Source organism: Bombina bombina, chromosome 1 (assembly GCF_027579735.1).
Source record: "Bombina bombina isolate aBomBom1 chromosome 1, aBomBom1.pri, whole genome shotgun sequence".
NCBI lineage: Eukaryota > Metazoa > Chordata > Amphibia > Anura > Bombinatoridae > Bombina > Bombina bombina.
Window position 1 is genome coordinate 929701734 of NC_069499.1, and position 72089 is coordinate 929773822.

General features: G+C 38.1%; 1 protein-coding gene across 1 annotated transcript; it reads right to left on the reverse strand.

Moving 5' to 3' along the window:
• Positions 1 to 15404: 15404 nt before the first annotated feature.
• Positions 15405 to 46745, reverse strand: POFUT1 (protein O-fucosyltransferase 1). Its single transcript, XM_053699179.1, has 7 exons — positions 46536 to 46745; positions 41613 to 41734; positions 40281 to 40463; positions 39652 to 39764; positions 38408 to 38600; positions 18731 to 18973; positions 15405 to 17450 (listed from the first exon to the last, which is right to left on the reverse strand). The coding sequence occupies exons 1-7, from the start codon at positions 46699 to 46701 to the stop codon at positions 17262 to 17264; spliced, it is 1209 nt and encodes a 402-aa protein (XP_053555154.1). The 5' UTR covers positions 46702 to 46745; the 3' UTR covers positions 15405 to 17261.
• Positions 46746 to 72089: the final 25344 nt, after the last annotated feature.

Below are 72089 nucleotides of genomic sequence, written 5' to 3' on the forward strand. Positions count from 1 at the left end.
CAGAAAACCATAAAAACCTGAGGTATCCCAATTGAGATCCAAGAGAGGTCTCCTTATTTCAGTTTACCTTCTTCTACTCATATCCATCTTAGTGTATTTGAGGTCCATGAGTGGCCTGAATTTGGTTTAGAAGGTTGCGCATTCTACAGGCAATAGGTCTCAATACTGTTTACTAAATTTGTTAAGCATATTAACTATATATTGTTCTTCTTATATTCACTTATGGAATGTGTTATATATACGGTACTATATTGTAATTTTCTTTACATATTGTATGCCTGATCCAAATTACCTCAATAAAATATTAATAAAAAAAAAAAAAAAAAAAATATATAAAACATAAAAAAAAAAAAAAAAAACCCACAAATAATAATTCTCAATCTCATTTTATTTGTAGAATTTGGCAAAGGCTTAGGAAGTAATGCGTGCAATAATGTACCCCAGTGGTGCATAGGGTGTAAAATATTCACCCCAGCCAGCTGTTCATCATACATGGTCTAATATACTCCTTATTATAATACTTTATAAATGAACATTGTTTATACATTGTGCTGAGTGATTCAAAGTGATAGAAACGATATCAAGTTATGTAGCTCATACATGCTAATAATATATGAATTACCTGAAATGTAAGTCTGCCTGAATTGTTTATCATTTATTAAAACATGTGGTTGCCATGATGTAAACCTAATAAGAGTTCTACAGGCTGCCGTGCTAGGCATAAGCACTGGACATTTATGTTTTGTAGCCTATACATGGGTATTTTGTATTTTATGTATAGCTGTTTTTTATACAATGTAAACAGGGCGAGAAAAGGGGGCGTGGATGTGCTGGAGGGGGCATGGCTGTGCTGGAGGGGGCAGGTCTATAAAAATTTCCAGGGCTGGTCTGATTTCCCAGTCCGGCCCTGCATATTTAGTGCTAAGTAATTTATATTTGCAACTACAGGGAGTGCAAAATTATTAGGCAAATGAGTATTTTGACCACATCATCCTCTTTATGCATGTTGTCTTACTCCAAGCTGTATAGGCTCGAAAGCCTACTACCAATTAAGCATATTAGGTGATGTGCATCTCTGTAATGAGAAGGGGTGTGGTCTAATGACATCAACACCCTATATCAGGTGTGCATAATTATTAGGCAACTTCCTTTCCTTTGGCAAAATGGGTCAAAAGAAGGACTTAACAGGCTCAGAAAAGTAAAAAATAGTGAGATATCTTGCAGAGGGATGCAGCACTCTTAAAATTGCAAAGCTTCTGAAGCGTGATCATCGAACAATCAAGCGTTTCATTCAAAATAGTCAACAGGGTCGCAAGAAGCGTGTGGAAAAACCAAGGCGCAAAATAACTGCCCATGAACTGATAAAAGTCAAGCGTGCAGCTGCCAAGATGCCACTTGCCACCAGTTTGGCCATATTTCAGAGCTGCAACATCACTGGAGTGCCCAAAAGCACAAGGTGTGCAATACTCAGAGACATGGCCAAGGTAAGAAAGGCTGAAAGACGACCACCACTGAACAAGACACACAAGCTGAAACGTCAAGACTGGGCCAAGAAATATCTCAAGACTGATTTTTCTAAGGTTTTATGGACTGATGAAATGAGAGTGAGTCTTGATGGGCCAGATGGATGGGCCCGTGGCTGGATTGGTAAAGGGCAGAGAGCTCCAGTCCGACTCAGATGCCAGCAAGGTGGAGGTGGAGTACTGGTTTGGGCTGGTATCATCAAAGATGAGCTTGTGGGGCCTTTTCGGGTTGAGGATGGAGTCAAGCTCAACTCGCAGTCCTACTGCCAGTTTCTGGAAGACACCTTCTTCAAGCAGTGGTACAGGAAGAAGTCTGCATCCTTCAAGAAAAACATGATTTTCATGCAGGACAATGCTCCATCACACGCGTCCAAGTACTCCACAGCGTGGCTGGCAAGAAAGGGTATAAAAGAAGAAAATCTAATGACATGGCCTCCTTGTTCACCTGATCTGAACCCCATTGAGAACCTGTGGTCCATCATCAAATGTGAGATTTACAAGGAGGGAAAACAGTACACCTCTCTGAACAGTGTCTGGGAGGCTGTGGTTGCTGCTGCACGCAATGTTGATGGTGAACAGATCAAAACACTGACAGAATCCATGGATGGCAGGCTTTTGAGTGTCCTTGCAAAGAAAGGTGGCTATATTTGTCACTGATTTGTTTTTGTTTTGTTTTTGAATGTCAGAAATGTATATTTGTGAATGTTGAGATGTTATATTGGTTTCACTGGTAAAAATAAATAATTGAAATGGGTATATATTTGTTTTTTGTTAAGTTGCCTAATAATTATGCACAGTAATAGTCACCTGCACACACAGATATCCCCCTAAAATAGCTAAAACTAAAAACAAACTAAAAACTACTTCCAAAAATATTCAGCTTTGATATTAATGAGTTTTTTGGGTTCATTGAGAACATGGTTGTTGTTCAATAATAAAATTAATCCTCAAAAATACAACTTGCCTAATAATTCTGCACTCCCTGTATATATTTTAAAATTTGCCTTATTGTAACTAAATAAGATTTATTTCAGTCCAAATAAATTAGTATATCAATTGAATGTTAAAGTAGTTTAATTATATTTGTCTGAAGGTTAACGATCCATACCTTGGTATTTCATTGCGGTATTTTAAATTCGACTCCGATTTGGGAGATTCATTGTGAGTAAGGTTAGTTTTAAAGATACAATATTCTTTACAAAGCAAACCAAATGTAACAGCATAACTGCATATAGTTTGATTCATAATCTGGTTTCTATAAATATAATTCAATGTGTTTATAAATTTTAATTAATCTAAAGAATTTAGGAATAATGATTGATTTTAATTGTTTAGTATATGCATTTTAATTGGAGGTTATTTAAAAGAATAATAATTAAATAAATTATATTATAACCCTGCTATATACTGACATAAATAATTAGTTATTTATTGTAAAGTGGCTGAAACAAAAAGCATTATCTCACATGAATCAATCTTCAGCTGCCAGAGATAGATGCTATTCTCTCACAGTCATTAGCGACAAAATGAATGTACTCATGTACTCATCTGCCATTGTCATCAGTGGTGAGAGGATACCCCAGTGACACATAAGGGATTATATTTTCACCTTTCTATGTTTCAAATACCTAATGGCCCTAAGGTTATCAAATGTGAGTTTAAAATAAAAGACTACGTACAGATCTTTAAAACAAAATCCCAGAGGTGGAAGCTTTCCCTTTCAAAAAGAAAAGCTGTTTTTCAGCAATTGTCTTATGCTTGTAGTTTCTTGAATATATTTAAATGGACGATCTTCTATAAAATGGTTAGTGTTTAAAAAGATAGATAACCCCTTTATTACCTATTCCCCAGTATTGCACAGCCAACATTATTATATTAATATACTTTTTTACCCTTGTGATTACCATGTATCTAAGCCTCTTCTGACAGCCCCCTGATCACATGACTTTTTATTTATTTATTATCTATTGACTTGCATTTTAGCCAAATAGTGCTGTTTCATGCACAACTCTACAGGAGAGAGCACAATGTTATTTATATGGCTCATATGAATTAGTAGTCTCTTGTGAAAAGCTAATTAAAAAAAGCATGTGATAAGAGGCTGTCTGTAGTGGCTTAGAAACAGGCAGAAATTTAGAGGTTTAAATGTTGTAAAGTATATTAATATAACCATTTTTATTGTGCAAAGCTGGAGAATGGGTAGTAAAAGGTGTTATCTATCTTTTTAAACAATAACAATTTTGGCATAGACTGTCTCTTTAAGTAGGCTTACCTGTTTTGAGGCGCTGTCCCAGTGTCCCCCCGATTGCTCATTCTGTCCCGGCCGTAGGGTTGCCACACAGCCCGTGCCAGAATAAGTAAAATACCGGCAATGCAAAAGCCATTTTTTTTTATTCTAACTGTGCGTAACCTGCTCCACTCCGTGCCAGTGACGCATTTCATTTAATCGGGCTGTGTGTGTCCATGCTGTCTCCTATCTGCCTCTGATGCGGCTGTGCTGCAAGACTTGCTGGTAAGGATACCTTGCTGAGGTTACAAATGTTACTAGCAATGTAACTGTGGTGTCTACACTTGCCCACCCGTCTTGAACGTGCAGCTGGCAGAGTAGTTTGCTTTTGCCACACTTAACTACCCATGTTTCCTATGGTGCATCAAACTGCCCCCTATTTGTTGATTGTGTATCTCCTTTAATTGTACCCGTGCATCTGTAAATGCATTACTACTTTTAGTAAGAGGGGTGGGGGCGGTAAATAAAATACAGACGGCAGTTATCACTCTTTTTCTTTTTTTTTTTTTTAAACGTCATTTTTTATTAGGATTAAAAAAAAAAAACATACAGAAAAAGTTCAAAAAAGATAACAATTACATAAGATTTTACAGACACCAACAATTAATGTCGTCCAAAGCATATATGTAATTAGAATCAGATTTTGAAAAACAACTTATAACAAAAAAAACAAGGCAATTAGTGATTATTATCACCATGGTTGGTGACTCCACAAAGAAAAAGACAAACAAAACACCTTCCTGTACAAGCTCTAATCTAGCTATATATACATCTTTGGATGAACAAACGAACAAAAGTACAACACACACAAAAAAAAAAAAAAAAATCAAACTAGTAAATATCTTCCTGCTCCCCCCCCACCCCTCAGCAAAGGTGCTGTCTCCAGAGCATAGGGTGTTTATCTGGATAACAATTGTAAAAAGGCTGGTGACTTATGAAAATGCACTAAGAGCTGTAATTGAACTTCTCTAGGCTGATCTAGAATTACTTTATACCATTTTACCATATAATTTTTAAATTTTATTTCATCAAAGATTAATGGATCATTCTCGTTCATGGTAAAACAAAAAATACACAAAAGGAACACTGTATACAACCATATACAAGTTGCTCTTGCTGTAGAGCTATAGCTGGTTGATCAGTTTAATTCAACTGTCCTACTTCACTCTCTAGACCAGCAAATTACTGTGTTTATTGGTTACAGTGAGCTTAATAACTGTTCAAAACTTGTTGTATTACTTTTGGGTGTATATGTTCTAGTTAACCTGTTCTGATGTCACTTGCTTCTTTTATGTTACTCAATTATTACTGATTTAGCTTGTTAGGTCTGACATTTGGGCCGCTGAAATCTGCCCTCTTGTTATATGATGCATAGAATACAAGGTATATACAGACTGCCTCACACTCCCTTGTAAAAACTAGGCTCCTAGGGGACAGCAGACTCTGATACATAGACAGTATATCCTCCTCCCACAAGTATTAAACGCCAAGAAATGTTCGCCATGGTGAGGGATTACAACGATTAAAATACACTGAATGCTGCCATTATCCATAGCCTCCTGTTTGATCAGTTTAGTTTATTGTTATAAGGTGATTTAAGCAACTTCTTACTCAGATGTCCACATTGTTAGTTTAATCCCTCCAAAAAAGATGTGAACACCCTATGTATTTCCCTCTAGCTCTATGGATCCATGCTGAACTCTGATGTGGGCGAGACAGTTTTGTCACTTAATATTTATATTCTTACCAAATGACAATAGCTTTTATGGCCGACAAATCCTCCTGTTGACCCACCCTACTCTCATAAAACTACCTCTCAACACAGGGAAGCCTTGAAATCGAATACACATGAGACCTTATTACCAAATGTTTATGGGGTAGAGTTAATTATATAAAAAAATAGTTGCATGGAGATAAACTCATGACGTCTGTACTCACTGTATACAATTATTATTTAAGCCTACTCTTAGCCCATCTGATTTTGTTTTACATAACCTTGCTGATGGTTCCCATATCAATGTTTATTTTAGACTATTCAATTGAAATTGACTTTTGCTGACTTTTACTACTTAAGTCTATGTTTAATATATATTAAAAATCCCCCCCCCAGAAAACCATAAAAACCTGAGGTATCCCAATTGAGATCCAAGAGAGGTCTCCTTATTTCAGTTTACCTTCTTCTACTCATATCCATCTTAGTGTATTTGAGGTCCATGAGTGGCCTGAATTTGGTTTAGAAGGTTGCGCATTCTACAGGCAATAGGTCTCAATACTGTTTACTAAATTTGTTAAGCATATTAACTATATATTGTTCTTCTTATATTCACTTATGGAATGTGTTATATATACGGTACTATATTGTAATTTTCTTTACATATTGTATGCCTGATCCAAATTACCTCAATAAAATATTAATAAAAAAAAATTAAAAAAAAATATATAAAACATAAAAAAAAAAAACAAAAAAAAAAAAACCCACAAATAATAATTCTCAATCTCATTTTATTTGTAGAATTTGGCAAAGGCTTAGGAAGTAATGCGTGCAATAATGTACCCCAGTGGTGCATAGGGTGTAAAATATTCACCCCAGCCAGCTGTTCATCATACATGGTCTAATATACTCCTTATTATAATACTTTATAAATGAACATTGTTTATACATTGTGCTGAGTGATTCAAAGTGATAGAAACGATATCAAGTTATGTAGCTCATACATGCTAATAATATATGAATTACCTGAAATGTAAGTCTGCCTGAATTGTTTATCATTTATTAAAACATGTGGTTGCCATGATGTAAACCTAATAAGAGTTCTACAGGCTGCCGTGCTAGGCATAAGCACTGGACATTTATGTTTTGTAGCCTATACATGGGTATTTTGTATTTTATGTATAGCTGTTTTTTATACAATGTAAACAGGGCGAGAAAAGGGGGCGTGGATGTGCTGGAGGGGGCATGGCTGTGCTGGAGGGGGCAGGTCTATAAAAATTTCCAGGGCTGGTCTGATTTCCCAGTCCGGCCCTGCATATTTAGTGCTAAGTAATTTATATTTGCAACTACAGGGAGTGCAAAATTATTAGGCAAATGAGTATTTTGACCACATCATCCTCTTTATGCATGTTGTCTTACTCCAAGCTGTATAGGCTCGAAAGCCTACTACCAATTAAGCATATTAGGTGATGTGCATCTCTGTAATGAGAAGGGGTGTGGTCTAATGACATCAACACCCTATATCAGGTGTGCATAATTATTAGGCAACTTCCTTTCCTTTGGCAAAATGGGTCAAAAGAAGGACTTAACAGGCTCAGAAAAGTAAAAAATAGTGAGATATCTTGCAGAGGGATGCAGCACTCTTAAAATTGCAAAGCTTCTGAAGCGTGATCATCGAACAATCAAGCGTTTCATTCAAAATAGTCAACAGGGTCGCAAGAAGCGTGTGGAAAAACCAAGGCGCAAAATAACTGCCCATGAACTGATAAAAGTCAAGCGTGCAGCTGCCAAGATGCCACTTGCCACCAGTTTGGCCATATTTCAGAGCTGCAACATCACTGGAGTGCCCAAAAGCACAAGGTGTGCAATACTCAGAGACATGGCCAAGGTAAGAAAGGCTGAAAGACGACCACCACTGAACAAGACACACAAGCTGAAACGTCAAGACTGGGCCAAGAAATATCTCAAGACTGATTTTTCTAAGGTTTTATGGACTGATGAAATGAGAGTGAGTCTTGATGGGCCAGATGGATGGGCCCGTGGCTGGATTGGTAAAGGGCAGAGAGCTCCAGTCCGACTCAGATGCCAGCAAGGTGGAGGTGGAGTACTGGTTTGGGCTGGTATCATCAAAGATGAGCTTGTGGGGCCTTTTCGGGTTGAGGATGGAGTCAAGCTCAACTCGCAGTCCTACTGCCAGTTTCTGGAAGACACCTTCTTCAAGCAGTGGTACAGGAAGAAGTCTGCATCCTTCAAGAAAAACATGATTTTCATGCAGGACAATGCTCCATCACACGCGTCCAAGTACTCCACAGCGTGGCTGGCAAGAAAGGGTATAAAAGAAGAAAATCTAATGACATGGCCTCCTTGTTCACCTGATCTGAACCCCATTGAGAACCTGTGGTCCATCATCAAATGTGAGATTTACAAGGAGGGAAAACAGTACACCTCTCTGAACAGTGTCTGGGAGGCTGTGGTTGCTGCTGCACGCAATGTTGATGGTGAACAGATCAAAACACTGACAGAATCCATGGATGGCAGGCTTTTGAGTGTCCTTGCAAAGAAAGGTGGCTATATTTGTCACTGATTTGTTTTTGTTTTGTTTTTGAATGTCAGAAATGTATATTTGTGAATGTTGAGATGTTATATTGGTTTCACTGGTAAAAATAAATAATTGAAATGGGTATATATTTGTTTTTTGTTAAGTTGCCTAATAATTATGCACAGTAATAGTCACCTGCACACACAGATATCCCCCTAAAATAGCTAAAACTAAAAACAAACTAAAAACTACTTCCAAAAATATTCAGCTTTGATATTAATGAGTTTTTTGGGTTCATTGAGAACATGGTTGTTGTTCAATAATAAAATTAATCCTCAAAAATACAACTTGCCTAATAATTCTGCACTCCCTGTATATATTTTAAAATTTGCCTTATTGTAACTAAATAAGATTTATTTCAGTCCAAATAAATTAGTATATCAATTGAATGTTAAAGTAGTTTAATTATATTTGTCTGAAGGTTAACGATCCATACCTTGGTATTTCATTGCGGTATTTTAAATTCGACTCCGATTTGGGAGATTCATTGTGAGTAAGGTTAGTTTTAAAGATACAATATTCTTTACAAAGCAAACCAAATGTAACAGCATAACTGCATATAGTTTGATTCATAATCTGGTTTCTATAAATATAATTCAATGTGTTTATAAATTTTAATTAATCTAAAGAATTTAGGAATAATGATTGATTTTAATTGTTTAGTATATGCATTTTAATTGGAGGTTATTTAAAAGAATAATAATTAAATAAATTATATTATAACCCTGCTATATACTGACATAAATAATTAGTTATTTATTGTAAAGTGGCTGAAACAAAAAGCATTATCTCACATGAATCAATCTTCAGCTGCCAGAGATAGATGCTATTCTCTCACAGTCATTAGCGACAAAATGAATGTACTCATGTACTCATCTGCCATTGTCATCAGTGGTGAGAGGATACCCCAGTGACACATAAGGGATTATATTTTCACCTTTCTATGTTTCAAATACCTAATGGCCCTAAGGTTATCAAATGTGAGTTTAAAATAAAAGACTACGTACAGATCTTTAAAACAAAATCCCAGAGGTGGAAGCTTTCCCTTTCAAAAAGAAAAGCTGTTTTTCAGCAATTGTCTTATGCTTGTAGTTTCTTGAATATATTTAAATGGACGATCTTCTATAAAATGGTTAGTGTTTAAAAAGATAGATAACCCCTTTATTACCTATTCCCCAGTATTGCACAGCCAACATTATTATATTAATATACTTTTTTACCCTTGTGATTACCATGTATCTAAGCCTCTTCTGACAGCCCCCTGATCACATGACTTTTTATTTATTTATTATCTATTGACTTGCATTTTAGCCAAATAGTGCTGTTTCATGCACAACTCTACAGGAGAGAGCACAATGTTATTTATATGGCTCATATGAATTAGTAGTCTCTTGTGAAAAGCTAATTAAAAAAAGCATGTGATAAGAGGCTGTCTGTAGTGGCTTAGAAACAGGCAGAAATTTAGAGGTTTAAATGTTGTAAAGTATATTAATATAACCATTTTTATTGTGCAAAGCTGGAGAATGGGTAGTAAAAGGTGTTATCTATCTTTTTAAACAATAACAATTTTGGCATAGACTGTCTCTTTAAGTAGGCTTACCTGTTTTGAGGCGCTGTCCCAGTGTCCCCCCGATTGCTCATTCTGTCCCGGCCGTAGGGTTGCCACACAGCCCGTGCCAGAATAAGTAAAATACCGGCAATGCAAAAGCCATTTTTTTTTATTCTAACTGTGCGTAACCTGCTCCACTCCGTGCCAGTGACGCATTTCATTTAATCGGGCTGTGTGTGTCCATGCTGTCTCCTATCTGCCTCTGATGCGGCTGTGCTGCAAGACTTGCTGGTAAGGATACCTTGCTGAGGTTACAAATGTTACTAGCAATGTAACTGTGGTGTCTACACTTGCCCACCCGTCTTGAACGTGCAGCTGGCAGAGTAGTTTGCTTTTGCCACACTTAACTACCCATGTTTCCTATGGTGCATCAAACTGCCCCCTATTTGTTGATTGTGTATCTCCTTTAATTGTACCCGTGCATCTGTAAATGCATTACTACTTTTAGTAAGAGGGGTGGGGGCGGTAAATAAAATACAGACGGCAGTTATCACTCTTTTTCTTTTTTTTTTTTTTAAACGTCATTTTTTATTAGGATTAAAAAAAAAAAACATACAGAAAAAGTTCAAAAAAGATAACAATTACATAAGATTTTACAGACACCAACAATTAATGTCGTCCAAAGCATATATGTAATTAGAATCAGATTTTGAAAAACAACTTATAACAAAAAAAACAAGGCAATTAGTGATTATTATCACCATGGTTGGTGACTCCACAAAGAAAAAGACAAACAAAACACCTTCCTGTACAAGCTCTAATCTAGCTATATATACATCTTTGGATGAACAAACGAACAAAAGTACAACACACACAAAAAAAAAAAAAAAAATCAAACTAGTAAATATCTTCCTGCTCCCCCCCCACCCCTCAGCAAAGGTGCTGTCTCCAGAGCATAGGGTGTTTATCTGGATAACAATTGTAAAAAGGCTGGTGACTTATGAAAATGCACTAAGAGCTGTAATTGAACTTCTCTAGGCTGATCTAGAATTACTTTATACCATTTTACCATATAATTTTTAAATTTTATTTCATCAAAGATTAATGGATCATTCTGATCCAAAACCATTTGGTATACTATATTATGTACAAAAGAGGCTATACTGGGAGCCTTCTTGTCTTTCCAAGCTCTTAATATCATCTGTCTAGTTAGTAATATTGCAGAATTGATCAGTGACTTATTCTGTATCTTTTCATGTGCCAAAAAGAAGATATGCGTAGGCTCATGGGATATCCTAGATGGCAAAAATCTATTCAGCCAAAATTCAACCTGCTTTCAAAGTTTAAAAATTTTTGGGCAGACATAAAAAACGTGGTATAGGTCGGCTGATAGAAATTTGCATCTATGGCAAGCCATGTCACCCTTCCATTTTCCCATTCTCTTAGGCATCAGGTATGCTCTATTCAGAAGTTTAAGGTGTGACTCTCTTATTGCCATATTAGGCGAATACTTTCTTACAGTTATCACTCTAGTTCAGTAACTTGTGCAGTGTTGCTCAAAGTTTTGAAGTTCTGCACTCTAAAGGTACCTACGTGTGAAATAAATGTCCACTTTACTCATAAAGTAAAACATTATATACTGTCTGTTATCATTGTGGGTATTTGCACTGCAGCCTAACTCACATTATTTTAGTTTGCCTCCCTGTTCTTGTTTTCATGTCTTGAAGGGATTGGTTTGTTTGACCTGTGTATCTGTAAAGGTTTACCCATTTGCACATGCATTGTGTTAACTGCTATTCTTTATCTTCTAATATTATATGGGGTGACAAACATTGTACTTTGTGTATATCTTTAATTTAGGTTGTAATGTGTCTTTTGAACCTGTTAATAACTTTAAGAATTTAGAAACTGAAGAGTTTACAGTCTTAGATTTTAAAGACTGGTACAGAAGGAATGCCTTAACTTCTACCCATAAATAATGGTTTATGGTTAAAGCTTGTATTTCTGTTTAGCTTCCTGTAGTTTAAATACATCAAGAAGAATTTATAAAACAGGAAAAGCAACTCCATTTTACAGTAAACATTTTTAAGATGCTTCCACATCCTTAAACAGTTGCTCAGTCATTTACCTATTCTCCTAAAGGGATTGGAAAGTCAAAATTAAACTTGCACAATTTAGATACAGCATGATATTTTAAGGCACTTTTAAATTCACTTCTATTTTCAAATGTTCTTTGTTTTCTTGGTATCAATTGTTGAAAAAGAATATGCACATATCCTACAACGCATACCTCCCAACATTTTAAAAGTGGGACATTTCAAAAGTCAAAAGAGGGCTGTCAGCATTTATCGAATTGCAGCGGACATGATCCGCAATATCGGATCATGTCCGCTCGCACCATATTAAATAGGTCCCAAAGGCTTAAGTACTCCCCCTACTTCCCTCATATCCCAGTCATTATTTGCCTTTCGTCACAGGAGGTTGGCAGAGAAGTGTCAGAAGATTCGGAGTAGTTCCTTATGAAGGGTATCTACCCTTCGAAATGGGACTGGAGTTTTAAGTAGTCTTGTCAGCCTCTCAGTGAGAGCATTGACGAATGTTAGAGTTTGGAGATGCAGGGAGAGTCTTTCTGCGAACGCATCCACACTCGTATTAACAGCTCCTAAGCAAATATTATTGACGAGTTTCACTGCCTGCTTCCATCACTCAAGTCCATGTCAGGAGCGATGCTACAAGACTGTCAAACTTGAGAGGCTGTGTTTCTGTTCCATGGCATAGATTCCTGTAAGATCGTTTCATTTTTTTTTTGTTACACATATGATAACGCAAGACAGGGTCACAGTATGGCATGGCTCCTTTTATCTGTATGGAATCAAGGCTTAATATCTCCGGAGGGGGATTATACCACATACGTTTATTTGATTATGCTGCGACGTGTGAGATGAGGCTCAGGCAGATGTTGGAACATACAGGGTTTTTACCTTTGTTATTGGAAGCTGCGCAGCCTGAAAGGCTTGGCGCTCTTTTTTGCCATTATAGCAGGGGCGGTCCTGCATTATGCACCACATGACTGGGTGTGGTAACACTTATTTCCTCTTTCGTGACCGTGCGGTTTACCGGAGAAGCGGTTTCTCTGGCCTGTGTCATAGTTGGTGGTGAGCAGGGCCGCCACTAGAAATTTTGGAGCCCCTGACAACCATTGATCAGGGCCCCTTGGAGTTTAAATCTTGTTAAGTTTTTGCAAAGGGCTCCGTGTGAGCCTATGCATTCGGTTGACATTAAATTGTTGTCTTGGAAGGTTCTTTTTCTATTGGCCATTGCATCAGCACTCAGTTTCTGAAATAGCTGCCTTGCAATGTGAGCCTCCTTATCTGGTGTTCCAAACTGATAAGGCTGTCCTACGTACCCGCTTGGGTTTTCTACCTAAGGTGGTGTCTGATCGTAACATCAATCAGGAGATTGTGGTTCCTTCCTTATGTCCTAATCCTTCTTCTTTGAAGGAACGTTTACTTCATAATCTGGAAGTGGTTCGAGCTTTGAAGTTTTATCTTCAAGCTACTAAGGATTTCAGGCAAACTTCTTCCTTGTTTGTAATCTACTCTGGGAAGTGTAAGGGTCTGAAGACTTCTTCGACTTCCTTATCTTTTTGGTTGAGGAGTGTTATACGCTTATCTTACGAGTCAGCAGGACTTAGACCTCCTTAGAGGATTACGGCTCATTCCAAAAGAACGGTGGCTTCCTCTTGGGCCATTAAGAACGAGGCCTCTATGGATCAGATTTGTAAGGTGGCTACCTGGTCCTCCTTACATACTTTTTCAAAATTCTACAAGTTTGATGTTTTTGCTTTGGCCGAAGCAGCTTATGGAAGGTTTTAGAGGCTGTGGTGCCCTCAGATTAGGATCTGCCTCTCTTTTACCCCTCCCGTTATCATTTAGTGTCCTCTAGAGCTTGGGTATAGTTTTCCCAACAGTAAGGAATGATGCCGAGGACTCTCCTCATATTAAGAAGGAAAACATAAATTATGCTTACCTGATAATTTAATCTCCTTCTGTATGAGGAGAGTCCACAGCCCACGCCCGTTTCCTCTGATGGGCGGACCAAAATTAATTTAGTTTTTTCTTCCGGCACCATTTATACCCTGATATTTCTCCTACTGTTCCTTGTTCCCTTGGCAGAATGACTGGGATATGAGGGAAGTAGGGGGCGTATTTAAGCCTTTGGCTGGGGTGTCTTTGCCTCCTCATGGTGGCCAGGCTCAGTATTTCCCAACAGTAAGGAATGATGCCGTGGACTCTCCTCATACAGAAGGAAATGAAAAGGAAATCAGGTAAGCATAATTTATCCCGCCCCCTGCCCGCGCACAGCCAATCACGTGGGGCAGGAGCTGTCAATCTCCCCGGTCGGACTAGGCCGCAGAGATTGAATTCTGATGACCGCTGCTTGTTAAATACGGCAGCAGGTTCTCTTGTGAGAACCTGCAGATGTAGGGGCTCAAAGGCTGGTGAAAGCAGATACACACATGCATGCAGATACACACACTACACAGCATACACTTATACATGCAAATACACACACACACACACTACACAGCATACACTTATAGATGCAGATACACACACTACATCATATATGGGTATCTGTAATTCATTGTATGGGGTCCTGAGGTTGGCAAGTACATTAGCTGGCAGTCTGAGGCTGCCACTGTTATCACTGCTCATCGTATAAAACTGAAGGCATGCTAGTATTATCACCAGGGGTTAGACGTCATCACTACTAGAGGTTAGAGGTCACCATTACCTGAGGTCAGAGGGTATACAGCTTTCTTACTCCTGCTTAACCCACACACCATTCCTTTTCCACAGGGAATTGTCATTGGCTGACTAGATGTGCTCAGCTAGCTGCAAGTAGTGCATTGCTGCTCTTTCAACAAAGGATAGCAAAAGAATGAAGCAGATTTTAAATTGAAGTAAATTAGAAAGTTGTTTAAAATTGTATGAATCCTGAAAAAAAATAAATTGTGTTTCATGTCCCTTTAAAGTAGATGCAGCAATCACTTGATTAGATAGATAAGGCGAGATTACATATGCGGCTCAAGCACATTTTATAAGAAACCGACAATAATAATTTGCACAAATATTTATAAGACCCATCCCTTTTATGTACCATAAAAATAATAATGTGCATCAACCAAGGGCTTTAAATCTATTTAACCACTTGATATTACATTGAGAACCTTATGGTTTGCAACAGACTCTACCCAAACACCACTAAAATAAACAGACAATCCCTTACAGAAAGCATTTGGGTATGTGCACCATAATGGTTTACGGTGTTGGGATAATGAAGGCCTAACAATGTCCTATAACATATAAATGAGAATATTGTTTACAGTCTTAGGAATGGAAAGTCTCCATGGAAAAAGAGGCTCTGCTGGAATCAAATAGAGAACCAAATCTGGTGCTTAAAACATGAATATTCTCTACCAGCTTATCTGTTGTGAAACCAGGGTGATGCAAGAATGCTCTCCAACCATCGCAAGAGCATCTCATGAAACAGTAGTATTTATCTGAATCATTCTCTCAAAACACAAACAATTTATACTTATTTTGGTCATTTAGATGTATATATATTTCTTAAAACACAAATTATTAGATTTTAAAGACTTTAAATCTTTACTAAGTCAAGCACACACATACCATTGCTTACTCAAAGTTCACTGGGACTGTATACAGAAATGAGACTAAGCAAATACTTTATTATAATGAATATGTAGAAATATTAGTAAGAAATATTGTAGTGCATTGAAATATCTTAATTATGTGCATGTGACAAAATAAATGACATAATCGATTGAATAAGCTTTATATTCACCAGCATCTTTGACGGACAGAAATAAAAGAATGCAAAATCAAATAACAAAAAGTGTATTCAGATAAATCGTCCAACACAACAGTAGCAGAGGGTCATTAAGTTCTGGATATTTCTGTTATATATTTGAAAAAGCATGATTTAAAGGGACGCATTTTAAAAGGTCCTCCCCCCACTTCCAATGGTCTATTTTACCTGCTGGAGTGTATGCAATTGCTTGCAAACAACTGATTTGATTTACCTTTGTTATATGAAAATGCTACTTTTGTCCATTGTAACCCCACATACACTGAAAATATGAGCAACAAACATTTTCTGTATAGAAAAAGGTATGTAAATATGAGACAGTAGAACTAATTAATCTCCCAGTGGGGGTTATAAGAGAGATTTTGTATGTGAAATAGCTGCTTGTGTTTATTGAAACCTCTAGCCATAATTAGAATTTCAATATCTAACAAATACTTGCAGGCTCAGCCCATTGTTATAGGCTTGTCAAAGGTTATGGTTTTAGTTAGAAAAAACATTTTTTTCAAATACTGATATGATATAATATAAAGGAAACATTTCCAATACATTTAATACTATCCAGTACATATAACAAGTCATTTGGAGCACATTAAGGGGACAACACATTTTTTAGTACAGGGATCCCTTTTAAAGGACCAGTCAACACAGTAGATTTGTATAATCAGCAAATGCAAGGTAACAAGACAATGCAATAGCACTTAGTCTGAACTTCAAATGAGTAGTAGATTTTTATTCTGACAATTAAAAGTTATGTATTTTTCCACTCCCCCTGTACCATGTGACAGCCATCAGCCAATCACAACTGCATACACGTACCATGTGACAGCCATCAGCCATTCACAAATGCATACACACTTATTCTTGCACATGCTCAGTAGGAGCTCGTGACTCAAAAAGTTTAAATATAAAAAGACTGTGCACATTTTGTTAATAGAAGCAAATTGGAAAGTTGTTTAAAATGGCATGCTCTAGCTGAATAATGAAAGTTTAATTTTGATCGAGTGGCCCTTTAAGATTTTAAAATGTATTTGCTTGATAAGGCTTATGTTAAGGCCTTTCAGTTTGATTCTGGAACTAACAGAAAGTGAATGTTTATGTGCAACATATCCCTAGGAATGGATTGCTCACAGATTGCTAAATACAACTTTCACAGCCTCTTTTGGTGGGCAGAAAGCCTCTGCTATTACCTTGAGAAAAGTAGTTTTAATCAGGAGTGAACATTAGTTTTCAAAAAAAAAAAAAAAAGGCTCCTTTACTGAAAAAAGAAATTCCCACAGAAACTGTTTAATCTGAAAACCATTTACTAATTTTTGTTTCTGACGAGGATACTGATCTTTGCCTGCCAATTTCAACAGATATTCCATAATCAAAAGATTGAGCTAGATTGTTTTGGGGTTTTGTTTCCCCCATTGAGTTTATGCACTGATCACTGAATATAAAACATAAGAATAATTTATAAAACAAATTCAGTCCAGATAAGAGTAAAATATATAAATATGCAGATACATCATATTTAATGTGAAATATGATTATCATTCTGGAATGTGATGTCTATAAGCAGTGTTTTAGAACGATGCTCAAAATGATCCCAGCAGTACAATGTACTACAGCGAGAGGCGCATACCACAGCATAGAACCGTTCTCTGAATCAGTTTTACAAAACTAATGTAATGTACCAATAATTCTCTTCTTCTTTACTATAGCTCATCTGCCAGTTTTATAGGAGAATCCATGCCAAAGAATGACGATGGCTTCCCGTGAATATCACGCTCCCTCTTCACAAATGCTGTAAATGAGGAAACACAGTTCCCAATAAAATGATCAGACTGACCAAGGATGTACAGATCTATCTGAGCCACATCAGGCTGGAGACTTATAACTTTTACCTGTAAGAGAGAAGAAACATTTCACAACGCAATTCTAAAAAACTCAATATAACCATCAAATGAGAACAAAGAAATCTAATCGGTAAAAAGCAAAGAAAAAAAGTGCTGTAATTAGCCAAACAACATTATAAAAATTGATCTAAGGTAGCTCACTAAACAGAGACATATTTACCCTATGTAGAAAGCGGTGAGAATTGTTCTGCACATAAAGAACATTTTGGGTCACTAATTCAGTTATCACTAATAATAACACATGAAACCTGCTACTTTACGCCACAAAGTTCAAACAACATTTTTATTAAGAAAAAATAAATAAATCAATAGAAGGGATTTACAAAATGCATAAAAAAGATGACAAGGGATACCCTTGGGGTTAGTGTAATTTAACCATTATAAGCATAGTTTTTGCTTGCACTTAACTTTCTATCAGAGGGGTAAAACACTACACAAATTGTATCAGAGTGCAGACACTACACATGGCTTCACCTCACTGATGAGGCTCACAATAGGCTGAAACGTACGTCTGGGGTTTTGCTGTTTCTCTCGTTCAGAGAGGGATTGCCTGGTATTTCGAGGCTGGACTGTACTGTTAAGTCAGGATCCGACTGATATGCTACAGGAAAGTTCTTCTCTGTGAAAGGCACATGTTGAGCAAAAAGAGGCTGCTTCTTGGGTGGTAACTAGCCATAGAACAAGCTATTATGCTATTGTTCATTCCCAGGTTTAGCGCTTCTCTCTTTTAATTTACTACACAAATTGTGCCCTCTAATAATTTGACTGAATTAATCTCACTGATAAGCACTTTATTTTATTTTTTGTAATGCTTTGTTGCCTTTATATAATGGATTTTCAGTGAGTACATACTGATGAGACTCTATATTATGAGAAGAGCTAGCAGGTGCAAAGAAAACAGGTTAAAGTTCCATAATAATGAAAAAAAAATATGACACTAATTTGTTAATGACCTGGCTGCGCGACTATCACTGCTGATTGGGAAACCGTTAGTTTCCACTCAGGGCCAGCAATGTTCTGGAGTCCTGAGTGGCACTTTAATTAGGTGTTTAACACCTATGCTGGGGTTAAAACACACAAAGTTGGGGTGTTGCTAGTGTTAAATTACATCCTGTAACGAATTAGAGCATGCAGGGTTTTTTATTAATATGCCCCTTTAATTTACATATTTCCTTCTTCCCATCAATTACATGGAGTCTAGAGCGCTTGAATGCAATTAAATCTATGAAGAGGGGGATATAACCAACCAACTGCAAGAAAACACTTACGGTTTCTCCTAAAGACTTCTGGATCTCTGTAACATAAGATGTGGAGTCTGTGGCTATATAGACAGACCTGGCCTTGGTTTTCTTCACCCACAGTGTTAGTGCTCGTTTTATCTCCTTAAGGTTTGGCAGACACATGTCCATGGTGAGAGGTGCTGCTTTGTTTCTGTCATAGCCAACACATTGCGGGGAAGCCATGAAGTGAGATCCAGCAGTGCCATCTTTCAGCATGTTACATGCATTTTTCTACACAAGAAAGATTTCTTAGTTTATCAGAGTCATCAATAAAATACGGAATCACTATCATTTAAAGGGACATAATACTCATATGCTAAATCACATGAAACTGATGCAGTATAACTGTAAAAAGCTGACAGGAAATTATCACCTGAGCATCTCTATGTAAAAAAGAAAGATATTTTACCTCACATTTTCCTCAGCTCAGCAGAGTGAGTGCTGTGTAACAAGTTATAATTCAGTTGCTGACCAGCTGCAGGTAAAAAAATTTTTTTTTTTAAATGAAGAAATAAACAGCAGCCAATCGGCATCAACAGTGCTGAGGTCATGAACTCTTTTACTGTGATCTCATGAGATTTCATGGTATACTTCCTTAAACTGAATAGGGAAATAAGATGAGTTTTCACGAAGCTCACTCCATTATCTGTCCCGGGACAGACATACTGATTTGCTGCTTAGAAGTCCTTTACTATGGGATGTGACTACTGAGGAACTTTTGAGGTAAAATCTCTTTCTTTTTACATAGAGATGTTCAGGTGATATTTTCTAGTGAGCTTTTTACAGCTATGCTGCATCACTTTCAAGTGTTTCAACATTTGGGTATCATGGCCCTTTAAAAATAACAGATAAAACTATTTTACCATTAACTAAATTTACATTATAAAAAAAGAAAAGAACTAGCAAACATTGCGTCCTATCTTTTAATATTAAAAATGTAGAATGCAAGCTATGTAGCTCCTCCTCTCAAAGGAGCTTTTAATACTCATTTCATTTAATCTTTTTTTTTTTTAATACTATGAATCAGCGCCATTATGGACCTCCACTCATGTACCCAACACTACAGAATTTGGAGTCACTTTAGAAATAAATAATAATAAAAATAATCTTATGCATATAGTGCTAGTCATTTTACTGCACGTTTGTGTTTTATTTATTAGTTACTCTTAATTTACTGCTGTGTATACTGCAGCTAAACTGATTTATGTTTTCTGTATGACATTTTGGGGAAATAGCCTCCCCTTTTGATAAAAAAAAAAACCCTTATAACCCCCACCAAACCCCCCCCCCCCCCCCCCCACAAGTGCACATTTACAATGAAGTGAGTGTATGAGGAAATTTGCTTTGATCTCTTGGTATCCTTTGGTGAAAAGCATCCCTAGGTAGGCCCAAGAGCAGCAATGCACAACTGGGAGCTAACTCCTTATTGGCCGCTGCAGACATATTTCTCTTTTCACTGGCTTAACCCATGTGTTCAGCTAGCTCCCGGTAGTTCATGGCTCCTCCTTCAAAAAAGGATACTAAGAGAATGAAGCTAATTTGATAATAGAAGTAAATTGGAAAGTTGTTTAAAATTGTATGCTCTGTCCGAATCATAAAAGAAACATTTTGGGTTGAATACCCCTTTAAATATAAACCCATATGTACACTGGATTTGTACAGTGAATGGAGAAGCAGTACAATTCAGTTTCAAGTGAAGAAAGAGGTAAAGGGAGTAGGTGTGTGTATACTGTATCTAATAACTGCAACTTGAAGGAAAAGAATTTAGTAAAAATAAATGCAACTTTTGAGACTAAAAAAGGTCACATATCTTCTTGTCAATGGAAAGTTAAAAATATAAAAAAAACAACAACATCATAATTTATGTAAGAACTTACCTGATAAATTAATTTCTTTCATAGTGGCAAGAGTCCAAGAGCTAGTGACGTATGGGATATACATTCCGACCAGTAGGGGACAAAGTTTCCCAAACCTCAAAATGCCTATAAATACACCTCCCACCTCACATATACCTTAGTTTAACGTATAGCCAAGAAGTGAGGTGTAAAAAAAAAAAAAAAGGAGTAAAAAACATATAAAAAGAGGAACTGGAAAAAATAAAAGTGCTTTATACAAAAAAATCAAAACCACAAAAAATAGGGTGGGTCTCATGGACTCTTGCCCTTATGAAAGAAATGAATATATCAGGTAAGTTCTTACATAAATTATGTTTTCTTTCCTGTAAGTGGCAAGAGTCCATGAGCTAGTGACATATGGGATATAATACCCAAGATGTGGAAATCCACGAGTCACTAGAGAGGGGGGGGGATAAAATAACAGCTAAATACGCTGAGAAATGAAATCCAAAAAAATAATTAAGTTTTCTTAAAAAATTCAAAAAAACTCAAATCAAATCAAAAGGCATTAGAATCAAACAGACAACTGCCTGAAGAACCTTTCTACCAAAGGCTGCTTCCGAAGAAGCAAACACATCAAAATGGTAAAATTTTGTAAAAGTATGCAAAGAAGACCAAGTTGCTGCTTTGAAATTTGATCAACTGAAGCTAAATTCTTAAAAGCCCAAGAAGTGGCAACAGATCTAGTAGAATGAGCTGTAATTCTCTGAGGCGGAGACTGCCCCGCCTCCAAATAAGCTTTGTAAATCAAATCAAAAGTTTCAACCAAGATGCCAAAGAAATGACAGAGGCTTTCTGACCTTTCCTGGAGCCAGAAAAAATAACAAATAGACTAGAAGTCTTTCTGAAATCTTTAGTAGCCTCAACATAATATTTACCACATCCAAAGAATGTAAAGATCTTTCAAGAGTATTCTTAGGATTAGGACACAAAGAAGGAACAACAATTTCCCTATTAATGTTGTTAGAATTCACAACTTTAGGCAAAAATGCTTTATCTTGATGAAAAATCAGATAAGGAGACTCACAAGAGAGAGCAGACACTTTCCAAGAAAGTAATTTAATATCCAGAGAATGCATAGGCTCAAAAGGAGGAGCCTGAAAAATCTTCAAAACCAAATTGAGACTGAGGAGAAATAGATTTTTTTATTTTTTTTTATAATATTTTTTTTTATTGAGGTTTGATATACAATAACAGACAAACAATACTTCAAATAGTGTGTTGGTACAGAAAGAAAAATCATATAAATTGTAGTTAGAAAAATATTATACAATCATACCTGTTACATCACAGGATAGTTTGAAATATGTAGACAATGAACCTCACATTTTCAAAATACAAATAAGAGTAACAGTGATGTCATTTTTTTCTTTGTTTTGTATTAATTTGAAATAAATCTCACATGAGAAATATATGTGCTATAGTGTAAAAAGATATAGTAAATAAGTAATAAGCTAAAAAGTTGAGCACATACAACATATTCATTGTATCAAAGAACATTAAAAATGTATAGGGACTTACATAATGCTTAAGAACATTGGTCAGCATGAGAATAATTACATCAGCAAATATCTATCTAGAAAGTATAGAATTATATCAGACTGAACAATATATATATATATATATATATATATATATATATATATATATATATATATATATATATATGTGTGTGTGTGTGTCAAAAAGTATAGCATTATTATCATCAATACATAAGTAAACTCCAATGTACATCAAGATATAGAGAAATACTAAGGAGTATGTAAATAATATTATCTAACACCAGACTGAACATTCTATATGCCAAAATATAAGGTATCTAAGTAAATATTTTAAAGCATATGTAGTAGTTGAATATACATAAGGGAAAAAGAAAAGAAAGACATGTAACAGTGCTTCAGCTTACTAAGAAAAAGTTATATTGGAACAAGGGAGCAAATAAGAAAAATAAAAAAAAATTAATTAAGGAATATAACCTTTAATATAGGAGCAGGACTATTAATAACTGGTATAAATCTAGGGACCATAAATCAATATACAATGCTCAGAATCCAGCTCCACCCCTGGGTCAGAGCCCGACTCCAAATAAAATTTAAAAAAAAAAGTAAGTAAAAGGTTCCCAATTTTCAAGCACGGGAAGGGAAGTTCCATTATAGAAGTTGTGTTACATCTAAATACTAAAGTCCCTGCTCTCGTATTGTCTCCCCAGCTCAACTAAAGCATCAACATAAACTTTACCAGTATTATAACAGGTCTCATAAAAGAAAAAACATAATTTATGCTTGCCTGATAAATTTATTTCTCTTGTAGTGTGTTCAGTCCACGGGCCATCCATTACTTATGGGATATATTCTCCTTCCCAACAGGAAGTTGCAAGAGGATCACCCAAGCAGAGCTGCTATATAGCTCCTCCCCTCACATGTCATATCCAGTCATTCGACCGAAACAAGACGAGAAAGGAGAAACTATAGGGTGCAGTGGTGACTGGAGTTATAATTTAAAATTTAGAACCTGCCTCAAAAAGACAGGGCGGGCCGTGGACTGAACACACTACAAGAGAAATAAATTTATCAGGTAAGCATAAATTATGTTTTCCCTTGTTAAGTGTGTTCAGTCCACGGGTCATCCATTACTTATGGGATACCAATACCAAAGCTAAAGTACACGGATGATGGGAGGGACAAGGCAGGAACATTAAACAGAAGGAACCACTGCCTGTAGAACCTTTCTCCCAAAAACAGCCTCCGAAGAAGCAAAAGTGTCAAATTTGTGAAGTGAAGACCAAGTTGCAGCCTTGCAAATCTGTTCAACAGAGGCCTCATTCTTAAAGGCCCAGGTAGAAGCCACAGCTCTAGTGGAATGAGCTGTAATTTTTTCAGGAGGCTGCTGTCCAGCAGTCTCGTAGGCTAAGCGTATTATGCTACGAAGCCAAAAAGAGAGAGAGGTAGCCGAAGCCTTTTGACCTCTCCTCTGTCCAGAGTAAACGACAAACAGAGAAGAAGTTTGTCGAAAATCTTTAGTTGCCTGTAAGTAGAACTTCAGGGCACGGACCACGTCTAGATTATGCAAAAGACGTTCCTTCTTTGAGGAAGGATTAGGACATAATGATGGAACAACAATCTCTTGATTGATATTCCTGTTAGAAACAACCTTAGGTAAAAACCCAGGTTTAGTACGCAGGACTACCTTGTCTGAATGAAAGATCAGATAAGGAGAATCACAATGTAAGGCAGATAACTCAGAGACTCTTCGAGCTGAGGAAATAGCCATCAAAAACAGAACTTTCCAAGATAAAAGCTTAATATCAATGGAATGAAGGGGTTCAAACGGAACACCCTGAAGAACTTTAAGAACCAAGTTTAAGCTCCACGGAGGAGCAACAGTTTTAAACACAGGCTTAATCCTAGCCAAAGCCTGACAAAAAGCCTGGACGTCTGGATTCTCTGCCAGACGCTTGTGTAAAAGAATAGACAGAGCAGAAATCTGTCCCTTTAGTGAACTAGCGGATAAGCCCTTTTCTAAACCCTCTTGTAGAAAAGACAATATCCTAGGAATCCTAACCTTACTCCATGAGTAACTCTTGGATTCACACCAATATAAATATTTACGCCATATCTTGTGGTAAATTTTTCTGGTAACAGGTTTCCGAGCCTGTATTAATGTATCAATAACCGAATCCGAAAACCCACGCTTTGATAGAATCAAGCGTTCAATCTCCAAGCAGTCAGCCTCAGAGAAATTAGGTTTGGATGGTTGAAAGGACCCTGAATTAGAAGGTCCTGCCTCAGGGGTAGAGACCATGGAGGACAGGACGACATGTCCACTAGGTCTGCATACCAGGTCCTGCGTGGCCACGCAGGCGCTATCAGAATCACCGATGCTCTCTCCTGTTTGATCCTGGCAATCAGTCGAGGTAGCAACGGAAAAGGTGGAAACACATAAGCTATGTTGAAACCCCAAGGGGCTGCTAGTGCATCTACCAGCACCGCTCCCGGGTCCCTGGACCTGGATCCGTAACAAGGAAGCTTGGCGTTCTGGCGAGATGCCATGAGATCCAGATCCGGTTTGCCCCAACGACGAATCAGTTGAGCAAATACCTCCGGGTGAGCGCCGGGGCCCCAGAATGTCACCACTCCTGCTCTCATTAGAATCCAGCTTGAGTGGAGTGGGTTGCTGAACAGTAAAGTCACCATTGGTAATTAGCACCACAGACAGTGATTCCTCAGAGAAATAGATTTAATAACAGGTTTGATATGAATCAAATCCTGAACAAAACAATGAATATCAGGAAGTTTAGCAATCTTTATATGAAATAAGACAGAAAGAGCAGAAATGTGTCCTTTCAAAGTATTTGCAGACAAACCCTTATCTAAACCATCCTGAAGAAACTGTAAAATCCTAGGAATTCTAAAGGAATGCCAAGAATAATTATGAGTGGAACACCATAAAATATAGGTTTTTCCAAACCCGATGATAAATTTTCCTTGAAACAGACTTACAAGCCTGTATCATAGTGCTAACCACTGAGTCAAAGAAACCTCTATGACTAAGCACTAAGTGATCAATTTCCATGCCATCAAATTTAGATATCGGAGATCCTGATGGAAAAATGGCCCTTGAGACAGAAGGTCTGGCCTTGCCAAGGCTGGCAACTGGACATCCGGACAAGATACGCATACCAAAACCTGTGAGGCCATGCTGGTGCTATCAGAAACACATGAGATTGTTACATTATGATCTTGGAGATCACCCTTGGAAGAAGAACCAGAGGGGGAAAAATATAAGCAGGTTGGTAAAATTAAGGAACTGCTAAGGTATCTGGGAAGCTTCTTGTTTAGACGAGAGGCCATCAGATCTATTTCTGGAAGACCCTACATCTGTACAAGATGAAAAAACACATCTGGAAGGAAATACCACTCCCCCGGATGCTACGGCTGAGATAATTCGCTTCCCAATTGTCTACACCTGGGATATGAATCGCATAAATTTGACAAGAGTTGGATTCCGCCCAAGAAAGTATACAAGATACTTCCTTCATTGCTGATGGACTGCGAGTCCCTCATCGATGAATGACATATGCCCCTGTTGTGATATTGTCTGTTTGAAAACAAATGTAAAGTTCTCTCTTCAATAGAGGCCACGTCTGAAGAGCTCTGAAGATAGCACAGAGTTCTAAAATATTGATTGGCAACCTCGCCTCTTGAGGATACCAAACCCCTTGTGCTGTCAGAGACCCCCAGACAGCTCCCAAACCTGTGAGACTTGCGTCTGTTCTGATCACAGCCCAGGTGGGACGAACAAATGAGGCCCCTTGAACAATAAGGTGATGGTCTAACCACCAAGTCAGAGAGAGCTGAGTGTTGGGATTTAAGCATATCAGTTGTGATATCTGAGTATAATACCTGCACCATTGGTGCAACATGCAAAGCTGTAGAGGCCTTGTATGAAAACGAGCAAAGGGGATATCGTCTGATGCTGCAGTCATGAGACCTAAAACTTCCATGTACATAGCCACTGAAGGGAATGATAGAGACTGAAGGTTTAGACAAGCTAGAACTAACTTCATTCGTCTCTTGTCTGTCAGAGAATGAGTCATGGACACAGAATCTATCTGGAAACCTAAAAAGGTGACCCTTGTCCGAGGAATCAAGGAACACTTTTGTAAATTGATCCTCCAACTATGTCTTTGAAGAAACCACACTAGTTTAGTGAGATGTGCTAAATGAAAAGATTGAGCTAGTACCAAGATATCAGCCAAATAAGGAAATACTGCAATACGGGATTACAGATAGAAGGGCACCGAGAACCTTCGAAAAGATTCTTGGAGTTGTTGCTAGGTCAAACGGAAGAGCGACAAATTGGTAATGCTTGTCTAGAATAGAAAATCTCAGAAAACAATAGTGGTCTGGATGAATTGGAATGTGAAGCTAAGCATCCTGTAAGTATATTATGGACATGAAATGACCTTGCTGAACAAAAGGCAGAATAGTCCTTATAGTCACCATCTTGAAAGTTGGGACTCTTACAAAACTATTTAAAAATTTCAGATCCAGAATTGGTCTGAACGAATCTTCTTTCTTTGGGACAATGAATAGATTAAAAAAAAAAAAAAACCTTGTTCCTGCAGAGGAACTGGAACAATCACCCCTGAAAGCTCTAGGTCTGAAACACACTTTAGAAAAGCCTGAGCCTTCACCTATTTGATACCCCTGAGAAACAATATTCTGAATCCAATGATTTTGAACAGATACTGTCCAAATGTCTTGAAATAATTTCAAACTGCCCCCCACCAGTTGAACTGGTTTGAGGGCCGTACCTTCATGCAGTCTTAGCGACTGGATTTGGCTTTTTATAAGGCTTGGATTTATTCCAATTCGGAGGTCTCCAATTAGAGCCAGAGGCCTAAGGGGAAGGAGAGGTATTTTGTTCTCTATTCTGACGAAAGGAACAATAACGATTGGGAGCTTTAAATTTACCCTTAGATTTCTTATCTTGGGACAGAAAAACTCCCTTTCCTCAAGTGATAGTGGAAATAATAGAATTCAATTGAGAACTAAATAAATTACTACCCTGAAATGATAAAGATAGTAATCTAGATTGACACCATATCAGCATTCCAAGATTTAAGCCATAAAGCTCTTCTAGAAAGAATAGATTTAATATCAATCTTAATTACATCAAATATAGCATCACAAAAGAAATGATTAGCATGTTGAAGTAAAAGAACAATGCTAGACAATTCAGGATCTGTTAACTGTTGAGCTAAACTGTCCAACCAAAAAGTTGAAGCAGCAGCAACATTTGCCATAGAAATAGCAAGTCTAAGAATATAGCCAGTATGTAAACATGCTTTTCTAAGATAAGATTCAATCTTCCTATCTAAAGGATCCATAAAAGAAGTACTATCTTCCATAGGAATAGTAGTACGTTTGGCAAGAGTAGAAATAGCCCCATCAACCTTAGGGACTTTTCCCCAAAACTCTAGACTAGCCACAGGTAAAGGATATAGCTTTTTAAACCTAGAAGAAGAAGAAGGGTTAAAAGAAGCACCAAGTTAAGACCATTCTTTAGTAAACATATAAGAAATAGCATCTGGAATAGGGAAAACTTTAGGAGTAACTTCAGAAGTTTTAAAAACAGAATTCAAACGTTTACTATTTTTGTTATTAAGAGGACTAGATTCCTCAATACCCAAAGTAAACAATACTTCTTTTATTAAAGAACGAATATATTCAATCTTAAAAATAAAGGTTGATTTATCAATGTCAGTCTCTAAAGTAGGATCCTCTGAACCAGAGAAATCCTCATCAGCAGACGATACTTCAGTATGCTGCCGATCAATACAAGCTTCATCAGATTAAAGGATTCCAAAACTTTCTTTTTTTGTCTACACCATGACCACAAATTTAAATTACCAAACATGCATATATTATAAATAACGTACTTTTATATTTCAACGATGTTTTTCTGCCATATAAAATTAATTTTTTATTTTTTTAGATGATGTTGTTCAAGACAACCCTCTAAAATGGGCCGTGAACTATCTAAAACCATTTCCAATCCGATTTCGATCTTTTTCATATAATTAAGTGACTATTTCGTCACCATGCACATTGCAATTCATAGACTTGCGCATGCGCATATCACCTACGTGCTACCCCAATTACACCAGGCCTGCTGGTGAGTGACTATTATGATGATATCGCGCATGTGCATTGCGGCTTTACTCCGAAATTATGATAACCTGGGATATCGGTCACATGCGTATAGCGATCCATAGGATTTGCGCATGCGCATATAACCTACGTGCTACCCCAATACAGTGGGCCTGCTGGTGAGTGACGATTAGGACGATATCGTGCATGTGCATTGCGGCTATACTCCGCCATTATGATAACCTGGGTTATTGGTTAGGATTGGCGTATGGAAATGTATAGCCAGAGGTGGGTTTGGAAATCGTTCCATTTTCGGAATAGGATTTCACATAAATGGTACTTATTTTAAACTACATGTAAATTACAAAATAAATGATAATATATTGAAATTGCGATTGCAGGTAAAACATCTTTAGGGTTTAGTGTCCCTTTAATGAGAAGTTAGGAGAGACCTTTCACGTTTATTTGAAAGCGGAATAGCAGTCATAGCCTTCTCTATGGCTGCAGCAATATAATCTTTTATATCTACAGGAATATCATGTACATTAGACTGTGAAGGTTTACCAGTAGATGTATTTGTACTTATAGAAACATTATCAGCATGTAATAATATTTCATAACAAATGCCACATATTTGAGCTGAAGAAGTAAGATCAGCTAATTTACAACATACACACTTAGCTTTGGTAGAATTGTGTTCAGGCAGATTAGTTCCTACAGTAACATCAGAGGCAGGATCAGTCTGAGACATCTTGCAAAATGTAACAAAAAAGAAAAAACAACATTTAAAACAAAATATCCAATTCCTTCAAAATAGCAGTTTAAGGAATGGGGTAAAATGCTTATGATAAAATTCTTTTAAACAAGAGTAAAATCAAAACCAAGCATGCTAGCCCTTTAGAATCAAATGAGAGCAGAGAGCAAAAGAGGGAGAGACTTAATATAACAACATTTTGGCGCCAAAAGACGCAAATGCAGGGGGAAAAAAAAAGAAACTTTTGGCGCCAAAGCTTAATAAGTGAAATGACGTGACTCATGTTGCGTCAAGAAAGTCGCAAGAAATTATGTGACTTGAATCACGGCAAACGCAAGTTAGCGCCAAAAATGTTGCAATAAAAAGTAACATTCTGCGTCATCGTGAGCCTAAGCCCACGAAAATTTTGAAACAAACAGATTCCAACTAACTGGAACCCCAGGTAAGCCTAAAAACTCCCATAAACATACATATCTATGGTGAAACTGTTAGACTGCAAAGGGAAATACACATACCTGACTCATGGCAAATATATACAATATACATTTAAAACTTTATTAGTGCCAAACATAGCTGAGAGTCTTAAAAAATTATATATACTTAGCAGAAGACACCCATCCACATATAGCAGACAGTCAAACCAATACTGAAAACATATCAGCAGAGGTAATGGTAGAGGAGTATATTGTCGTTCTATAAAGGGAGGCAGCAGATGAATCCCTGCGACTGATTACAGAGAGCCTTAGAATAGATTTCCCATAGGTGAAAACATGGCGTCATCAGGCAATACTCCCTTCACATCCCACAGACAAACACTGTACTTTGAGAGGAACTGGGCTTCAAAATACTTAGAAGCGCCTATCACAGGAGAAAATTCAAGCACAACTTACTTTCCCACCTCCATGAGAGGCAAGGTTTTTAAAACGAAGGTAAGGAATGAGTGAGGTGGGAGGTGTATTTATAGGCATTTTGAAGTTTGGGAAACTTTGCCCCTCCTGGTACGAATGTATATCCCATACGACACTAGCTCATGGACTCTTGACTAAAAATTCTGTTTTGAGTGATATGTACATATCCTCAGCAGCAATGCATCACTGGGAGCTAGCTGGCAGTTGATGGCTACAAACATATACCTCTTGTTATTGGCTCATCAGATGTGTTTAGCTACCTTCCAGTACAGTTAGTTATATACAAGCAATAGTGAAATAATAAAATGCTGTATCAAATAAAAAATAACATAATTTATGTAAGAACTTACCTGATAAATTCATTTCTTTCATATTAGCAAGAGTCCATGAGCTAGTGACGTATGGGATATACATTCCTACCAGGAGGGGCAAAGTTTACCAAACCTCAAAATGCCTATAAATACACCCCTCACCACACCCACAAATCAGTTTAACGAATAGCCAAGAAGTGGGGTGATAAGAAAAAAGTGCGAAGCATAAATATAAGGAATTGGAATAATTGTGCTTTATACAAAAAAATCATAACCACCACAAAAAAAAGGTGGGCCTCATGGACTCTTGCTAATATGAAAGAAATGAATTAATCAGGTAAGTTCTTACATAAATTATGTTTTCTTTCATGTAATTAGCAAGAGTCCATGAGCTAGTGACGTATGGGATAATGACTACCCAAGATGTGGATCTTCCACGCAAGAGTCACTAGAGAGGGAGGGATAAAATAAAGACAGCCAATTCCGCTGAAAAAAAATCCACACCCAAAAATAAAGTTTAAATCTTATAAAGAAAAAAACTGAAAATATAAGCAGAAGATTCAAACTGAAACAGCTGCCTGAAGTACTTTTCTACCAAAAACAGCTTCAGAAGAAGAAAACACATCAAAATGGTAGAAATTAGTAAAAGTATGCAAAGAAGACCAAGTTGCTGCTTTGCAAATCTGATCAACCGAAGCTTCATTCCTAAACGCCCAGGAAGTAGAAACTGACCTAGTAGAATGAGCTGTAATCCTTTGAGGCGGAGTTTTACCCGACTCGACATAAGCATGATGAATTAAAGATTTCAACCAAGATGCCAAAGAAATGGCAGAGGCCTTCTGACCTTTCCTAGAACCGGAAAAGATAACAAATAGACTAGAAGTCTTTCTGAAATTCTTAGTAGCTTCAACATAATATTTCAAAGCTCTAACTACATCCAAAGAATGCAATGATTTCTCCTTAGAATTCTTAGGATTAGGACATAATGAAGGAACCACAATTTCTCTACTAATGTTGTTAGAATTCACAACCTTAGGTAAAGATTTAAAAGAAGTTCGCAACACCGCCTTATCCTGGTGAAAAATCAGAAAAGGAGACTCACAAGAAAGAGCAGATAATTCAGAAACTTTTCTGGCAGAAGAGATGGCCAAAAGGAACAAAACTTTCCAAGAAAGTAATTTAATGTCCAATGAATGCATAGGTTCAAACGGAGGAGCTTGAAGAGCCCCAAGAACCAAATTCAAACTCCAAGGAGGAGAAATTGACTTAATGACAGGTTTTATACGAACCAAAGCTTGTACAAAACAATGAATATCAGGAAGATTAGCAATCTTTCTGTGAAAAAGAACAGAAAGAGCAGAGATTTGTCCTTTCAAGGAACTTGCAGACAAACCTTTATCCAAACCATCCTGCAGAAACTGTAAAATTCTCGGAATTCTAAAAGAATGCCAAGAAAAATGATGAGAAAGACACCAAGAAATATAAGTCTTCCAGACTCTATAATATATCTCCCTAGATACGGATTTACGAGCCTGTAACATAGTATTAATCACAGAGTCAGAGAAACCTCTTTGACTAAGAATCAAGCGTTCAATCTCCACACCTTTAAATTTAAGGATTTGAGATCCTGATGGAAAAAAAGACCTTGCGACAGAAGGTCTGGTCTTAACGGAAGAGTCCACGATTGGCAAGAGGCCATCCGGACAAGATCCGCATACCAAAACCTGTGAGGCCATGCTGGAGCTACCAGCAGAACAAACTAGCATTCCTTCAGAATCTTGAGATTACTCTTGGAAGAAGAACTAGAGGCGGAAAGATATAGGCAGGATGATACTTCCAAGGAAGTGACAATGCATCCACTGCTTCCGCTTGAGGATCCCTGGATCTGGACAGATACCTGGGAAGTTTCTTGTTTAGATGAGAGGCCATCAGATCTATTTCTGGAAGTCCCCACATTTGAACAATCTGAAGAAATACCTCTGGATGAAGAGACCATTCGCCCAGATGTAACGTTTGGCGACTGAGATAATCCGCTTCCCAATTGTCTATACCTGGGATATGAACCGCAGAAAGTAGACAGGAGCTGGATTCCGCCCATACCAGAATTCGAGATACTTCTTTCATAGCCAGAGGACTGTGAGTCCCTCCTTGATGATTGATGTATGCCACAGTTGTGACATTGTCTGTCTGAAAACAAATGAACGATTCTCTCTTTAGAAGAGGCCATGACTGAAGAGCTCTGAAAATTGCACGGAGTTCCAAAATATTGATCGGTAATCTCACCTCCTGAGATTCCCAAACCCCTTTTGCTGTCAGAGACCCCCACACAGCTCCCCAACCTGTAAGACTTGCATCTGTTGAAATTACAGTCCAGGTCGGAAGAACAAAAGAAGCCCCCTGAACTAAACGATGGTGATCTGTCCACCACGTCAGAGAGTGTCGTACAATCGGTTTTAAAGATATTAATTGAGATATCTTTGTGTAATCCCTGCACCACTGGTTCAGCATACAGAGCTGAAGAGGTCGCATGTGAAAACGAGCAAAGGGGATCGCGTCCGATGCAGCAGTCATAAGACCTAGAATTTCCATGCATAAGGCTACCGAAGGGAATGATTGTGACTGAAGGTTTCGACAAGCTGATATCAATTTTAGACGTCTCTTGTCTGTCAAAGACAGAGTCATGGACACTGAATCTATCTGGAAACCTAAAAAGGTTACCCTTGTCTGAGGAATCAATGAACTTTTTGGTAAATTGATCCTCCAACCATGATCTTGAAGAAACAACACAAGTCGATTCGTATGAGATTCTGCTAAATGTGAAGACTGAGCAAGTACCAAGATATCGTCCAAATAAGGAAATACCACAATACCCTGTTCTCTGATTACAGACAGAAGGGCACCGAGAACCTTTGTAAAAATTCTTGGAGCTGTTGCTAGGCCAAACGGTAGAGCCACAAACTGGTAATGCTTGTCTAGGAAAGAGAATCTCAGAAACTGATAGTGATCTGGATGAATCAGAATATGCAGATATGCATCCTGTAAATCTATTGTAGACATATAATGCCCTTGCTGAACAAAAGGCAGGATAGTCCTTACAGTTACCATTTTGAAAGTTGGTATCCTTACATAACGATTCAATATTTTTAGATCCAGAACTGGTCTGAAGGAATTCTCCTTCTTTGGTACAATGAAGAGATTTGAATAAAACCCCAGCCCCTGTTCCAGAACTGGAACTGGCATAATTACTCCAGCCAACTCTAGATCTGAAACACAATTCAGAAATGCTTGAGCCTTCGCTGGGTTTACTGGGACACGGGAAAGAAAAAATCTCTTTGCAGGAGGCCTTATCTTGAAGCCAATTCTGTACCCTTCTGAAACAATGTTCTGAATCCAAAGATTGTGAACGTAATTGATCCAAATTTCTTTGAAAAAACGTAATCTGGCCCCTACCAGCTGAGCTGGAATGAGGGCCGCACCTTCATGTGGACTTAGGAGCTGGCTTTGGTTGTCTAAAAGGCTTGGATTTATTCCAGACTGGAGATGGTTTCCAAACTGATAACGCTCCTGAGGATGAAGGATCAGGCTTTTGTTCCTTGTTGTGACGAAAGGAACGAAAACGATTATTAGACCTAAATTTACCTTTAGATTTTTTATCCTGTGGTAAAAAAGTTCCTTTCCCTCCAGTAACAGTTGAGATAATAGAATCCAACTGAGAACCAAATAATTTATTACCCTGGAAAGAAAGGGAAAGCAGAGTAGACTTAGAAGACATATCAGCATTCCAAGTTTTAAGCCATAAAGCTCTTCTAGCTAAAATAGCTAGAGACATATACCCGACATCAACTCTAATGATATCAAAGATGGCATCACAAATAAAATTATTAGCATGTTGAAGAAGATTAATAATGCTATGAGAATTATGATCTGTTACTTGTTGCGCTAAAGCTTCTAACCAAAACGTTGAAGCTGCAGCAACATCCGCTAAAGATATAGCAGGTCTAAGAAGATTACCTGAACACAAGTAAGCTTTTCTTAGAAAGGATTCAATTTTCCTATCTAAAGGATCCTTAAAGGAAGTACCATCTGCCGTAGGAATAGTAGTACGCTTAGCAAGAGTAGAGACAGCCCCATCAACCTTAGGGATTTTGTCCCAAAACTCTAATCTGTCAGATGGCACAGGATATAATTGCTTAAAACGTTTAGAAGGAGTAAATGAATTACCCAAATTATTCCATTCCCTGGAAATTACTTCAGAAATAGCATCAGGGACAGGAAAAACTTCTGGAATAACTACAGGAGATTTAAAAACCTTATCTAAACGTTTAGACTTAGTATCAAGAGGACTAGAATCCTCTATTTCTAATGCAATTAGGACTTCTTTAAGTAAAGAACGAATAAATTCCATTTTAAATAAATATGAAGATTTATCAGCATCAACCTCTGAGACAGAATCCTCTGAACCAGAAGATCCATTATCAGAATGATGATGTTCATTTAAAAATTCATCTGAAAAAAGAGAAGTTTTAAAAGACTTATTACGTTTACTATTAGGAGGAATAACAGACATAGCCTTCTTAATGGATTTAGAAACAAAATCTCTTATGTTATCAGGAACACTCTGAGTATTAGATGTTGACGGAACAGCAACAGGTAATGTAACAGTACTAAAGGAAATATCTGCATTAACAAGTTTGTCATGACAATCAGTACAAACAACAGCTGGAGGAACAGATACCATAAGTTTACAGCAGATACACTTAGCTTTGGTAGATCCAGCACCAGGCAGCGATTTTCCAGAAGTATCTTCTGACTCAGTGTTAACGTGGGACATCTTGCAATATGTAATAGAAAAAACAACATATAAAGCAAAATTGATCAAATTCCTTAAATGACAGTTTCAGGAATGGGAAAAAATGCCAGTGAACAAGCTTCTAGCAACCAGAAGCAATAAATAATGAGACTTAAATAATGTGGAGACAATAGTGACGCCCATATTTTTTTAGCGCCAAAAAAAGACGCCCACATTATTTGGCGCCTAAATGCTTTTGGCGCCAAAAATGATGCCACATCCGGAACGCCGACACTTTTGGCACAAAAACATCAAAAATGACGCAACTTCCGGCGACACGTATGACGCCGGAAACAGAATTTTTTTTTGCGCCAAAAAAGTCCGCGCCAAGAATGACGCAATAAAATGAAGCATTTTCAGCCCCCGCGAGCCTAACAGCCCACAGGGAAAGAAGTCAAATTTTAAGGTAAAAAAAATTGATTTATTCATATGCATTATCCCAAATATGAAACTGACTGTCTGAAATAAGGAACGTTGAACATCCTGAGTCAAGGCAAATAAATGTTTGAATACATATATTTAGAACTTTATTAAAAAGTGCCCAACCATAGCTTAGAGTGTCACAGAAAATAAGACTTACTTACCCCAGGACACTCATCTACAAGTTGTAGAAAGCCAAACCAGTACTGAAACGAAAATCAGTAGAGGTAATGGTATATATAAGAGTATATCGTCGATCTGAAAAGGGAGGCAAGAGATGAATCTCTACGACCGATAACAGAGAACCTATGAAATAGACCCCGTAGAAGGAGATCATTGAATTCAAATAGGCAATACTCTCCTCACATCCCTCTGACATTCACTGCACGCTGAGAGGAAAACCGGGCTCCAACCTGCTGCGGAGCGCATATCAACGTAGAATCTAGCACAAACTTACTTCACCACCTCCATAGGAGGCAAAGTTTGTAAAACTGATTAGTGGGTGTGGTGAGGGGTGTATTTATAGGCATTTTGAGGTTTGGGAAACTTTGCCCCTCCTGGTAGGAATGTATATCCCATACGTCACTAGCTCATGGACTCTTGCTAATTACATGAAAGAAATTTAGCTTTCACACTTTTATGTTCTTTAAATAGTAAACTCTGATTATTTCTAAGTTATGAAAAATATGTGACTCTCTTGGGGTGTTGCCTTTCCTAGTCCAATCTTGGGGCCTTCCCTGCACTGCAGTTTTCTTTCCTGTCTCCTTCTACACTGGAAATTCCCCACAGCGAACAGGGAAATCCCTTCAGCATCAGGAACATTTTTTGTTACGGATGCCGTGGATGGGGAAAAAGCCCCAGATAATTTACAGCAGTGGTTCTCAAACTTTTTATGGTTCCATAAACTCGTCATCTGCGCCCTCTAGCTTACATGCAAAAATATTAAACATTTATTCAAATTTTAAATGAAACTTATTTGTTTCATTAATTAAAATTGTATTATTTTGATATTGTAATACAAGCTTTTTAATATTCATAGTCACTGTGCAAGAGTATTATATACCACATTTAGCAATTACTTCACTATTCAAAAATGTGTTTACTATGATGGATGGGCTTATTAAAGTGTAACCAATTTCTCAGTGTTTGGTTTATGTCACATAATAGGAGTCTTAAATCAACATGCTTAGTAATCTGGAGTTTATTCCTTTGCTTGGGGCATAGTTGTACAACTGCACCAATAAAGTTTATGGAAAATATATTCTACTTACCAAAGTGTTTTGTAGTGCATGCTGCACAGTTTATTTCTGGTGACAGAAGACTAGAAAACCATTGTCAGATGACTGTATGCAAAGCTACACAGACACAACAGGCCATTTGCTACTACACAGTAATTCCGATCAGTTAATGTTGACAAAATGTGCCAGTGTACAGCAAGGTAAAACAAAGAATGCAAGTGGCTGCAATCTCTCTCATTCAGAAAGAGTGTACATCGAGGATAAACCTACATTTTGCTTAGCACTTTTGGTATCCTTTGTTAAAGAGTAACCCTAGTTGAGCGCAGGAGCATACAAGTGTCTTAAGCCATCTTTCAGCAGTTTGCAACATTATTTATATAAGTGAATAATATAATAATCATCTTATCAGTAACCATGGTTACTAACCTGCTCTCACCTATCAGATGATTATTTCACCTGTGCTCTAACACAGATATCATGAAGATCTGGCCTGTTAGAAGTACTTGAAGACTGGAATTGAGCTTCGTCTTCAACTCCTTACCTGTTAGCGCTCCCTATAATAATACGAGTGCCCCCTTCCATCTTTTAGTCCTATCAGTGCCCCCCCTCAGTAATCCCACCGCCCCAACCAGGATGCTGTACCGCCTACTTTGGGAACCATTGATTTAAAAGGGACAAAATACCTCTCATTTCAAATAGGGGAAATCGCCCATAAGATGCAGGTAATGGCTGCCAAAAACGCAACAACATTTAAAGTGCTGATTTCCCTAAGGGGAATGGGCTTCTAACTGAGCACCGATCTCTCCGCATTTGTGCTAGAGGGACAAGTGACTCTTCATTAGAAAAGAATGTTCCACTAGGAAACAGCTAATCTTCATAAGACATGGTGATTACCTGTCTCACTAGAAACCAGGTAGCAGAGGTGTCTCATAAGTAGGTGACTGGAAGGAGAAGTACAGGGCTGGCAGCTTCACCTCTCCCCTTCCCGTGGTGTGCACTTCTAGCACAGCTATTCTTGACCTTTGCCCTTTTTCTGCCCATAGCAAACAAGCACAGTGCTTCCCATCTCTCTGGGGCTGGTGGGTGAGAGTTCTAGGAAATATGTATATTGGGAGAATCTCAAGGTTGTATGTTTAGGAATTAGTTTTTGTCAACACTGGAGAAAGGCAAGAGTGAGGTAGCAATTGTTTGGCTTGGTACAGCAGCCAGCTCCAGGGATCCAGGAACAGCTAATGGTCATGTGGTGGCTGGACCTGGCAGGATCCGCAACCAGGGAGAAACCAAGATCCAGATAAAAATAAAAAAAAATAAATAAAAAAAAAGTATGAGACAGCAAGTTGAAGTCAGATGCAGAAAGCAGGCACCAATGATTCATGAGAGGGAATGGTGGCAGCAGCGTTGAAGGAACATGTGTGTTCTTACATACAAACATACATACTGTATATACTTAAAATATTCTGTTTCTCTTGTGCTGTAGGAGGGGACTCTAATGTTGCTTATGTCTAGAATATTAACGATGGGTGAGTGTGGGGAGTATATCTGCCTCTGTCACTTAGCTAGAACAGTAAATAATGTATCTAAAGTCATAGTTGAGATGCCGTGACGAACATTGAAATACATAAGTCTAAATCTTACCCAATCAGATCCAATTCTCAGATGAATTCCAACAAAAGGTCTTATCAGCAGAGACCTGATGTGCTCCTCTCCCTCCTGAACCATCTTCTTAGACCACACCATGTATTTTTGAAAAACACGGTGTTCTTCTAGTACTGGAAACTGAGCGGGTGCACCAGGGAGAGCTAAAATTGGGTGGCGAGTGGGTGGAAACCTTAAAAAAAAAAAAAAGAAAGAGAGATTATATATATATATATATATATATATATATATATATATATATATATATATATATATATATATATATATATATATATATATATAATATATATATATATATATATATATATATATATACACATATATTAATATTATTTTTTTTTTTTTTTTACACACACACACACACACACATATTATAAAATATAACAATGCAGCTAAATGCAGCAGTACAGACAAATACTAACAAATACAGGGCTTGAGAATCGCCAGACTCCCATCATATTAAAGGGACACTAAACCCAATTTTTTTCTTTCATAATTCAGATAGAGAATACAATTTTAAACAACTTTCCAATTTACTTCTATCTAATTTGCTTCATTTTTTAGATATCGTTTGTTGAAGAAAGAGCAATGCACGTGGGAGAGCCAATCACACGAGGCATCTATGTGCAGCAACCAATCAGCAGCTACTGAGCCTATCTAGATATGCTTTTCATCTAAGAATATCAAGAGAATGAAGCAAATTAGATAATAGAAGTAAATTAGAAAGTTGTTTAAAACGGCATGCTCTTTCTAAATCATGAAAGAAAAAATTTGGGTTTCATGTCCCTTTAAGCCAAACTAAATATCTACCCCACAGTCAGTGGGACAAGCCACTGGGTTAAAAAGGGACTCCCAGGCCTCATCACACTGTTATCTTCCTGGCAGCCAAGGTGTTATTGAATGGTTACATTCATGCAAACCAAGGGATAATTCATATTCATACATATGAATACACACACTAATTATATATATATAGGCTGACGGGTGCTCCTTGTCCATTTGTAGAGTACACTTCATGCAGACAATGTATGTATGCCTGACTGTAAATAGTACTGCTTCAGACCCGAAGAAGGAAAAAGATAGAAACATAATATACGTGAGTGTGTAAATGCATACATGCAACCACACATTCACAGACCTATGCAAAACCTGTAGTACAGCATTTATGAAAAAAGGCAATAGAAATTATTCTGTTCATGTATTTAGTTATATTTTAGTTTTACCTGCTCATCCACACATCTTTATAATAGTTACTAAAATTAATGCCATCAAATAGCTCGGACTCACTGAAGTCCACATAAAAGTGATCCCAAAATGGGCCAAATGGGTTTCCGTCCTATAAGAAAAAAGACCAAGAAAAATTAGAATCATTGCAGGGAAGGTAATGTTACATAGCAAACTTCTCATATCCCCAATACTCCAAAAAGCGACCACTTTATGTGTTTAAAGATACTTCTCTATCAATTTTCAGATTCAGGTCATTATATGGATGTGGGAAAGCACAAATTCACACTATGTGAGCAGTCACACTTATTTCTTTGCCTTGATCCCCACTATTCACGAGATAGTGATTCAACTACCAGCAAGTATTAAAAAAACAAAACAGAATATACAATAGTAGTGTCAACATAACCTACCGAATTCAAGCTACTTGACAATCAGAAACCATCACCAAATACCACTGGGCAGCTCAACCAATATCAAGACTACTTGTGTAGGGCCTTCACTATAAGCAAACAATTGTACCACCCCTCCATCAACTCTCATAGGACAACCCAACCAATGTCAACCACCTGTGAATATTCTCAACACCAAAACACCACCAGTTGTGCGCAAGCTATTATTCACTTACTTTCATGGGACATGTCTTCTTGTCAGGACTTCTCTGTGCGGCTGCCCTGAAACAATATGCCACACGTTTACTGGGTGGCCAATAGGTGGGAGCAACATTTTTCATGAATTCCTCCAAACTAATGATACGGTGGAACTCTTCAAGAGGCTCAAGTTGAAAAAACTCTTCATAAGGTACATGTTCCTGGAAAGCAACATATGGTTATGTTAAACTAGACCTTGATGTAAATGCAGATCCAATTCATTCTCTCTACATATGACTAAAATGATGAAAGCATCACTTTGTCCGGCTACTCACTGGTTACACAACAAGAAATACAATAAAAAAAAATAAAAAAAAAGTACAACTGCCTAGTCTTTGGATTACATAGACCTTTTTTTTTTGTCTCACAAAAACAAGGCGTTACTGAAGTTTTGTGGTGCATATGTAATGAATAACACAGGAATTAAAAAAAAAACCTTGGGAAACAGTAAACAAGATCTGGACTTTAATTTGAATTCTCTCTTTTTTTTTTTAAAGGACTATTGCAGTGCAAAAATGGTATGTTCTAATTTGTTATGGTGTGTCATAATAGCACTACCAGCCCTGCAAGTCTATGTGATAACCCCCCAAAGGTGTTAAATGTAGTTAAAGTAGCGCTTGTTAGTCACAGAGCACTGCTGATATCTAATCGACAGGCAAGTGAGCCAATAAGCAGTGGCAATCATGCAACTGGAGCTTCTAAGTGGTACGTTAATTATATGTTTAACCTCTTTGTGGGGAGTTAAACACAGACTTAGAGAGTGGCTATTGCTAAGAATCAAAGCATTTAATTTTCTGAACTATAATGAACCTTTAAGGTTGTGCCTTTTACTTTGTTTTACTTTTAAGCAATACCGTAAAAGGGACAGTAAAGCCATAATTATACATAGCATACAATTTTAAATAACTTTCCAATGTACTTCTATTATTTAATTTGCTTCCTTCTTTTCTTCTCCCTTGCTCAAAAGTTTTATCTAGGAAAGCTCAGGAGCAGCAAAGAACCTAGGTTCTAGCTGCTGATTGGTGGCTGCATATATATACCCATTGACATTGGCTCACCTGGTCAGTTAGAAACCAGTAGTGCATTGCTGCTCCTTTAAAAATTGATAGAGGGAGAATAAAAGCAAATTAGATAATATAATTAAACTGGAAAGTTTTTCTACCTAAATCATGAAAGAAAATGTTTTGGTTTTCATGTCCCTTTAATTTGGACATCTGAAATTTGTAGTAATTGTATGAAGCACGACTTGTAAGTTGTTTCATGTTCTAATAAAGGGAAACAAACTTTCTTCTGTAATCATTAATGCTTACATTAGTGTATGGAGGACGATGATGACGATAAACAATCCATGGAGGTACAACAAGTGTCCGATTCAGCATCTTAGCAAACGCCAAAGAACCCAGGAAATGATCAGCTTGGTTACCAAACCTCCCTGTGGAAAACAATTAACTGGTTCGTTATATATATAAAAAAAAAAGGGAGCATAAGAAAATCCATGTACAAGATTTTATTTTTTGGCTTTATAAACACTCGCCTAGATTACGAGTCTTGCGTTAGCCTTAAAAAGCAGCGTTGAGAGGTCCCAACGCTGCTTTTTAACGCCCGCTGGTATTACGAGTCTGGCAGGTACAGGTGTACCGCTCACTTTTTTTCCGGGAATCGAGCATACCGCAAGTCCACTTACGTAAATTGCGTATCCTATCTTTTTAATGGGACTTGCATAACGCCGGAATTACGAGTCTTGGAAAAAGTGAGCGGTACACCTCCTGTCAAGACTCCTACCGCATTTAAAAGTCAGTAGTTAAAGAGTTTTATGGGCTAACGCCGTAACATAAAACTCTTAACTAAAGTGCTAAAAAGTACACTAACACCCATAAACTACCTATTAACCCCTAAACCGAAGCCCCTCCCCCACATCGCAAACACTTAAATAAATTTTTTAACCCCTAATCTGCTGACCGGACATAGCCGCCACTTCAATATATTAACCCCTAAACCGCCGCACTCCCGCCTCGCAAACAGTTACATTTTATTAACCCCTAATCTGCCATCCCTAACATTGCCGACACCTACCTACATTTATTAACCCCTAATCTGCCGCCCCCAACGTCACCACAACTATATTAAATTTATTAACCCCCTAACTTAAATATAAATTAAATAAATCAAAATAAAATTACTACAATTAAATAAATTATTCCTATTTAAAACTAAAAACTTACCTATAAAATAAACCCTAAAAAATAGCTACAATATAACTAATAGTTACATGTGTATCTAGCTAAGGGTTTATTTTTATTTTACAGGCAACTTTGTATTTATTTTAACTAGGTACAATAGATATTAAATAGTTATTAACTATTTAATAACTACCTAGTTAAAATAAATACAAATATACCTGTAAAATAAATCCTAACCTAAATTACAATTACACCTAACACTAAACTATAATTAAATAAATTACCTAAATTAACTACAATTACAATTAAATTCAATAAACTAAAATTACGAAAAAAAACAAACACTAAATTACAGAAAATAATAAAATTACAATTTTTTAAACTAATTACACCTAATCTAATCCCCCTAATAAAATAAAAAAGCCCCCCAAAATAATAAAAATCCCTACCCTATACTAAATTACAAATAGCCCTTAAAAGGGCTTTTTGCGGGGCATTGCCCCAAAGTAATCAGCTCTTTTACCTTTAAAAAAAAAGACAATACTCCCCCCAACATTACAACCCACCACCCATACACACAACCCTACTCTAAAACCCACCCAATCCCCCCTTAATAAAACCTAACACTACCCCCTTGAAGATCACCCTACCTTGAGACGTCTTCACCCAACCGGGCAGAAGTGGTCCTCCAGACGGTCCAAAGTCTTCATCCTATCTGGGCAGAAGAAGTCCTCCAGACGGCATCTTCTATCTTCATTCATCCGGAGCGGAGCGGGTCCATCTTCAAGACATCCGACGCGGAGCATCCTCTTCGTTCGACGGCGACTGGAACAATGACGGGTCCTTTAAATGACATCATCCAAGATGGCGTCCCTTCAATTCCGATTGGCTGATAGAAATCTATCAGCCAATCGGAATTAAGGTAGAAAAAATCCTATTGGCTGATCCAATCAGCCAATAGTATGCAAGCTCAATCCTATATGCAAGCTCAATCCTATTGGCAATCCGTTCAGATTGGCTGATAGAATTCTATCAGCCAATCGGAATTGAAGGGACGCCATCTTGGATGACGTCATTTAAAGGACCCGTCATTGTTCCAGTCGCCGTCGAACGAAGAGGATGCTCCGCGTCGGATTTCTTTGTTCTTATGGTATTCTTCATTGAAAGCTCCTATGCCAATTTCTAAAAACCTTGAAGGTCGCCCCTTATTTCAATGCATTTGGTAATTTTTCACAACTAGAGTGTGGAAGTTCATGTGTGTCATACAGATAACATTGTGACCACGCCCTTGGATTCACAATTGAGAGGGCACTGATTGGCTAAATGCAAGTCTGTCAAAAGAACTGAAATAAGGGGGCAGTCTGCAAAGGCTTAGATACAAGGTAATCACAGAGGTAAAAAGTATATTGATACAACCATGTTGGTTATGCAAAACAGGGGAATTGGTAATAAAGGGATTATCTATCTTTTTAAACAATAACAATTTTGGAGTAGACTGTCCCTTTAATACACATACAGCAGTGATTTTACCTTTACTAGAACTAATGACAGTAAAAAGCAGAACACTGAAAAGGGAGCATACTCCTGAGTATAGTTTAAAAGTGTCTACTCCAACACCATCTGCCACCCTTACTATATATAAAAAGGACACTTTACTGAGCACTAGAGACCATGTTTAGTGTCATGGCTCCAGTATTTGTCAAGTCCAGTTATCTGTAAGCACCAACACAGGCTGACACTACTCACATAAATATTTACATATGAAGTAAGCACCACAAGCAAGGAGGGATTGCAAATTCACAATATTAAAAGGGGCATCATACTCACAATCATAATCAAAAGAAAGTGATGCAGCATAACTGTAAAAGGCTGACATGAAAATATCACCTGAAACTCTCTATGTAAAAAAGAAGATATTTTACCTATTTATTTAGCTTACCAGAGTAAGCGCTCTCTTAACAGTTATACTTCACCTGCTGTAAAGCTGCAAGTGAGAACCCCCCCCCCCCAAAAAAAAAATCACCACCACAATAGCCAAACAGCATCAGCAGTGTTGAGGTCATGCATTGTTTTGCTGTGCTCTCCTGAGATTTCATAGTAAACTTCCTTAAAGGGACAGTGTACACCAATTTTCATATAATTGCATGTAATAGACACTACTATAAAGAAGAATGTGCACAGATACTGATCTAAAAATCCAGTATAAAACCTTTTCAAAACGTACTTAGAAGCTCCCAGTTTAGCACTGTTGAAGAGGTTAGGCTGGGATACCCAGTGAAAGGGGCTGGGAAAACAAGAAGAGCAGACACTCCCCCCCCCTTCCCGAATATAAAAAGACAGCATTAACAGGAGTCTGTAAACATGTGTATACATCTGATACTGTGAGGCTTTGTTAGGAGTCAATGCTGTTAAAAAATAAGCAAAATTAAACATTTTTACAAAAACACTTCCAGGTGGGCTATATATAAATGAATCATCTACAAAAACATTTATGCAAAGAAAGTGCACAATGTCCCTTTAAACTGAACAGGAAAATATCATGAATGTGTCTGTGTTCCGGTAAGAGGGCGAACTTTGGAAAAGTGTGAACCATGTCACTTCCTGTGACGTTCCATCAGATGTTTCACACATTTTGGACATAATGCGCATGCATGCCAGTGTCATCACATACTTGGCCGCATACGTCACTGCTAAAATATTTAGAGCTGTGAAATTCAGGAACCCTTTCTACAGCGCATGCATGGGATTTTGTATCACAAATGGGGGTTTATGGAAAGCTGTTTATTAGGCTCTTCGGCAATATTCGGAACTCCGCCCCACACTGCAACTACTCCCATTACTACTACTACTGTAAAGCTGAGTCTCCTTGCAAAGCTGCATTGTATTATCAAAAGAAGCAGTGGCGATAGCCGAGTGGCGGGGGGGCTGTTTCACGAGCACGGAGACTCAGCTTTACAGTAGTAGTAATGGGAGTAGTTGCAGTGGGGAGCGGAGATAAAAGAAAACATATATAACATTGTATTGCAAATACATTTTTGGTGCACTGCAAGCAACTTTACAATAAAATCGATTCTGAAGCTTTACCAGAATCGTTATCTATTGTTCACAAAAGCCGCTTAGGAAAACTGCACTGCATAAATAAATGTATAACCAAGTCAAATGTTATAAAATGTGTAATTTTGTCTTAAAGGGCCCCTAAACCCAAAATCTTTCTTTCATGATTCAGATAGAGAATAGAAATTTAAACAACATTACAATTTACGTCTATTATTTATTTTGCTTCATTTTTTTAGATATCCTTAGTTGAAGAAAAAGCAATGCACATGGGTGAGCCAATCACACAAGGCTTCTATGTGCAGCATCCAATCAGCAGCTACTGAGCATATCTAGATATGCTTTTCAGCAAAGAATATCAAGAGAATAAAACAAATGAGATAATAGAAGTAAATTAGAAAGATGTTTAAAATTGCATTCTCTTTCTAAATCATAAAATAAAAAATTTGGGTTTCATGTCCCTTTAAACAAACACTCATATGCTCACAAAGAAACCACATTCTTAATTTAAATGATGGTCAAATAGTTTTGTCTAAAACACATTACTCTTTTATATTTATGAGCTATATATATATATATATATATATATATATATATATATATATATATATATATATAATCATGATACAGAAACTACAATCTAATTATTCACACCAACATCATGTTAACAGACACGACCAGTTTAACTGTATTACTATATATCTTTCAAACACAATTTTAACACATATTGAGAAACACGATACATACAGAAATACTTATACACATAAAGCAAAACTACTAAGACTTACACATACATACAAACTACGTAAATAGAATATTAATACTCAGACTGTATAGTGTGAGAATCGAGACTACTACACATTGCTGAAACTATGATCCTATCATTTACCATAACGTGCACAGACAATAAATACAACGCGCTGATAATATTCACAGACAATAACATAACATTATAACACACAGTGACAGGATTAATTCACGTTAACCCATATTACTCACCCATGCACGGACAGTACACTACGTACCCCGCAGGGTCCCAATCAGCTTTATCCCCGAGTACCGGTAAAATTAATAGCACCAAAAAGAACCAGGCCATGGCTGTAACACGAGAGTACACTCTTCTGAGTTTTACTGTCAGAAAGCGGCTTCCCATGGGCGCCGCCATCTTGAAGGAGTAAAAGTCAGACTGGCAATAAAATCCACCATCTTGCAGGGGGAAAGGGAAACAAATATGTATGAGTACTTTGTATTGCTAATACTTGTTTGAATATGGGCTTGACTTTTTTTTTATCAAACGTTTTAAATTAGTAAATTGTCAATTAACTATCGATAGCTTTATTTGAAATATTAATTACACGTTATTATTTTTATTTAATCGTTGCTATATATAATTTTGTTAAAATGTTTGCATTCTATCACAGTTTTAGGACCAACAGGGTCCATAAAGACCGTAGTAATGCAACATTTTATTACATGACTAAAGACTCATATTTGCAGGCTGAAATATTCCCCTCTTTTTTTGTGCTACTGGACTGTTGGCAACATAAAAGCAAGCAGAGCAAGACTGTACTGAGTCTGACAACCTACTCTTCAACTGCTCCGCCCACTCAGCTCTGAGATCAAAACACACCCATTTGATACTAATAGTATCATTTAGACCACTGATTTGCAACCTTTTTTTTGCCGTGGCACACTTTTTTACCTTAAAATATCCTGTGGCACACCACCATATGTCATGGTTGTAAATGATGCCTGTTGAGCCTGTCACATACCTCCCAATATTTCAAAATTTGAAAGAGGGACACCCCCGCACTGTTGTCAGTCTGCCGCGGCACACCTGAGGATCTCTCACGGCACACTAGTGTGCCACGGCACACTGGTTGAAAAACACTGATTTAGACATCCATATCTTATACAGTTTACAGCACCAAGCTCTCAAACCTTCACCATAATATACACAATACTAGTCTCTGGAACACATTCTGGGCATATGGCTAGTGTTACAACACAGCATCAAAATTAGGCAGACAGACAATATGTGAGCCCATTCAATAATAATAATAACAACAATATTACAGTAGGAGCTAATTATATTTAAATAATCCCATATATATACAATATATATATATATATATATATATATATATATATATATATATATATATATATATAGTCAATCTCAAGAAACCTCACACTCAACAACTGCGTCTAGAGGTCCCCAAAGCAGGCAAATCAAGCAGGGAATTTGTGTCCAAATAAGCTTTTATTACACAGGACTAGGCTTTCCATTTGTGTAATAAAAACAAAGGAAAAGAGGGGGTAGAAAAAAGTGAGATAAGGGAGTAGAACATAGAGAGGGGGGGGGTAAGTAAGGGAGAGAGGGGAAAGAAGAAATGAAGAGAGGGAGGGGTAGTACAAATGGAGACAGAGGGGAAGTACAAGGGGAGAGAGGGAAAGTGCAAGGGGAGAGAGAGAGGGTAAGTACAGAGTGAAAGAGGAGAGTACAAGGGGAGAGATAAAGAGGAGAGTACAAAGGTAGAGAGAGAGAAGGAGTACAAAGGGAGAGAGAGGGAGTACAAAGGGAGAAAGAGACAGAGTACAAAGGGAGGGGGAGTGCAAAGGGAGAGAGATGGAGGGGAACAAAGGGAGAGAGAGAGTGGGAGTACAAAATTGAGAGAGATAGAGTACAAAAGGGAGAGAGAGAGCATACAAAAGGGAGATAAAGAGTACAAAAGGGTGAGAGAGTACAAACGGGAGAGAGAGAGTACAAAAAGGAGAGAGAGAGTACAAAAGGAAGAGAGAGAGAGTACAAAAGGAGAGAGAGGGAGTACAAAAGGGAGAGAGAGAGAGAGAGAGAGGGAGTACAAAATGGAAAGAGAGAAGGAGTACAAAATGGAAAGAGAGAGGGAGTACAAAAGAGAGAGGGAGGGGGAGTACAAAAGGAAAAGAGGGAGGGGAGTACAAAAGGGAGAGAGGGAGGGGAGTATAAAAGGGAAAGAGAGAGAGGGGGACTACAAAAGGGAGATAGAGGGGGAGTATAAAAGGGAAAGAGAGAGAGGGGGAGTACAAAAGGGAGAGAGGGAGGGGGGAGTATAAAAAGGGAGAGAGAGAGGGGGAGTACAAAAGGGAGAGAGAGGGGGGAGTACAAAAGGGAGAGAAAGAGGGGGGAGTACAAAAGGGAGAGAGAGAGAGAGAGAGAGGGGGAGTACAAAAGGGAGAGTATACAAGTCTCAGGGCCCCAGTGTAAGAATCCATGAAGCCCCCGCAAAAAAAAACAACATGATTTTGATATATATTTACTTTTTTGTAGAATAAAGGAAAAGAGGTGGTAGAAAAAAGTGAGATAAGGGAGTAGAACATGGGGGGGGGGGGGGTTGACAAAGGGAGAGGGGGGGGTGAGAAAGGGAGAGAGGGGGGAGAAGAAATGAAGAGAGAGGGAAGGGTAGTACAAATGGAGAGAGAGTGGAAGTACAAATGGAGAGAGGGGAAGTAAAATGGAGAGAGAGGGGAAATACAAATGGAGAGAGACGTGAAGTACAAGGGAAGAGAGGGAAAGTACAGAAAGAAAGAGGAGAGTACAAGGGGAGAGAGAAAGAGGAGAGTACAAAGGTAGAGAGAGAGAGAGTGAGTACAAAGGTAGAGAGAGAGGGAGTACAAAGGGAGAAAGAGAGGGAGTACAAACTGAGAGAGAGAGAGGAAGTACAAAGGGTGAGATAGAGCAGAACAAAGGGAGAGAGAGAAAGAGGGTGAGTACAAAATTGAGATCGAGAGGAAGTACAACAAGGCAGAGAGAGAGTACAAAAGGGAAAGAGAGAGAGAGTACAAAAGGGAGAGAGAGAGTACAAAAGGGAGTGAGAGAGTACAAAAGGAAGAGGGAGAGTACAAAAGGGGGAGAGAGGGAGTACACAAGTGGAGAGAGGGGCGAGGGAGTACAAATGGAAGATAGAGGGAGTACAAAAGGGAAAGAGAGTACAAAGGGGGGGGAGAGGGAGTACAAAAAGGGGAGAGAGGAGAGAGGGAGTACAACCCGGGAGATAGAGGGAGTACAAAAGGGAAGGAGAGAGGGAGTACAAAAGGGAAAGAGAGAGGGAGTATAAAAGGGAGAGAGAGAGGGCGTACAAGAGGAGAGAGAGAGGGAGTTCAAAAGGGAGAGAGAGGGAGTACAAAAGCGATAGAGAGAGGGAGTAAAAAAAGAGAGAGGGAGTACAAAAGCGAGAGAGAGAGGGAGTACAAAAGCGAGAGAGAGAGGGAGTACAAAAGCGAGAGAGAGAGGGAGTACAAAAGGGAGAGGGAGGGGGAGTACAAAAGGGAGAGGGAGTACAAAAGGGAGAGGGAGGGGGAGTAAAAAAGGGAGAGAGGGAGGGGAGTACAAATGGAGAGAGGGAGGGGGAGTACAAAAGGGAGAGAGAGAGAGGGGGAGTACAAAAGGGAGAGGGGGGAGTACAAAAGGGAGAGAGAGTACAAAAGGGATAGTATACATATAAAATTCCAGGCGCAGTGGACAGGGCTACCGTAATACTGTTAAGGGATGTCCAGTCTTCTCCAGGGCACTGTTACACAGCGGGAAGAGGAACAATGACATGCAACTCACATTATCTAAGACAGGAGGAGCGGTCCAAATCTCACAGTGATTCACTGAAGTGCCGCCCCCTGTCAAGTGCCCTGCATCTACCGACTGATGTCATATACACGCCTTTTACTGGCGCCATGCAACACACCTCACGCCGCCTGCACTTTTAAAAAGCTTGTGTGCGCTTACCCTAACAAAGGCACTTTTAGAGATCACACCTGCTGGGCCCCCAAGAGTGTCAGACCTCCAGGGCCCGGTCACAGTTGTGCCCGTTGCAACCCCAGTAGATCTGCCCATGATCCCCTCTTTTCTACAACAAATGAGCACATCTCCTTACCTAGCGTGGAGGAGCTGTTTGTAAGTGTTTTTTCTTCTGATTTGTGGCAGTTTAAACATTGATCACACAGAGAAAGTGCAGCAAGGAGTCCCTGCCTAGACCTGCTCTGAGTGATCAATCAGAGTACTTGCTGCACACACAGCCTCACCTGCAGCTCCTCCCAATTAATTTGTGTAATACATGCTCCAGCATCTTTTATTACAAAAATATGTCAATAAATTGCCATCTTACATCCGAGATACCACCGATTTATTAAATAAGCCTCAGAATGTGAAAAGAGGAGAACATTATTTTTGGTTAAGTTGTTATGTGGGGGCCCTTTACTCCAATATTGATCACATTCTAGGGGTCGATGCAATAAGAGAATATCTAAATAACAACATTTATCTTCCCTCAGTACAACAGGATTTCATTATTTCTAGTATAGAATACATATTGTCACATAACTATTTTCAATTTCTAGATGATTACTATCTTCAAATCAAGGGAACGGCCATGGGTACCAGGTTTGCCCCCAGTTTTGCCAATCTCTTTATGGGTGTCTTTGAAGACCGTTACTTTTATAATTCTAACTGGGTGGCAAACCTGGTATTCTATGGCCGTTACATTGATGACCTCATTTTTATATGGAAGGGAACCACAGATGAAGCCATCCTATTCACTAGTCATCTCAATTCTAATAATATGGGTTTGTCCTTCACTTATAATTTACAGGCTGAACAGATTGAATTTTTAGATGTCTGTCTCGGTTGGGATGACGTGGGGGATGTTGTGTCTTCCACCTATTTCAAGGAGGTGGACAGTAACAACTTCCTCCACTTCTCCAGCAACCACCTGAATAGCTGGAAGACCAACATCCCTTATAGTCAATTCAGACGGATCAGAAGGAACTGTAGTACATTAACCCTTTATGATGAACAATCAGAGGTCTTGATTACCAGATTTAGAGAAAAGGGCTACCCTAATGAGCTTATTAAAGATAGTTTTTTGAAGGCAAGGTGGGAAGATAGAAACACCATCTTAGCTCCCCGATTGGATAGTCCCAATGAATTAGGAATGACCTCCTTGAAAGATCCTCTCTTTATAACTCAGTACAACTCTGAACACTCCCACATTAGAAAAATTCTAAAGAGACATTGGCCGATAATACTAAAAGATCCTATCCTCAAGAATACCATTGGTAAGACCCCACGGACAGTTTTCCGGAGAGCGCCAACTTTAAAGCAAAAATTGGCCCCAAGCAAAGTAGTTTTATCAAAAAGAAATGGCATACATAGTGTGAAACCTGCTAAGATTAGAAGAGACAAATTGGGAGCATTTAGATGCAATAAACCAAGATGTCTCATGTGTAGTTACATCACACACGGTTGTACATCCATTAAGTGTCATACCACAGGAGAGATATTCCATATCAAGAGGAGACTAGATTGTAGTATGGAATATATCATTTACGTTCTGACCTGCAGATGCGGCCTGCAATACTTAGGCCGTACCTGCAGGAAGATACGTACCAGGTGGAGCTAACATTTGAGAAATATTAAAAAGAGATCACTTAAACATAGCATATCCCGACACAGCACGATCCAACACCACAGACATCACCACACTTTTGTCATCACTCCCCTCGAACATATCCCCAATCAAATAGGATTCAATAGATACACTCGTTTATGCCAGAGGGAAACATACTGGATATTTAAATTCCAGTCCCTGTTTCCCTCTGGCCTGAACGAAGTATTAGATCTAGCAGCTTTCTAAATAACCAACTTCTATAAAAATAGACCTTTTATTTTACACTATTATTATAGGTATAGTTGTCCCATTAATATCACTATATATCCTTACAACAGTTATATCCCCTCACACATAGATGACACCCTTAGTTAGGTTAACACACCCCTTGTTTAGTTTTAATTGTAGCAAGAAATAATTTAATTTAATTCATTTTTTTGTTTTTCAAATAGGTACACTCTGACACAAATTCATCATATTAGAGGATCACATCACTTTATTATTATTGTCACATTTAGTCTGAATATCAAATCTCAACACATATATATAATATATATCTCTGCACTATTCTAGGATTTATTAACATTTCGTTAGTAGCACCATAAACTTTGTCTTCACATTTATTTATTAGACTCTAAATTGTATTTTTTCCACAATTGTGGTTTATTTTGTTATTCATTATGTGCGATTTTGATCACATTTGGGGATCGAATATACTATTTAATTTAAATATTACATTATTTATAAAAATTGAAACATTAGTGCACTATTTTTTGATAGAGTGCATATCATCCAGTTGAACCAAGTCAATATTGAGTTATTATTTCTATATAGATTTTATATATATTACTTGTGGTGCACACTGTTGGCAAAGCCACTAAAATATAGAAACTTCCGGTAGTACCTATAAGGGACAATGTTAGGATGTTTTAATAAGAGGATAGATTAGTTCTTGATTATTTTTATTTTTTTCGTCTCTGAACATTTTTGGATGTAGGAGGAACCCACTGAGGTTAAATTCATACATATTCCGGCTCATACATTAAGTTGCGGGGTCTTTAAGGCCATAAATAGATTTATCCTTTCAGAATGGGAAAGAGATTTCTGGGATACAGTTAGCCTAAATATGCGATCACTATGTTTAATATGGTGCTGCATACGGTGGGCACTTGTAGCTGGTAGAGAAGTGCGATCTCTGTGTATAATATTGACAAGCACTCTACGTAACAAACATATGTGCACACACCCCCATAAGGCTTGATTACCATTGGATGAGGGAACAGGATTAGATTAGGGACTACATGACGCCAACCAATAGACAGACTTGCCCATTTGCATTGACATGTAACAACCAATAGGATTCCCTATGTAGCCGATACCCGGAAGTATAATCCGTGTAGAAGTGGTAGACGCTGGTAAATGAAGCCGATCACAATGTAAGTATACAATCGAATTAAACTAAATCTTTACACACAGAATATGTATACTTGGCTCATTTACATGTACATTCATATTTTATTGGATAAACAACATAAATGGAGGAATAATTCTACCAACAATACGGGTTAGTATTGATCTATTTTTTATTATCTTTTATCCGTTTGGATTTCTAAATATAGGAATGTATTATCACTGTTGGGAGATCTTTATAACAGAATAAACAGAAAGAAAGTTTATTGTATACATACATGTATATTAGATTTCCGCAACATTTTGTAAGACATACTGATTAGGAGGTTAGCCACCTTAGACAGGTGTCAGTGATTAATTGGAAAACACTCCCCTGTGAAAGGAGGGGAATGTCTGTTAGCTGGCTATATAAAGCAGAGGTAGGAATAAGAATGATTATATGCCTGATGAAACAGTGTAAAACCGAGAAACGCGTTGCATTACTGGGGTAACTGTTAACCCCTTTTTATCTACTCAACACAGCAATTGTTTTGTTGTGTAATTTTAATCTTTGTTTTGAATAAATATCTATATTTTATTGGAAATACGTTTTTGAGTGGATATCTTGACCTACCTACTGCTTTGCTGATACACAAGAGCCTCCCTACTCCCCTGGGACCCTGTGTAGCCTATTTTGAATCATTTCTACTACAGCATCAAGAAATCTGATTTGGGGTGAGCTGCTACATCTGCCTGAAATCTGCAGCTTGTTTCTACCAGCACATAAGTGTGCTCATGGAGTATGTGAGTAACCATTTGTACCACTGAAAACATTGTCAGTTATATTGTTAATGGTCTGCACATGTAGTGCTCTTTTTCCTTCTCTGTGTCTCCCATTCTGTCTCCAGCATCACAGCACTGCCTGAGAGGTGAGCTGCCACACCTATATGAATCTGCAGCCTGCTCCTACTAGCACATTGGTGTCCTTGGGAAGTGTGTGAGTACCCATTTGGCTCTACTACTAGTATTACTGGCTTTTATATCTGATGATACTACACATGAGACACCCCTCTATTTTCTTCTATTCCTCTATGCTCCAGCTAAGCTGCAGCCTTGAAAATCTCCTGGAGGGGACATTTCCAGTGACAAAAACAATCCAGGGACATACAACAAAATCCATGGACTGTCCATTGAAATCAGGGACTGTTGGCAACTATGGGGCAGGTCATGTACTGTCAGGAATACGTTGTCCTCCTAACATGTACCTCTCTCTTTAATGAGAGGTGTGATTATCTCCTTTAACCTGTATAAAATGCCCTCCCACATTCCACTCAGTGCTTGGTCATTTTTTGCATCAAATGAGTTTCAGTTCTGCCTAACCATTGGATCTATTACAAGCTCAATATTAATGGTAACCTTTGGTATCCTTCCTAGAACCATCTTACCTATATTCAACCCCTAAAGCTTTCTGCCTTCTTCGCTGCTGGAGTCTGCTTGCTGTCTAACGCTCTATCTGATCCCAGCTGTGTTATACTCTGCATCCTCTACCTACCTACTGACAGCTCGCCTCTCAGCCGACGCAGCCTGCTCCTCCCGAGTTCCTGATCAGAGACACTAGCGGTGACGTCACATGCCGAAGCTTACACCGAAAGCGGCTTGAATCTTTTCCTCCCCTTCGCACGGCATCTCCTTTCCCCAGCTGCCTTCAAAGTAAGATCCTTTGACTCTCATACTGTTACTTCTTTTTTTTTTTTTTTTTAACACCGATTTTTATTAATTTCGAATAGATATACATAGTGGAAGTTGCAGCTTCCAAGGGTATTATACATAAATGGTTAGATTTTATATATAAAGTTTTACATTGAGATATCCTAAACGAATAATTAACATAAGAAGAAGATTGAGCAGAGGGGAAGAAGGAAAAGAAAGGAGGAGAGAGAATAGATGAAGAGAAGGATGCCTGTCAACTCATCTTATTGTAAAGTTTGAGGTCTTGCTATCTTGAAGGATCAGTGTGAGATTTATGTATACACCCTATTGTGTTGAGGAAATTGCAAAAGAGCTCACTTAATTGAGTTAGTCATATGTTACCTGAAAAGGAGCTTATTTTACTTCTTGAGGTATTGCTCCCAAAGGGAGGTCATTTCAGCATAAACGTCCATTTTGGCGAATTTAATGTAATAATATTCCTCCAGTTCAAGGAATTCAGTAACTCTGTTAATCCAAAGTTGTAAAGTGGGAACCTCTTTATTCTTCCAATTTCTGGCTAGCAGATATCTTGCACTGTTAGTCATTATATAGAAAAGTTTGAGTTCATACTTTAGTTTGATTTTAGGGGGTTTACTCAATAGCCAGATTGCGGGGTCTAAGGGGAGTTGAGTATTAAGTATTTTTTCCTATTTCTCCAATGATGTGTCTCCAATAGTTTTGAACTACGTTACACCACCACCACATGTGAGCCAAGTTTCCGAATCCATGGCCACATCTCCAGCAGCATTTAGAGTTTTTACGGTATAGACGATTTAGCTTAACTGGGGAGAGATACCATCTATGTATTAATTTTAGGTTAATCTCTTGCATGGAGAGTGAGATTGACGTTTTCGTAATATTTTGGAAGATCAAGGCACTGGTTTGCGGCAGTATTTTTATCCCTAATTCTTCTTCCCATTTTTCAAGGAAGAGAGGTATGTAACCAGGGGGGTTGTATGTCAGTATGAGGTATATTGATGAGAGCGTATGCGATAAAGGGGGAATTCGGACACATAGGTGTTCGAAATTGGTCAGGGGTCGGACCATGCTATTAGAATGTTTATGAGTTGTAACAAAGTGATGTACACAGGTATATAAGTACCAGTTTTGGAAGATGGCATATCCCTTGTCTATTAAATCTGATTGGGGTAGGATTTTTTTGTTCACTATTAAGAAGTGTAGCGGAATATCTCTAAAGTATGAGTTTGGGGCCTCCCTGGAAAATTGTGTCCCTAAGGTTAATTCTCCATTGTCTAAAATTGAGGTAAGTGGAGAGGGTCTAGATGAGATAAAGGCATGCGTTGCTATAATATTGTCCCACATTCTGTATGTTTCCGCTATTACCGGTGAGCCAGTTTCTAATGTAAACTTCGAGTGGTCTAGTCTCCTTGCTTCCCTTAACAATTATTACGCTCACAATTGTATTCCACTGTGACTTTCACTTGGTGTCCTATGTTATATTTATCTGCCATAACCTGTTGCCACCCTATGACAATAGATATATATATATATATAACATATATTCACACCTAACAGAAAGGTTAGTTTTGTTGCTTCGTCCATGATTACTTTGTATCATTGCCATCCGTTAACCTCTGAAGCACCAATTCTACCACAACAACAAATTACTTAAACTCACATATTCCTATCATTCCATTTTACCTACAGTTGGATTCAATCCTTACACATTCTGCTTTCTTCCTTTTAGGATTCAAAGTAAAAGTGTACCAATATTTGACATGTACAAAACTTTTCATTTACAAGAGCAGGATTTATCAAAGCAATGCTCCTAAAATTGTACCTATAAATCCACATACAACTGAATCCTCTGACCTTTCTCAAGACTCAAGTGTATGACCGAAACGCGTCGACTGGTAAGTGACACTCTGGTAGGATCATTTTGTTTAAAACCATCTGCACTATTATTGTTTTTGTTTTTGGCAGAAAAGAATAGAAAACTGCTGAGAATTGCATTGACCGTTTGGGTCACCACTTAGAAGATAGATTGCACTTCACACTGGCGAGAGGAACACTGGGAGATAAGTTTCTACACTCCATTTGGGAGGAATAACAAGTACAAATTTTTACCATAATTTGACAATTTTATGGATGTGTGATTGTTCACATTTTTTCAGGACTATTTTTTTCATTTTTTTCTTTTTCTTTCACATTTGAAGTTTTACTTTTTTCATTATTTTTGTTCATCGTTTTTGTCTTTACATCACCACTGACTGTGACCACCTTTAACTGTGATATCCTTGAAGAATATTTTACCAACAATGAGTATTAAGTTTGTTCACATAGCATTTTGATTATCGTTTGTTCACCTTGTTCTTTGATTATCGTTTGGGAAATTTGTTTTTCAACATTTTTAGAACATTTTTTAAACACTCTACTTTAGACACGATCATTTTTTGGTATCATCAGGCACTCTTTACTCACATTAGTTTATTGGAAGACAGAAATTAGCAAGACACACGGAATTATATTGTACATCACTATTACCACATGATGCAAGACATTTAGTTATCATTAGACAGACCATAATACAAGAAAGTGTCTCTCTAGCAGAATCACCTACACTGATCCACCCATACATCCGGATATATTACACTATTTGAAATTTTACTATCATATGAAAAGATTGTATAAGTAAATAATTGTTTTTATTTTTTTGATTTTAACTTATTGTAAAATCTTGGATCCTTGATTATTTATTTTTATTTTATGGTTTAACGTAATGTTAACTTTTATGTATATGTATGAATAAACTGACATAATTTTACATATCCTAGACCCGGCCATTTGTTCTTTGGCGCTTTAATTACCTCTTATCTGATTATCCATTTCTGTTTGACCGCTAGGGGTCAATTTATTAAAGCAAAGGGTCCTTAGCAATTGGCGCTTAGTGTAACTTACAAATTAGTCTCAGACACACACTGGTTACAACAGTACTCCACATGGCAAATGTTTAGATTGGATACCAACGTCTGCATACCTTCTACATTGGGGTCATTCTAATAGGTGATGCTTGTTCACTTGCTTTTGTTTTCTACATAATTGTGCCCCCCATAGTGGATTGATTGTTCTAATTCTGTACCCTGGATAAATATTTTAAGAAATGATTGCCACCTACCAAGGACAATATGAGCTACAAATCTAAAGTTGCTGATAAAAAAACACAGCATACTATAGAAGTTTAGGCTGAAGTCACTCCCCTTTGGGATGTAGCTGTGAAACACTTAGAAGACCATAGCCAACTTAAGCTGGAACTCAAATAATTATTTCTGCCCAAGATGGAATCCCTGCAAGCAGGAATGGACACACTTACTAGTGAGGTTCGGCAATATGCTACATGGTTACCCTCAACTGAGGCTAGAATATCAGATGTGGAGGATAGGCAGGTGGAAGCTAACACCTCGCTTTAACAACTACTCAGACAAAATAAATCTTTACAAGAACGAGTTGATGACTTAGAAAATCAAAGTCGCCGCAAAAACTTACGCATAGTGGGAGTGCCTGAGGGGATTAAGGGCAAAGACCTCTTGGCATTTACAGCCTTGGACTTCCCAAAGCTCCTAGGCATCCCACAAGATATACTGCCCATTGATGGGGAAAGGGCGCACAGAATTGACCTAGAACGCAATTTGGAAACTAATAAAGCCAAACCCAGACAGGTGATCTTTAAATGCCTCAATTTCCAAGAAAGGCTAAAAATCCTTAGAGCTTACAGGACACAACGGGAAGTGACATACGAGGGACACCGTCTTCTTCTCTTCCAAGACTTTTCTTCAGATTTATAAAGCCAACGTAAAGAATTTGCACCCTTATGCTCCCGTCTCCATGAACAGGGTCGGTAAGTGGCCCTGCTCTATCCCGCCAAACTCCGTTTGCATACTGACTCTAGCCCTAAGTTCTTCCACTCCCCTCAGGCACTTGAAACTTACCAAGCCACGGAGAGGCTACAAGAAGCAGGCTGATGTTAAACATATTCTGGATCTGAATCTCCTACATACCCAAGAACACGTAACTATGTCTAGGTTTATACCTTGTATGAATGATGCACTCATTATCGGCACCAAATGTTTAGGTTTAATGCTTTAAGAACATGCCACTGGTTTCAAATGTTTCAAATGTTAAATGTTTGTTTTTTTTTAGGGTTTGTTCATAGTTTTAGGTTATATACTGCTCCTCGACTCCAGCAACGGGCTACAGCACCTTATCACCCCTGACTCTTAATTTTATTCTTAATGGGTGTTCATATCTCCCATACTGGTTTTCCACACATGGATAGAATCAGAATATCAAATGCCCAATACTTGATTACAGACCCCATACACGATTATATCCTATTAAAGTGCACAGTTTGCGTGTCTACAATCTTGGTCCCTTGAACACCCCCCTCCCAACCCAACCTTCTCCAAATTAGCATCTACTGAATACTCCAGCAAGCCTGGGTTAACCCCAGACCACAATATCTTGTGGAAAAACTCCTGATGGAGCCCCTTGATATGAGCCTTTCCTTAGGATCACAATCCTCCCTTTTCTTATACTACCACACTGTTTTTTCACAAATTATATGGTAGCAAATCTCCTGAATAATTATTTAGAGAAACAGTTTTATGTGTTTCAAATTAAAGGGACATTATACACTCATTTTTTCTTTGCATAAATGTTTTGTATTTGATCTATTTATAAAGCCCATAAAGTTGTTTTTTTTAAATAAATGTATAATTTTGCTTATTTTTAAATAACATTGCTCTGATTTTCAGACTCCTAACCAAGCCCCAAAGTTTGATGTGAATACCGTCAGCTACCTTCTGTTTGTGTAAAGGGTCTTTTCATATGCAAAAGAAGGGGGAGGGGGGAATGTCTTATTTGCCACTTGCAGTGGGCTTTCCAGCTACCTTTTCAACAGAGCCAAACTGACAGCTTCTAAGTAAGTTTTTAAACAGTTTTATACTGGATTTTTATATCAGTATCTGTGCATCTTATTCTTTATAATAGTGTCTATTACATGCAGTTATATGAAAATGAGGGTATACTGTCCCTTTACTGTCTCTCCCACTCGTATTAATATGCTATATGTGATGCTATTATATCAGTACCCTAAATGTTTTGCTGTTTATACTGTATATATGAGGTTCTTGCTACCCTCTTGCCAAATACTAATTCTTTCCTGCACACCGCACTCTTGTCTACATCTTCTACCTGAGGTTATTATACCATTGCAACATGATAGGCTCGGGAGTCTGGAGTGATTTGAGAGAGGGGAGACCACCTTTTTTTTTTTTTTTTTTAAATATATCCCATCCCAACATTTATCAAATAGGAATATATGACACTTAAGTTAGTATCATGGAACACGGGCGGTATCAACTCCCCAATAAAGAGAAAATCTATTCTAGCATATTTGAAAAGATTGGGAACTGACATTGCATTTTTCTACACTAGTTCTAGCGGGGGTTTAGCCATCCTATTTGGAAAACACATGGCAGTGGACTTTTTACAGACTCACAAAAATTACGAGGGTCCATTTTTTATATTAAAGGTCAAAATCAATACAAAGGTATACACTTTATGCAACATCTATGCACCTAACTCCAAAACTATCTCATTTTAGGACAAACTAGTCCAAGCTCTGAGCCCCTTTTTAGACTCCCCACTAATATTAGGAGGCGATTTTAACCTGACGCCTAGTCCCTTATTAGATAGAACCTGGTTTCAACCCTCAGAAGTGAACTCTAGGCTTTTGAGATATAAAGGTAAATTCGAAGAGAAAGTATTTGCTAGATTATTATCAGACCTTGCGGTGTGCGACATATGGACATGGAGACATCCAACTAATAAAGACTATTCATGCCTGTCCAAGCCTGCTGGGTCCCTGTCTAGGATAGATTTATTCCTATTCTCAGAAACACTGATCATCCAAATCAGCTGAGAACTGATCCTTGATAGAAACACTGATCATCCAAATCAGCTGAGAACTGATCCTTGATATAATTTTGTCTGATCATGCACCTATAGAAATAACACTTAAACATAACTAACCCAATTTAAATAGGAACACACCAAGATACCCGACTCATTTCTTTAAATCTGGGGCATTTAAAAAAATGTAATACATTGCTGGACAGATTACTACACAGACAATCAGACTGGACAACCCACAGCTATTCTGGGAGATGGCAAAAGTACTCCTTACAGGACAAATCATCTCATAAGTAGGTAACTTATTCCATAGATTGGATAAAAAATCTGGAGCACTCCTACCTGACATATTGCACATGCAAGACTAGAGAGACAAATGACTTGTATATTGAAATAACTGCATTTAAAATGGTACCTAAGACTCTATAAATCTTAGTGTCTATTTGCTATACACTTTAGTGAAAGGCTAATATTACATTTAATAATCCCTTATGAATTATTATACCCACTATATAATATTAACACACAATCACTAGCTTAATTAAACTACCTGCAAGAACATCACTCGCACAGTCTTATTCCAGCAGTACAAATACTTTTATTACAATGAGGCTACATAAACAGTTACAATATGCAGATTAAATATAAATTACACATATGCAAATCACTTATAAATACTCAGCAGTGAACTATACATCAATATTACACTAATACATTTGCCCAGTCTACGTGAAAGTGTGGTGTGCTGTGAGTATGTATCTGTAAAGATTACTTACTTTTGATGTTAGCTGGTCACCATTCCAAATGAAAAAGAGAGAGCCCCAGTATTTTTGGGTCTTTTATTGTAAGTCTTTTTCATCCCTCCCACAATGATGATGTCACTCATAAGCAAGCCCCCTTGTAATGTCCAGGTATATAGGGTTACATCCTGCCATGTGCTTTGGGGGTAGGGAATGGCATTAGCCTTACACAAAGGATCTTAAGCCAGCTGGTCATCCTTTTCAGATGGGGGTCTGGTAATGTGATCTTTCTACATTCCATAGTGACCTAGTATCTGAATGAGGAGTTAACCCCTTCTTGACCATTCAGCTGAGTTCTTGTAGAATTATGCCATATTACCCTTCCTGACCATATCTGCATGCCTTTATTACATTCCCCCCTTTTGTCAATGGAGGTTACCATACCCATCCATTCCAATGGTTGTTTTATATGAGTGAATCTGATGGAAGATTCCTAACCCCACCTATGTGTGATGGCTATATTAGTGTACTAAGGATGCCTCCATTCACATACCATAATATAAGTGATATACACATGCAATTAATGATTTTAAATAACAACACATACAAATTTGAATAATTATACATAATATAGAAATAAATAATATGATTATAAATGGATGTATGAACAGATTTCCCAATGCAGAACCCCATGATGACTGTTTAGAAAAGGAATTTGCTCATTTCTGCCACCAGGTAGAACTTGACATCTCTGTAAAAGTATGTTCAATCCTTTTTAGTTCTCGTTCCTGATGGTAGAAATTTACATGAACACGTTCCCCAATTTTTTTTAGATGTTCTAGTAACACAGAGTCTTTTTGCAATAAGGTTACCCATTTTTGCCAAGGTGCATCATCTACTAATATTGGAGTTATGAGTGGAGCCCCCAAGGTAGCGTTATATGTGAGTAACTGTGGGACAGTGAAGTTAAACTGTAGTGAATTTATCCTCACAGGGTACCCATTAATACAATAAATCCCTGGTGTGATTTGTTCCCTTGAATTACACCTGTCAAACCATACATGTACTTCATCTTTAGGCTTCAATGCAACAAAACACACCTTTCTTTGTCCTAAGGGAAAAATCATATCTTGGGGATTAACTTTCTCCACAAAACCATTGCAATATGAGTGATTATGCCAGCAGGAATCAAAAATTATTCTTGCCTGGTTGGGTAGACATAACATTTTAGAAGGAAACCTTATGCAGCCAGACATGTCTACCTGTTCCATATGGGAACCATTCCATATAAAATTTGGGAACTCTAACTCATGATGTAAAACATGAGATTCTGTGACAGGTGTTCCTAGTGAAAACAAATGATAAACATTCTGATAGGTACCACTAGTGGGCACAAGTGAAGTAGCCCTGCATATATTTTCCCTGCATCCCAACCAACTGTTTAACCATAATTCTCTGTGTTTTGATGCAAAACTGTTAACAACAGACTGCTGTTGCTGTTAAGCTGGATATGTCAATGGAATTTACCACACCTAGCCCTGTTCCCACACCTCCCAAAACTGTATCCACGATATCCCTCCTAGTCCTTCTCCTAGTACCTTCTGCCCACTTAACTAATGCTTTTTCCATAGTGGCAGTAATTCTGGAACAATTTTGGTAATGTGTGGAAACTAGCCAATCTATTATTTTAATCTTCCACGTAATAAATTGGAATGTGGCATCCCTCAATACTGGAGTTGGCTTGATTGTACTTGTTTGAAATGGACCGCTAGAAACAACCCTTTTCCCCTCACACATTGGAGTATTGTCATAATGTTTCATCTTTGGTGTAGTGATTAAAGTAGAATAGATCAAAGGCGCAAAAGTGGTTGTTTCCTTTATTTGATCTATTTTTAAGTATACTTCAATCCCTCCACCAAAGTTGGAAGCTGTAACTCTCCAATTAATCCCTTCTCCAATTTGTTGTTCAAATATAACCTTGGTTATATTATAGTTATCGCCCTTTATAGTGTGAATAGGATTTGTAAATGTTGTAGACACAGAAACACCTTCTCCCACCAGACCTACAGTCCATTTTCCCCAAGCCACCCACTTACATTCCCATTCAACTTTATTACCCTGATTGACCCTCCAAAAAACAATTAAATTGTCTTGATGTTTTTCTGCAAATATTTCAATCTTCCCACCCACATTAAAAGTCAATTATCCCAAACAATCTTTGTGAAGGTCTTGAGAGCTCCATAAGCCTGTCCATCCTCTAATGATGCTGCTTGAGCTCCATCTACGACTCCTTGTGAGGTTGGTGATTGAAAGTTCATTACAGTCACAGATTGGAAGTTTTTGCAATAACACCCACACAAATACAAATAGGTTTGTGGTGATCATTCCTCTCAGGCTCCACATAATGAAATCTGTCAAAAAAAAGATTAAGAGAATATCAGTTCTTAGCAGAAATATCTACATCTGGGACAACTGTCCCTCTATACAATTTACATTGGTCAACATGGACCCATTTGTAACCAGGCTGCCTTCTGGTTTTCCCAGGAGTTGATCTTTCTATTTTAATGACAGTATTACCCAATTTGTCCAAAATTCTATAAGGTCCTTCCCAATTTGCATCCCAGGGAGAATTTTTGTGAACATTTTTAATCACGATCAATCCCCCCTTCTCAAACAGAGGTGTTTGAGGTGTAGATGAAAATTTACAATCTGTTGGGGCCATGTTAGAGGCAGCAAAAATTAGCAGTGAGCTCAACTGCTCCTGAATTTGGGAGAGATATTGATCTCTAGACACAGATTCTCTCAAGGGGGTAGACATTTGTGGTTCACCTGGGTGGCCTAATGCCATCTTTCTCCCTGTCATGAGCTCATAGGGAGAACACTTGGTAGCATTTGATGGTGTAGCTCTAATAGCCATTAGAACTGCTGGAAGATGTGTGACCCATGATTTACCATACTGGGAAAGCATTTTTGACAATTTTGTTTTTAATGTGCGATTCATGCGCTCAACTATACCAGAGGATTGTGGATGATATGGTACATGAAATCTTGTCTGTATTCCCAGTAGGGCACAGAGATTTTGCATTACCTGACCTGTAAAATGTGTACCCCTGTCTGATTCAATGAGTGTTGGAAACCCCCATCTTGAGAAAACATGTTCTCACAGTGCTCTGGCAGTAGCCTGTGCAGTATCACAACAAAGTGGAATAGCCTCAACCCATTTTGAAAAAATATCTACAATTACTAGGGCATACCTAAGACCCCCCTTTGATAGTGGAAGTGGGCCTATAAAATCAATTTGGATAGCTTTCCAGGGGCCATCTGCTACTGGTATTCTCTGGAGAATGGGTCTCTGACCTTTAGGACGTGGATTAATTTGAGCACAAATTAAACACTCTTGTACACATTTTAAACAGGTTTCTGCTAAATCTGGCCAATTAAATTTTTGCCTTAAATGGTACTCTAATGCACTTTGCCCAATATGCCCAAGAAAATAATGTGTTTGCTGTGTTATAGGTCCCTGCAAATGACTTGGGACCACAAAAAACAATTTAGTCTGTGGATCAGTGGGATTAGAGTAACATATTAACCCATTACAAATTGAATAACCATTTGGGAGTGTTTGCTGTTCCTGTAACAGAAGGAAAAGGTTAGGATCTTTAGCTTGTTCTGTTTTCAAATCAGGTACCTCTGAATCTAGCATTGTAATCTTTGCTATATGTGCCAATGTATCTTTAGATGCAACATGCTCTCTCCATGCTTCCTGTGTCTCACTGTCATTCTCATCTGATTGCCATGGTTCTCCATCTAAAGCTGCCTGTTTGGCTAACATGTCCACATGTGCATTCCCTTGTGAATGTTCATCTGTGAAATGTGTGTGTGCCTTAACTTTAACAATAGCTGACTGCAATGGGTTCTGTGTTCCCCAATCTACCAATTTCTTAAGGGCTTGAACATGTGACAATGGTTTGCCTGCTGAGTCTACCATTCCCCTTATATTCCAAATTGGTAAGTACTCTGTCAGTGATCTGGTTACATAGGCACTGTCACTGTATATACAAATGTCTTGTGTGTCAAACCTGTGGCAAGCCATAGAAATGGCTTCTAATTCTGCTCTCTGTGCTGAGAATGATCTTGGTAGCATAAATTTAAGAGCTAATTGTTGAGAGGGGACCCAAATAGCAAAACCAGTATTAAATTGACCATCCTGCCAAAATCTTGAACCATCTACATAAATTTGAAAATCCTGGGGAGAAGTTTTGTCCCTGAACAATTTATGAGGTGATTCCCTGTGTGTGAATGTCTCTGTGCAGTCATGGGGTTCACCCTGAGTATGCATTAGTTGGGGTAATGTGTATTTTGCATTGTGTTGTACAGTGATGTCACGATGTTGCAAATCTATTAACCACCTAGTCACTCTGTGTGTTGAAACCCCACTTAATGATTTCTCCAACAACAGTTTTATAGGGGTGTGTGGTGTTTGGAGGATGAGCTTCCCAAATCCCACTATATGCTCAGTAGCCTAAACTGACCAATGCACCCCTAACAAAGCCTTGATACATGCGTCATAACCTTTCTCTACTGGAGTAAGAAGCCTGGAAAAATAGCCAACAGGCCTCTATTTTTCAGCCTTCTCCTGCAGTAGGACTGTGGAAATAGAAGTGTCAGATGTGTATGTTTGTAAAGCAAAAGGGGCCTCCCTCTCCACTGTGGCAAGGGCAGGGGCTGATGCTAAACCTTCCTTTAACACTTTAAATGCTTCCTCATGTTCTGCATTCCAAGGAATTTTGCCAACATCCTCCCCTTTCAAAAGATCATAGAGAGGTTTTGCTTTTTCAGCAAACCCTTCAATGAAATCACAAGAAAAATTTACCAAGCCTACGAATTGTCTTAAGGACTGCCTATGCAAAGGTCTGGGCACCTGAAGTATGGCATCTCGTACCCCTTTGGATTGATACTCCCAAAAATGTCACCTTTTGTCTCATTAATTGTACTTTTGAAGTGTTTAACTTGAGGCCAGATTCAGCAATCAAGTCAAACAGTTCATTCAGCAGCTCCAAATGTTCCTCTACTGTCTCTGTTTGTAACAAAATATCATCTACATACTGTATGATACTTTCTGGGACTGAGAATGTTTTTAATACCTCTGCTAATGCTTGGTGAAAGTATGTAGGCGAGCTGTGGAAGCCCTGAGGAAGCGAATTGAAGCAAAATTGCGTATTATCAAAGCAAAAAGCAAACTTATATTGGCACTCTGGGGCTAGTCTGACACTTCAAAAACCATTACTTATATCCAGAACAGAATACCACCTACATGTGGCACTCAGTTTGGATACCACTTCAGGAGTGGAAGCAACTAGATTTGTAACAGGTGGGGTAACTTTATTCACCTTACGAAAATCAGCAGTTAACCTCCAAGTATTATTTGCTCTCCTACCTGGCTCGCCAATGAAATAACTGCATTTAAAATGGTACCTAAGACTCTATAAATCTAATATTACATTTAATAATCCCTTATGAATTATTATACCCACTATATAATATTAACACACAATCACTAGCTTAATTAAACTACCTGCAAGAACATCACTCGCACAGTCTTATTCCAGCAGTACAAATACTTTTATTACAATGAGGCTACATAAACAGTTACAATATGCAGATTAAATATAAATTACACATATGCAAATCACTTATAAATACTCAGCAGTGAACTATACATCAATATTACACTAATACATTTGCCCAGTCTATGTGAAAGTGTGGTGTGCTGTGAGTATGTATCTGTAAAGATTACTTACTTTTGATGTTAGCTGGTCACCATTCCAAATGAAAAAGAGAGAGCCCCAGTATTTTTGGGTCTTTTATTGTAAGTCTTTTTCATCCCTCCCACAATGATGATGTCACTCATAAGCAAGCCCCTTGTAATGTCCAGGTATATAGGGTTACATCCTGCCATGTGCTTTGGGGGTAGGGAATGGCATTAGCCTTACACAAAGGATCTTAAGCCAGCTGGTCATCCTTCTCAGATTGGGGTCTGGTAATGTGATCTTTCTACATTCCATAGTGACCTAGTATCTGAATGAGGAGTTAACCCCTTCTTGACCATTCAGCTGAGTTCTTGTAGAATTATGCCATATTACCCTTCCTGACCATATCTGCATGCCTTCATTACATATATTATGGCTAAGGAGGAACTGGAAGCCTTTTTAAAACAACAGGCTGCTGCTGGTCTCTTAAAGACAGCCAGTAGATTTCACAGATTTGGGAATAGGTCGGGTAAACTGTTAGCCTCACTAGTGAACACACAATCAGCTCGGAAGGAGGTAGCTGCTCTAAGACACCTTGATAGGTTATACAAAACCTCTGCTGAAATAGCCCAATGTTTTGCATCCTACTTTAAACACCTTTACACTAAACAACCAGGGGTTGCATCAGAGACCCAGAGAGTTTTTGGGGATTCCCTCCAGCTTCCTCAGCTTTCAGAGGAACATTTGGAATCTCTGAATGCTCCCATCACAAAAGATGAATTAGACCTCACCATAAAGCACCGGGACCAGTTGGCCTCCTACAGAGTTCTATCAAACATTAAAATCCCAGGTGTCACCTATATTGGTCAGCCTATATAGTGAATTGTTCCAGGGAGACCCCCTTCCCTATAATATTTTTTCCACGGCCTACATAACCCTCATTCTCAAGTCTGGTAAGGATCACTCCTTGCCAGAGTCTTACCACCCTATATCACTCCTAAATACAGACTATAAGATTTTCACCAAATTACTTGTCAATCGTCTTAAAACTATCATGCTCGGCCGCTGGAAGCTCCAGCGGTCCTCTCTGTGTGCTTGATTGGCAGGTAGTCTGAGGCGCCCCTTCCTGATGATGTCACTACCAGGCCTTTTATTCCAGGCTTCCTGATTCTTCAGTGCCCGTTTGTTTGTTCCTCTTTGTGGCTCCTGTGAGGACTTCGCTGTGGAAACTCTCTAACTGCATATTTTCTGTTGCCAAACTCTGCAAAGACTAACTATGCTGGGTTAACCCTCAAACTTCCTGATAACCTGTTGCCAAACATTGCAAGTACTGTTTATTCTGTGAATCTCTCAAACTGCATGATAACCTGTTTCCAAACACTGCAAGTACTGTTTATTCTGTGAAACTCTCAAACTGCATGTTTACCTGTTGCCAAACTCTGCAAGTACTGTTTATTCAGTGTAAACCTTCAAACTGCTTGATATCCTGTTGCCAAACACTGCAAGTACTGTTTATTCTGTGAAACTCTCAAACTGCATGTTAACCTGTTGCCAAACTCTGCAAGTACTGCTTATTCAGTGTAAACCTTCAAACTGCTTGATATGCTATTGCCAAATTCTGCAAGTACTGTTTATTCAGTGTAAACTCTCAAACTGCATGATAACCTGTTGCCAAACTCTGCAAGGACTGACTACACAGTGTTAACCCTCAAACTACCTGATATCCTGTTGTCTAACTTTGCAAGTACTGACTATTCAGTATTAACCTTCAAACTGCCTGATAACCTGTTGCTAAACTCTGCAAGGACTGACTACACAGTGTTAACCCTCAAACTGCCTGATAACAAGTTACCTACTCCTGCATTATTAACTGTTTCTTGTTTTACCCTTCCTCTGTCTGAGTATAAGTGGACTATCCCTGCACTCCTGATTCTGTGGAAGACATTTCCTGAAACCAGTTCCTTACTCAGAAGTCTATTTGGCTGATATCTTGAATTACTTTAGACTCAGGCTAACTCTGCTCCATATCGTGAGTACATGTTTTTTTAGAGGTTGTCGTGGGGTCACGTCCTGGATTAAACTCAGAGTGCAAGGGTGTTGTTTAAGTTCGCCCTAGCATTTGGGTCTTCTTCTGGACATTTCCTAACCTGACAAAAACCATCTTACCCTCACTATTACACCCTGACCAAATGGGTTTTGTATTTAAACGTGCATCCGTGTACAATTTAAAACGCGTTTTACACATAATCAACCATTATTGGGAGAAGAATAGGTCGGACCCTGGAGATGTGAATTCAGAGGCATTTCTTTTATCTTTCGACTCGGAAAAAGCTTTTGACCGCATCGAGTGGGCCTATCTTTTTGACACTCTAAACCGGTTTAACTTTCAGGGATCTTTCCTGTATGTACTACAGAAAATATACTCCTCTCTTATTGCTCGTATTTTCATTAATGGGCTTTACTCACCAGAGTTTTCCTTAGAGAGAGGTACATGCCAGGGCTGCCCCTTATCTCCCTTGATCTTTGATTTGGCCCTTGAACCCCTAGTGGTAAAATTACGACAGATATTCCCAGGCATATCTATCAGAGGCAGTACTCAATAATTGGCACTAGACGCGGATGACATGCTTTTGTTTGTTGATACCCCGTGGGTTCACATCCCTAAAATACTAAATATCCTAGAGGTCTTCGCACTCTTATGCTCCCGTCTCCATGAACAGGGTCGGAAAGTGGCCCTGCTCTATCCTGCCAAACTCCATTTGCATACTGCCTCTAGCCCTAAGCTCTTCCACTCCCCTCAGGCACTTGAAACTTACTTAGCCACGGAGAGGCTACAAGAAGCAGGCTGACTTTAAACATATTCTGGATCGGAATCTCCTACATACCCAAGAACACGTAACTATGTCTAGGTTTATACCTTGTATGAATGATGCACTCATTATCAGCACCAAATGTTTAGGTTTAATGCATTAAGAACATGCCACTGGTTTCAAATGTTTCAAATGTTAATTTTTAAAAAATTTTTTTTAGGGTTTGTTCATAGTTTTAGGTTATATACTGCTCCTCGACTCCAGCAATGGGCTGCAGCACCTTATCACCCCTGACTCTTAATTGTATTCTTAATGGGTGTTCATATCTCCCATGCTGGTTTTCCACACATGGATAGAATCAGAATATCAAATGCCCAATACTTTCCTGATTACAGACCCCATACACGATTATATCTTATTAAAGTGCACAGTTTGCGTGTCTACAATCCTGGTCCCTTGAACACCCCCCTCCCAACCCCACCTTCTCCAAATTAGCATCTACTGAATACTCCAGCAAGCCTGGGTTAACCCCAGCCCACAATATCTTGTGGAAAAACTCCCGATGGAGCCCCTTGATATGAGCCTTTCCTTAGGATTACAATCCTCCCTTTTCTTATACTACCACACTGCTTTTTTTTACAAATTATATGGTAGCAAATCTCCTGAATAATTATTTAGAGAAACAGTTTTATGTGTTTCAAATGAATGTCTCTCCCACTCGTATTAATATGCTATATGTGATGCTATTATATCAGTACCCTAAATGTTTTGCTGTTTATACTGTATACATGAGGTTCTTGCTACCCTTGCCAAATACTGATTCTTTCCTGCACACCGCACTCTTGTCTACATCTTCTACCTGATGTTATTATTATACCATTGCGACATGATAGGCTCGGGAGTGATTTGAGAAAGGGGAGACCACCTTTTTTTTTTTATTAATATATCCCATCCCGACATTTATCATATAGGAATATATGACACTTAAGTTAGTATCATAGAACACGGGCGGTATCAACTCCCCAATAAAGAGAAAATCCATTCTAGCACATTTGAAAAGATTGTGAACTGACATTGCATTTTTGCAAGAGACTTATCTAACAGACCAAGAGCATGACAAATTACAAAGACACTGGGTGGGATCAATATTATATCTCTCCTACACTAGTTCTAGCAGGGGTTTAGCCTTCCTATTTGGAATACACATGGCAGTGGACTTTTTACAGACTCACAAAGATGACGAGGATCGATTTTTTATATTAAAGGTCAAAATCAATACAAAGGTGTACACTTTATGCAACATCTATGCACCTAACTCCAAAACTATCTCATTTTGGGACAAACTAGTCCAAGCTCTGAGCCCCTTTTTAGACTCCCCACTCATATTAGGAGGCAATTTTAACCTGACGCCAAGTCCCCTATTAGATAGAACCTGGCTTCAACCCTCAAAAGTGAACTCTAGGCTTTTGAGATATAAAGGTAAATTTGAAGCCAAAGTATTTGCTAGATTATTCTCAGACCTTGCAGTGTGTGACATATGGAGACAGAGACATCCAACTAATAAAGACTATTCATGCCTGTCCAAGCCTGCTGGGTCCCTATCTAGGATAGATTTATTCCTATTTATTCCTATTCGCAGAAACACTGATCACCCAAATCAGCTGAGAACTAATCCTATAGAATCAACAGTTAAACATAACTAACCCAATTTAAATAGGAACACGCTTAGATACCCGACTTATCTCTTTAAATCTGGGGCATTTCA

What these genes read in the sequence shown, in the direction of transcription:
- POFUT1 (XM_053699179.1), bottom strand. Translation starts at nt 46,701, where the DNA reads ATGGCGGCGCCCATGGGAAGCCGCTTTCTGACAGTAAAACTCAGAAGA. An exon ending in AGTGTACTGTCCGTGCATGG is followed by an intron (nt 41,735 to 46,535) that starts GTGAGTAATATG and finishes TGTTTTCCACAG; the next exon opens with GGAGGTTTGGTAACCAAGCT. An exon ending in TGAGAATTGGATCTGATTGG is followed by an intron (nt 18,974 to 38,407) that starts GTAAGATTTAGA and finishes TTTCTTGTGTAG; the next exon opens with AAAAATGCATGTAACATGCT.